This window comes from Gossypium arboreum, chromosome 2 (assembly GCF_025698485.1).
Source record: "Gossypium arboreum isolate Shixiya-1 chromosome 2, ASM2569848v2, whole genome shotgun sequence".
Lineage (NCBI taxonomy): Eukaryota > Viridiplantae > Streptophyta > Magnoliopsida > Malvales > Malvaceae > Gossypium > Gossypium arboreum.
In genome coordinates, this window is record NC_069071.1 from 7,870,977 (window position 1) to 7,941,760 (window position 70,784).

The following is a 70,784-nucleotide window of genomic DNA, read 5'->3' on the forward strand; positions in this document are numbered from 1 at the left end:
AGTTTTATGAGGGGGACCTTGTATTGAAAAAGATTCTTTCCATACAAAAGGATTTCAGAGGGAAATTGATGCCAAACTGGGAAAGACCTTATATGGTAAAGAAGGCTTTCTCTGGAGGAGCATTAATTTTGACCGAAATGGACGAGAAAAACTTGTCCAACCCTGTGAATTTAGATTCAATCAAGAAGTACTATACTTAAATAGGGAAAAAAGCCAAAGTGAAAACCTGCAAAGGGCACTTTGAGACCCTATATATAAAAAAAATAAAAATAAAAATAAAAAGATAAAAAGAAGAGGCCAATGTGAAAACTCGCAAACGGCGTCTTGAGATCAAAGGGGATTTGAGTTAAACACTTGAAAAGGGCGGCTCAAATTTTGATCAAAGATGGGGAATGTGATGATCTTGTTGTACCTGAATTAACAAAGAAAAAGGGTATGCTACATCTTGAGGCATTGACAAAGTACTTTTGCTCTCCTAAACACATGTCAAGCTCAAATTGGTCTTCAAGGAGTTCATACAAAGAAACTCAGGTTGGGATATCGGGGGGCACCTAGTCTTCATCTTTTTCATATTGAATTGGCTATCTTTGAAATATTTTTCCTTTTCAAGATATGCATTCCTAATCAATTTCCTTTTTTATTTTTCTATCTTTGATAATTTATTCACTTCGAGCTATGCTCCAATTCAATTCCATTCTTATCCACTATTATGATTTGTTGCAAGCATGTTGCATTGAAATAATAGTTAATGAACTAATAACATTTTCAAAACAGAAGTTTCGCATATTATTCTAGAAGCCTCTAAATAATACAAGAACCTGAAACAGGACTATTGTTTAGAGCTCACCAAGCTTAAGGAAATATTTGAGTAGGAAGGGTTTAAATTGAGACCATCTCTTCGGATTTTGTCCAAAATAGTAGTTTAACAAAAGGACAAGATATTGCATCGGTGATACAATTTAGACAAAAAATTATCAGTGTCAACCTAAGAGTATAAAAGAGGGTCATTCTAGAGAAAAAATGATATTTTGTATTCATGCAAATATCAGGCATACACGTCTGGTCATGACACCCGGAGAATGGTGTAACAGACCGAATTGATGGAAAAAATTTCAGATCCTATACCCCTAAGTTTCAATTGGAGGGTTTAAAGATGGTACAAACCTTAGGTCCCAGAGCTACGGTGAAAGAGACCCTGAAGTTACAGTAGAGCAAACTAGTTAAGTAAAATGTGATTGTTTCTTCAAAGTTTTTTGTCAGAAAGTACCAGTCGAATAGGGTGGCAATGTAATATGTCAGTAGTAAAGCCCTGATGAATAACGAGTGATGACGTCCTAAACATTTAAAAAGGGATCATTATCATGACATTTCTGCATTCACAACATATCTGGTTAGGAACATTTGATTCATTCCGATCATAGCATCCTAATCATTTGGCATAAACATAAGCATATAAAACCGAGTATACAGGACATGTCCCCAGAGGACGGTGTAGTAACATCGGTGAATTTAGATTTTGTCTCCCTGAAATTGCAGTGGAGCAGATCGAGAACGGCGAATCTTATCTTCCCGAGGTAGCAGGGGAGCAGATTTTAGCCACTAGCCTTATCTTTGATGTAGCAAGGGAGCAGGCTAAAGATTGTAGTCTTATCTTCCTGAGGTAGTAATGGAGCAGACTGAAGATTATAGGTTTTGTCTCCTCGAGATAGCAGTGAGGCAGATCGAAAATGGTGAATCTTATCTTCTCAAGGTAGGAGGGAAGCAGATTTTAGCCACCAGCCTTATTTCTTTGAGGTACCAAGGGAGCAGGTTGAAGATTGTAGTCTTATCTTTCTGAGGTAGCAAGGGAGCAAACTGAAGATTGTAGATTTTGTCTCCTTAAAATAGTAGTGGGGCAGATCAAAAGCGGCGAATCTTATCTTCCTGAGGTAGCAGGGGAGCAGATTTTAGCCACCAGCCTTATTTCCCTGAGCAGCAGTGGAACAGATCAAAGACTGCGAATCTTATCTTCCAGAGGTAGTAGGGAAGCAGATTTAAGCCACTAGCTTATCTTCCTGAGCAACAGTGGAGCAGGCTAAAGATTGTAGATCTTATCTCCCTAAGCAGTAGTGGAGCAGATCGAGGATAACGAGTCTTATCTTCCCAAGGTAGTAAGGGAGCAGATTTAAGCCACCAGTCTTATCTTTCTGAAGTAGCAAGGGAGCAGACTGAAAATTGTAGATTTTATCTCATTGTGTTGCAGTGGAGCAAGTTGAAATTATCAGCTTTTATCTCCTTCAAGTTCCATTGGAGTAGATCGAAACTAAAAATTTCTTCTCCTTGAAACTACATTGGAGTAGTTCGAAGCCACAATTCTCATCTCCTTGAAATTCCAGCGGAGTAGATCGAAGATACAAATCTCTTCTCCCTGAAATTGCAATGGAGCAGGTAAAAGCACCAATTCCTATACCCGTGAAGATATAATGAATTAGGAATGAGGTTATTTGAAGAAGATGAACACCAAGAAGTCAAGATTTGGTAAGACCGGGCAAAATTGACCCTTTTAAAGTCTTTGCTCCATTCCTGTTACAAGATAATGAACAAAAAGGGGCAATTGTAATAGGCCCATTTCGCCCGGGCCCATAAATAATCCAAAAAAATAATGAATAGAATAAAATAAATATAAAAATCAATGTTTAAAGTCCAGATACAGTCTTCATTAGCCCAAATACAAATTGTAGCCCAATTTATAAACCCATTTTACAAGTAAACCCAAAGCCTAATTATTAAACTAGCCTAACCCAACCCAATTTCAGTGGCCCAATTGGGAGAACCCCAAAAGCCCAATAACCAAAGTTCTAGAACTGTTTACGCCGCAACCTCATATGCCAGCCATGGAATCGGATCTCCACGTCACCCCATGAACGGCCTTTTCTTCCCTATGGCTATCTCCACGTCAGTCGAACCTGCGAGAAGAAAAGAGTAACAGAATACAGCAAAGCAATAGCAGAAAAATGAGGAAAATTTGTATTTATATTTTTAATTTATGATCTCTATTCAGCTATAAAAAAAAGGCCGATTGTATACTGTAAGGGACTACTGACGCATATTGAATAGGAAATCAAAAAGCAACCAAAAGTTAGAATGTGACCTTAGATTCCATTTCTTTTCTTTTCGATTTGTTTTTCCTCTTTGGTCTTGCATGTAGTTCTTTAGCGTGAGAAAAAGAAAGGGAAGGTGAGGGGTTTACCTTCGCAAATGTGCCATCGGAGTCTGTATCTCTTTCGTCAAAATCAGAGTTTAAGATGGGATCTTGTGGCTAAAATCGACAATCTTCGAGTCTTGGTTCTAAACGAGGATAAAAGGGGGCCTCTGTACGTCATCATCCACCGATTACAGTGGTGAAATGGTGGTCAGACGGCGGGTTTCTGGATCAGCCGAATGAGGGAAAGAGCATTTACAGCTTTCTATTTCATTTTTTTTTCTCTTTTCTGGAATGGTAAAGTGTTTTATTTTTTAGGTTTTTTTTTCCTATTATAAACGACATGGAACGACGTCGTTTAAGGACTAATTCAGTGGCCTTAAAACGATGTCGTGTAGGCTGTACCTGATGATCTGACCCAGACACAACCATGATCCGCGTGTTTTGGTCTTTGAGGGGAATTTGCGCGATTAATCCCTTCATCTTGCATTGTTATTCTATTGGGTCCTATTTCTATTTCTTTTGTTTTTTAATGTTTTCCCGAGATTTATGCGTAGTTTTAATTTAGTCTATAGTTAAACACTGTGTTTAGGAGCTTGGAATAATTGTATATTTGGCCCCCACTAGTTTGCACGCACCTTATTTTAGTCCCTAATTCAGCTTTAACAATTAATTTATTTACTAATTATCCTTAAAATATTGTTTTGGTTTTCAATCTCGTCCCTAATTTACTTAATTCATTTATCTATTTAGTTTTAAACTGTTTTATTATATGATATTAAAAAATATTTTATATACCATTCATTTTAAATTATTTTTATATATTATTTATTTTAACTTGTTTTAATGTAATGCTTATTAAAATTTGTTTTACTATTTATTTAAAATAATTTTATATACATTATTTATTCTAAACTTTTATATATATATTATTTATTTTAGATTTTTTCACGTATTAGGTAGCTTATTTCATTTTTTTACATCTCTTATTCTTTTAAAGTTGTTATGTATTTAAATTTCCTCTTTGACATATATTGTTTTAAAATTTTATTATTATTTTATATTAAATTATTTTATATACTTTATTTTAGATTCTATTTATTTATTTTAAAGTGTTTCAATATTATTTTTACACTTATATATATATTTAAATGTTTTATATATCATCTGCTTTAAATTGTTGTATATTATTGATTTTAAAACTACTTCTTACATTATTTGTTTTAAATTTATTTATTATTATTTATATTCTATTTATTTTTAATTTGCTTTATGTTTATTTTCTATTATTGGTTATATATATTGTTTAATACCTCTTAAAAATTTGTTAGCGTGAATATTGGAATAATACATGTTGAATGATTATTCGCCTTGTGTGTCACGTTTTGAATTCGTTGCTTTTATATTGTTCATTTGTAATAGCTTGAATTTTAACGACGTTGAAAATAGTGGTTCGAGACCATCAAATCCAAAAAATGAACTCGTAGATTATATTATTTAATATTTACGAGCCAAATGTAGTTTTTAAAAGATTTTTGGAATAGTAAATTGTGTTTTATAAAGATTTATTTGGTCAAGAAATTGAGAAAAAGAGGTATCGAGATCTCGATGTTATAAACCGAGCCATAAATATTTTTATAAATATTTACGGAATGTCAATAAGCTAGTATTAAAATTTTGTTAGAAAATTTTGACATTTGGGTGGTCAATTAAATAAAAAGGATTAAATTGGAAAATGTGTAAAAGTTGATAAAAGGATTAAATAGCTCAATTGTCAAATGAGGAAGGACCTAAAGTGAAAATAAGCCCAAAGGAGATGTTTTGGGCCGCAATAGCTGAGAAAAATCAAGAAATGGGTGAAATAAGAGCAAAATTGGAAAATTGTCAAAATTAGCTAAATAAAAATGGGACTAAACTGGAATATCTAGAATTCTCTTCATTTCTCTTCATATTCATCAGCTGAAAAACAACCATGGAAGGGGGTTCAAGCTGGTTTTCATGCTCTAGCTTCATGTAAGTTTAATTCTTACTTTCTCCTTGAAATTTCTATGTTTTTGGAATTTTACAATTGGGTCCAACTTACTATTTCATTAGTTTTTGATTCCATGGCTAATTTTTAAAGTTTTTTATGGATGAGTGCTGAAATAATATGATGAATAATCATATAATTGAAGCTTTACTTTTGGTATATGATGATTTTATCAAGTAAAATTGATGAAAAATCATTTTAGGACCTAATTAAGAAAGAGTTTGGAATTAATGTCTAATGCTAAAGTTATGATTTTTAGGGGTTATGAAGAAGTTTAAAATGATAGACTAAAGTATTAATTTAAAAAAATTAGCTCAATTGAGGGGTTAATTGAGCAAGGACTGAATTGTATAAACTGTGAAATTTGGGGCAAAATGGAAATCAACATTTTTCACTAAAACTGTTTTGGACAGCAGCAGCAGTGTAACTTTGAAAAATCACCAAAAATTTTATAAATCGAATTATAGGATGAATAAAAGATGAAATTAAAAATTATTGAGTCTAGTTTCTTATAAAAGAAACGATGTAAGCAATTGAATTGTGAATCATGAGATATAATAAATTTTATGAGACAAGGTCAGAATGATTTTGGGTTCCCCTGTTTTAACTTTGGAAAATCATAAAACATTGGAGAAAAATAATTAGGGGCTTAAATTTATATGTTTAGAATCCTTAATGAGCCTATTTTCCATAGAAACAAACTAAAACATCATTTGAATCTTGTACGAGGATAAAATTAATTTTTAGTGAAGAAGAGTCGAAACTGTTAGACAGCAGAACAGGGGTAACTTTAAAGAATAAACTGTACTTATTGGCTAAACCAAAAATTCTGAAAATTTTATGGTAAGAATATATATGAGTCTAGTTTCAGGAAAAAATTATCAGATCTTAATTTGGAGTTATATAGCTCCAGATATAAATAATTTAGTGACTATGATACAGATGGACAGACTTGAATATTCATAAAAGTAAATAATAAAGATTATTGATAATGTTACTTACAAGTGTGTTATATACATTAAGGATGTGGAATGGAGAGGAGGAGGAGGAAAATATATATGAATATCCAGCTAGCATGGCTAATTTGCATGTTTTAGGCTTAAGGACCTAATTGAATAAAAGTAAAACTTGAGGGGTAATTTTGTAAAATGTCAAAAATGACCAAATTGAAGGGAATGAATTTTTTTATTATCTAAATTAATAAATTGAATGAAATTTTCAATTTAAGATCGGGTGAAAATTGGGAAAATGGTAAATTACCAAAATGCCCCTTAATCTTGATATTTCTGCAATTTCGCCATGTAAGTTCGTGTAACTTGAATTATATTCTTAAATGCTTGAAATGCATGTTTTTTTATATGAATATGATTTGAATGTTCATTATATGGAAATTTATGAAACATTGATATATTTGAAAAAAAAAGGGGGAAAAAAATCCCGGATGAATGGAAGGAAAATTCGATGGATTTCTGAAAAGGAATTGACGGTAAAAAGGATCTAGCCCGGACGGGTGATCCTATCCTGATATAGCCCTCCCAAAGAATATGTGGAAAATGGATTTAGCCCAGACGGGTAATCCGAATTAGGGTCTGAATTTAGCCTGGACTAGTAATTCAGATCCAAGCTCATTAGAGTAATTGTCGTTGCAGGGGATTTAGCCTGGACTGGTAATCCCACTGTAAGGATGAGGTTCGCGGTAGTGTGCTCCCTGATATGAAATGTGTAAGACCATGGTTGAACGATACCATGGCAACCTGATATGAAATGTGTAAGACCATGGTTGAAAGATACCATGGCAACGTGATATGAAATGAATAAGACCATAGTTGAAAGATACCATGGCAATCTAACATGAAATGAGTAAGACCATAGTTGAAAGATACCATGGCAACATGACGGAAAATGAATAAGACCATGGTTGAAAGATACCATGGCAACATGACAGAAAACGAGTAAAACCATAGTTGAAAGATACTATAACATCATGTCAAAGATAAATAAGATCGAGGAAGAGAAACGCCAAGATATCTATTTAACAATCGATATTCAGGTAATATGTATCAGATGGAATGGTTATATGAAATGGTTGTGTGAAATGTTTACAGGAATTGGTCATATGGAAATATATGTACAAAATAGTTGTATGAAATAATTAAGAAGATAAATAAATGAAATAAGTATAGGTACATGGAATTTAATTTATGTTAAGTTTAATACTGAACTATTATCGAAATAAATATATACAAGATATAAGGAAATGATGGTGCATGAAATATTGATATAACGAAATGAATGATATATGCTTATGAAGAAACAATAAGAGAATAATATATTTTGTGATATGTACATATATAATTATCTTTTATATGTTGATACAAGAAAATTATGTAAGTTGAGACTATTATTACACTCAAGTGTGATATGTTGAGAAAATAGGTATATCAATGTTGAATTTATATGAAATATGTGTAAGTATACTAACAATGTTATTGTTTGACGCTTAGACAAGTGCCAAGCTATTGATTGAATGGTAAAATGTTTAATTATAAGGAGCATTGAAATGGTAAGTACTTAGATGAAAATATAATTTAAGATTTTACAAAATTTTTTATAATCTCGATTTTATTCAAGTTGGTTTCTAATGTATGTTTTGGGCTTCGAGGGCCCAATAGAGAGACGTTATGATTATTTCAAAATATGAATAATAAATGACTCAAAATCATCTAAAAATGTTCAGTAAACTCTGGTAATGCCTCGTACCCTATTCTGGCAATGAATACGGGTAGGGGGTGTTACATCATTTGTATCATATTCGATTATTTATGCTTTCCAACACCATGATTCGTTAATGCTTTTGTAATGTGTTTTGGCAAGATAATATGTCGTCATTCTTATGCATGTTGTAAATTTTTTTTACTATGAATGACCATTTAAATGTTTTAGTCCAATCAATTATCTTTTAATTAAATCACCAACTCTTTTTATTTTAAATTGTGACGAAAGGAACCTTTCGAGAACAAGGCAATATTTCGTGTTTGGAAATTCGAGAAATCGTGCCCTAACGTGTCGGGTTTCGATTTACCGTTTAACGAAATAACCGAATATCTTTTTAAAATTTCAATGCATGAGTTTTGGAAATCATGAGATGATCTTGGTATCGAGGGTTTGAAATGTCGTATCCTAACATCCTGGATATGATATTTTATTTTTCGAAACAAGAGAATCTCAATATTCACTTCGAGTTATCCAAATATTTTTTAAAGGGATTGTATTTTAAAATATTTTTAAATTTTCTACATTAGGATATTAATTAATCAATAAGGTACTAATTTTGGGCGCTGTAAGGGTGTTAATCCTTTCTCGCATGTAACCGACTCCTGAACCCGTTTTCTTGATTTTCGTAGGCCAAAATCAATATTTGAATAAAATAGAATGTTTTATAGGTGATCCAATCACACCTAAACAAAAAAGATTGGTGGCGAATCCATATTTTTTTTAAAGACGATCCCCATTTTTCAAAATAAAAAATGGTTTCGACAACGAGAATTTCAAAAACGTAAAAATCATTAAAAACAGGGCAAGAACGGACTTACAATCGAGCTTAGAAGCTTGAAAAACCCTAGCCATGATTTCTCCATGCAAGTTTCGGCCAAGGGGTTGAAGATGGAGAAAAATTGACTTTCAATTTTCTTTTTAATTCATTTTAATTACTAAATGACCAAAATGCTCCTAACTTAAAAATATTCTATTTCACCTATTTCATGCATATTTTTGTCCAAAAAATTAACCAATGGTCTAATTACCATTCAAGGACCTCCAATTTAAAATTTCATAACAATTAGACACCTCTAACATGTAGAACGTAACTTTTTCACTTTTTACAATTTAGTCATTTTGACGTTTGACTAAATTGAGTTCCCAAACGTCAAAATTTTCGAACGAAATTTTCATGAAATCATTCCGTGAAATTTGATACCATAAAATTATAATAAAAATAAAATTTTTCTTATCGAATTTTTGGTTCCAAAATCACTGTTCCGACTAGGCCCAAAATCGGACTGTTATAGAAGTCGAAGAAATCCTTGAACTCTTCCTATCTTATAGCATGCCATCTATATCCGAATCAGTCCGATTCAATTAATAGGGTTTCATTTCACTTTTCAAATACAACCAATAACCAATTCTCATATTTTCACATCATCACATTTACATATATATTCATTTCAATTCAAATAATCAATACATACATAATGTATATACCAATTCAATCCATTTCAATCAACTATCAAAGTGCCAAAATACTTACCTCAACCACTTACCATATGCATTAAATCAAAATACAAAAATTAATGACTAGGTTCAGATTTATAGAAATACAAACCGTGAATTTCGAGCTATTCGACGTCGATTTTATCATTCCCCTTTTTAGTCGAGGATTCCGGTAGACGTTAGCTACAGAATTAAAACAATTAAAATACATCAATACAACACAATTCAATTCCACCTTAAATATTTCAATTTTTACTCAATATTTGCTTAAATTCTAATTTAGTCCTTAAATCGAGACTAATTTTTATTCTTCACATTTAATCCCATATTTTATACTAAAATAAATTTAAGCTAAATTTAGCTCTTTATTTTTAATTAAACCCATAAATTTTGAATTTTTCATAATTTAGTCACTATTACTCAAAATTTGCAATTTGTTCTACAATCTAGTCCTTTTCCATTTCTAGCTTAAAAATCTATCAATTTAATCCCTAATACTAAAACTATTCAAAATTAACAACGTTTAAAATGTTAATCAATGTTAAAATTTCAACACGGGTTGGGCAATACTTAACACCGGGATTTTGAAAATATAAAAATTACAAGAAAATAGACTAAATTGACTAACCAATTTTGAATTTGAACCTTGAAGTCCATATAGTCGTGCGTCTTTCTCTTTTAAATCTTTTTTTCTTTCAACTTTTTCCACTTACTTTCTTTTTATCTCATTTATTATTTCTTTTATTTTGTTTTTATCATGTATTATATATTATATAATACATGTTTACATACTTTAAATTTATTAACTACTATAATATATATAAAATAAATTTACATAATAGTTATATATATAACTCATTAATATCGTCCACTAGTTGAAGTAAATGTATATTTACTACATTATTCCTTATACTAAAATAATTCTTAAATCATGCAATTTCACTTAACTGAAATCTAATTAACTAGACAACTAAAAATATTTACTAGTCTGATTTACGGGAACGGAGTTCCGGGAATGCACTTTCTGACACCCCTGACTATAGGGCCGTTACAATTCTCCTCTTAATTAAATTTCGTCCCCTAAATTTATCTGAAAAGAGATGGCAGTATTGAGATCTCAATGTTTCTTCTAGTTCCCAAGTTGCTTCCTCGACACTATGACTACGCCATAGGACTTTCACTAGCAGAACTCGCTTATTACATGACTCTTTCACCTCGCGAGCCAAAATCTCGACCAGTTCTTCATCATAAGACAAAACAGGTTGAATCTTAGTGTCTTTCGTCGAAATAACGTGAGACAGATCCGATCGATACCTTCTAAGCATTGAAACTTGAAAAACATCATGCATTTTCTGCAACTCCGCAAGCAAAGCTAAACGATATGCAACTGGTCTCATTCTTTCAATGATCTCATACGGTCCGATAAAACGAGGACTCAACTTTCCTTTTCGGCCAAATCTCAATATTTTCTTCCAATGTGAAACTTTAAGAAATATTTTATCTCTAACAGAAAATTCAATATCTCGACATTTCAAATCCGCATAAGATTTTTGTCTATCAAAAATTGTCTTCAATCTATCTCAAATTTTCTTAACAATATCTTCCGTTTATTGGATTAATTCAGACCCAATCATTCTTCTTTCACCCAATTCCATCCAACAAACAGGTGTTCGATGCCTATGACCGTATAAAACTTCGTACAGAGTCATTTGAATACTCGATTGAAAGCTATTATTATATAAATATTCAACCAAGGGTAAGTAACGCTTCCAACTTAATTCAAAATCAATAACATAAGTGCTAAACGTATCTTCCAAAATCTGAATAACACATTTAGATTGTCCGTCTGTCTGCGAAAGAAAAACTATGCTAAAATTAAGTCATGTAGCAAGAGATTCGTGCAACTGTTTTCAAGATTTCAAAATGAACCGCAAATCTCGATCAGAGCTAGTTGCCGAATGTGGTGGGGAAAAATAAAAAAGCTTCTTTTCAGCTCTTAAAGAATCGCATGAGGCAACAGATTGAAAATTGTAGTGTGAGATTCCTTAGTGTGAGATTCCTTTCTCAAAGAGGTAAGGAATTGTTTATTAAAGCTATTTTACATGTTATACCTACTTACACTATGGCTTGTTTTTTGCTTCCAAAGTCTTTGTGTGTGGACTTGGACAATAGTATGGCTCATTTTTGGTAGCAAAAAGGACATGGGCGAAAAGGGATTCATTGCTGCAATTGGGAAACGACTTTGCGATATTAAAGAGAATGAGGGGTATGGGATTTCGTAATTTATCCAAATTTAATGTTGCATTATTAGCTAAACAAGGTTGGTGTATTCTTAATTACCTAGATTCAATATTAACAGAAGTTCTTAAGGCTAAGTACTTTCCAAATACAAATTTTTTCCAAATACAAATTTTCTTAATTCTGAGTTAGGACGCCTACTTTCGTATATTTGGAAGGGTGTATGGACAACTAAATGATTGCTGAAGTATAGGATTTGTTAGAGGGTGGGAACGGGTCAGAATATTTCAATTGTTGCTGATGCGTGGAACCTTGGATTTGTAAGTTATAAGGTAGAATCAATCAGGAATTACACTGAACTCAATAAAGTAGTGAATCTAATTGATGAACAAAAGAGAGAATGGAAGGTTGACTTAATTTATTCTACCTTCTCTAAAAAAAAAGTGGACAAAATTGTGCGAAATCCCTTAGCAATGGAACCTCATGTGGACTTTATGGTATGGAAAGGGGAGGCCTCTGGAGAATTCCTTGTGTGAAGTTCTTATAAATTATTACATGACATTTTTCCTAATTATTTATAGACTAAGGCTAAAATATTTTACAAAAAACTGTGGAATATTCACATTCCAAGGAAAAAATCTTAATCTAGAAAATTTCTTGGAATTTTATTCCCCACTTTGTGAATCTTTAGTGTAAGAGATTGCTCTCGGTGGTAGTATGTCCTAGATATGGAGCAGCTGCTGAAAACATCGATTATATCTTCAGAGATTGTCTTGTGACACAAGAAGTTTGGATTAGTTTGAATCTGGAATGGGTATTAGCAGAGATAAATTTGTCACACTGGGAGTGACTTACCTGGGTGTTCAAGAATAGTTCCAGCATACAATGTTGAGTATGGGTTGGTGCCCACCAGCTAGTTTCATTGTTAAACTTAATTTTGACGCCACTTTTAATGAATCTCGGGCAAAATCAGCCTCAAGGGTGGTGGCTAGAAATGTTTCGAGGGAGGTCCTCGCATTCAAAATAGTGGTTCATGGGAAGGTGGCCTCTTCGTTTGCAGCAGAGGCCATTGCGTGTCTCTAAGCAGTGTTCATGGGAAAATAGATGGGGTTCACATCAGTTGTTATCAAAGGATTCTCAGTATCAGTGATAAAAAAAGTAGATCATATAAGATTGATAAATCAGTGATTAGGGGTATAATACGAAACATTCAGCAACAAAAGTAAATTTTTCACCAAATAATCTTTCAACATACATACCGATCTACAAATCTAGTGGCTCACAATTTAGCTAGAGAGGCAACGAGAGAAGAATCGCGAGCATACTTGATCGAAAGGGTCCCTAAGTGAGGAACATTAGAGGTGGATCTGCGGAGAAGGAGAGAACCTGACTGAGTGATGTTAAATAGGTGGTATATGAGTGAGAAGAGAAAAGGAAAGTGGGATAGTCGATGCGTTTTGGAAACTGCTTTTCTGGGGACTAGAATCGGTGCATTTATTGCGGATATGCTGATTGAATTCCAGTTGTGATCAGACTAAGAGTTTGTTTGAATTTTCTTTTTTGCTTTTTATATCCTTTTTTTAAATTTTTTAGTGGTACATTTCAGTTTTTTTTTTTTTTTTTGCAAACTCTTGGGTTTTGTTTTGTTTATGATGGGCTTGTTGTTTTTGTTAGCCCAGTTGTAATTGTTTTTTTTTTTTATTTTAATACACCAATCTAGTTTATCAAAAAAAATTAGTTCATCTTAGTTGTAATGAAATTCATATTTTTTTTAACAATGTCATTATAGGTATCATATTTGTTTTTTTTACACAATACTTAGAACTATTCATAACCCCTCCCAACCCATAAATAAGAGGATAATTTGTTTTAGCACACTCGAACCCACGTCCTTCTATATTGACAACAATGTCCATGTCAATCAAGCTAATATTCAATCAGCATAAATTTAACTTATTTTTATTTTCCTTTCATTTTGCCTTTGATACTACTCTTATCTGTAGAGATTCTTACTCATCCCCTCTTTTATTTATTTATGCCATAGGTGCAAATAAGAACAAAATAATAAATAAGCTAAAGATAAACTATTTAGTTGGTCACCCAAGTTTTTAGGTACTTTTATTTTGATCATTTAACAAAAATTTACAATTTAATCCCTCTTGTTACAATAATTTATCTTTTGATCACCCTGATGTCGCATTTTATATTTTTAATCCGTTTTATTCCACATAAGTACTCTCTGTTGGTAAATAGTTTCTATGTAATTCTGTAATTTTTTTAATCTATTTTATTTCCCCTATTTTTACCGTCATGATTTAGTTAACCTTTTGAAAATAAAAAAAAATGCATACTGAATTAACTAAAACTTTGAGTAGCTTGTTCCTCATACGTGATCTCCTCCCCGATTCACAGTACGAAAACACGCTCTTCCTTTTCTTCTAGTCGATGTTGGCATATCGCGGGTTGGAATCAGAGGAACTTGTCAGCTTTTTTGCACATAAGCCATCTCAGGGGAAGAATATTTAATCAGAATTAACAAATTAAATGGAAAATTAGGGATTGAAATTCTTCAATAGTCACAGAAACTAACTAGTAACTACAAATTAGCTTTAGACGATCACATTGATGAACAAAGAGGTAATCCATGAGAAAACATAGAACCAGTAAAGGAAGACGACCAAGAACGAGTGAAGATTATGGATTCAGTGCATAACGATAGCGTAGCTCATTGAAAACCAAAGACATTAGAATGGCATTTTTTTACAAATAAACCGACACTTTCCCCAATTCACAGATCGGACATTAATAAAGACAAAACCCTAAAAGAATCCTTAGATCTTAACCTATTCCCTAAATTTTAAAAACAAAAAGGAGAGGAGATTTTGAAAGAATACTTAGCTTATTGATGAACAAGGAACAAAGAGTATACAAAAAAGCGAGCAATTAAAGGAGAAGCCCACAAAGCCTGTGAAATGGATTCTCAAGATTTAGGGTTAGGGTTCTTGACGGTAAAAATAGAGACATAAAATGGATTAGAAAATTACATAATTACATGTAAACTATTTACCTAGAAGGGGTGCTTATGTGGAATATTATGGATTAAAAAATTTACATAATGCCACGTGAGATTCCCTAAGAAAAAAATGGATGAATGATTAAACGATAAATTATTGTAATAATGTAAATTTTTTTTAGTAATTAATATGAAAGCACCCAAAAATTTAATAACTAAGTAGTTTACCCATATAAAATAAAAGTAAAAAAATCAATAGTAGACTAAGTACAAAGTGGAAAGATACTAAAGATGAATTTGTGAGTTTTAATATTAGCATATATTTCTTTTTAGTGTGGAATTAGGATGCTCAAAAACCCTTTTTTTTTTTTATAAAAGACACGAAGATCTTAGTTTTGCTTGCAATGGTTTTTTCTTTGAGTGATGAAAGGGTTTTGATCCGGAAACGAAAAATGTTAGGTTTAAAGATGGTGAGGGCGATGAGGATGATGATATGCTCGTGGACTTAGAAATTGGAATCGAGGCCAAAGGTTTCCTGGAAATAAAAGTTGATTGGGACAAGGATTTCTGCTTAGGAGGAAGTTAATATATGTACAGAAGGTGATAGTGTTGAAGATATCGAATTTTTGGAAAGAGATGTTAAAAAGTCTATTGTCAACGAAATCCCAGCTATAGAATTCTCATATCGTATTTAACAAATCTTTTTTAAAGAAATGGAGACAATGGTGGTGCTGAAGTTACTAGGACGGAATATTGGATACATTGCCCTACATAATCAGATTAGCAGCTAATGGTAACCATCAAAACCGTTTCACCTAATGGACATTGAAAACGAGTGTTTTCTGGCTAAATTCCAGTGTGTGGAAGGTTTCAACAAAGTTCTTTCACAAGGACCATAGATTATTTATGGTCAATTTGTAACAGCCTAATTTTCAGTGGTGTCAGAGCAGTGATTCGAGATCACTAAATCAGACAAATGAGTAGGAAATATTATTAATTTAGTGAGTATAAGTTAAATGTGAAGTTAAGAAAAATTTTGAAGTAGTGAATAGTGTACTAAAAATAAATATTAAAATAATTAGAATCGAAAACGAGGTATCGAGACCTCGAGAATTTTCAATCGAGCCATAAATATTTTTATAAATATTTATGGAGTGTTAATAAGTCAGTATTAAAGTTTCGTCAAGAAATTTTAAAGTTTTGATAGTTAATTGAACAAAAAGGACTAAATTGTATTAAATGAAAAATTGTGGAAAATGATTAAATAGCTTAAATGATAAAAGAAAGAGGGTTTAAAAGAAAAATAGACCCAAGGTCTCTTTGGGCTGGACGGCAATGGCATGAAATCAGCAAGAAAATGAGGAGAATTAAGGGCAAAATTGGAAAATTGCAAAATTTACTTAATAAAGCTAGGACTAAAGTGGAATTATCTAGATTTTTCTTTATTTTTCTGCATTCTCATCAGCAAAAACACCATGGAAGAGTTCCCTTCATCTGGTTTTTTCATATTTTTACTTCAGGTAAGTTCAATTCTTGATTATTTCTTGAATATTTTGTGTTTTTGTGACTTTTACAACTAGGTCCACTTGTTAAATTCATTAGTTTTTGACTCTATGAAAGAAATTGAAAGTTTCTATGAATATTTTCTGGAATTATATGATGATTTGGCATGGAATTAGAGCTTTAAATTGTTTATATGCTGATTTTATTGAAAGAATTGAATAGAAAGTGAATGTTTGGGACCTAATTGTAAAAGAGTTTGAAGTTAGAGTTTTATGTAGAAATTATGAATTTAAATAGTTATGAAATAACTTATAATGTCTAGGAAAAGTATTAATTGAGAAAATTATCTTAATTGAGGGGTTAATTAAGCAAGGACTGAATTGTATGAATTGTGAATTTTGGGGCAAAATGGAAATCAACATTTTGCACTAAAACTGTTTTGAACAGCAGCAGTAGTCTAACTTTGAAAAATCACCAAAAATTTTAGAAATGGAATTAGAGGATGAATGAAATATGAAATTAAATCTTATTGAGTCTAGTTTCTTATAGAAGAAATGATGTAAGCAATGGAATTGTAAATCATGAGATATGATAAATTTTGTGAGACAAGGTCAGAATGATTTCGGGTTCCCCTGTTCTGAATTTGTAAAATCATCAAAAATTGGATAAAAATAATTAGGGGTTTAAATTTATATGTTTAGAATCCTGAATGAGTGTATTTTCAAGAGAAATAAACGGGAACATTATTCGAATCCTGTACGAGTAGATAATTAATTTTTAGTGAAGAAGGGTCGGAACTGTCAGACAGCAGAACAGGGGAGACTTCAATGAATAAACTGTATTAATTGGCCCAACCAAAAATTATGAAATTTTTATGGTAAGAATATATATGATTCTAGTTTCATGGAAAATTAGCGGATCTTAATTTTGAGTTCCGTATCTCCAGATATAAATAATTTAGTGACTACGATACGGGTGGATAGTCTGAATATTCACATAAGTAATCAGTAAAAATTATGGATAAGGTTACTTACAAGTGTGTTATTTATACCAAGGATGTGGATGGAGAGGAGGAGGAGGAAAAATATATGAATGACTCGTGTATAAATTAAACACATGCCCGATTATAATCGATAAGTGTTGGATTAGAAATGATATAATGTTTTATGTGGAATATTTATTATGAAATTATTATTATCGTTATAATACAAAATTTGTACTTGCGAGTTTATATGGCTAAATTTTAGTGATTATTTGTTAATTTTATGAATTTCATGATGTGTTATTTCATATGTATTATTGATAAAATCGTGAATAATGTAAAAGCATGAAAATTGAATAAATGATCAAATTGAGCATTTCAGTTCAGTGACAAGATGAATTGAAGGAAAAGACCATAGTTGGACCATGGCAACAAGTGATAAGTGATAGCTTCGGCTACACTTATCTGATCAAGGATAAGTGAAAGTGATAAGTAATAGCTTCGGCTACACTTATCTGATCAAGGACAAATGACAAGTGAAAAGTGGTAGCTTCGGCTACCTGATCATTGAAAAGTGGTAGCTTCGACTACCTGATCAGTGAAAAGTGGTAGCTTCTGCTACCTGATAAGTGAAAAGTGGTAGCTCTTGCTACCTGATCAATGAAAAATGGTAGCTCCGACTACCTGATCAATGAAAAATGGTAGCTCTGGCTACCTGATCAGTGAATAGTGGTAGCTTCGGCTACAAGTGACAAGTGATTTCCGTATAAGACCATATCTGGGATATGGCATCAGTGTGATATATGCTATCAGTATAAGACCATATCCGGATATGGCATCGATGAGATATGTGATTCGTGTAAGACCATAGCTGGACTATGGCATCGATATGTGATATGTGATTACGTGTAAGACCATAGCTGGGCTATGACATCGATATATGAAGATGTGTAAGACCATAGTTGAACTATGACATCGAGTAAATGAAGTACTCAATTCCGTAAGACGTTCACTAATTTGACAAAGTTTGGTAAGTGTTACATGGAATTATGTGATACAAGAAGTACGAGTTGATAAGATATGAGTATAGAACTTGGTTGATAAATGAATTCATTTGTGATTATATAATTGTTCATCTTGAATGTACTGTCCATATGTATTGATAATTCAAACGTATTAATGAATAAAGTTCCGACATGGAATAAATTGAACACGAGACAAATAATTATGAAATTGAACTCGGAATTCATGAAAATGATGGTTATTGATATATAGAGACATGAGACATTGGTATATGAATATAGAAAATATTTGATAAATGTGTTTATTTATAATTATGGAATTATATACCTCATGTGTACTATTTGCATAAGGATGATATTTCAAATACTTTGGTTATTTAAGCTTAAATATGAAACAATAAGAAATCAAGATAAGTTGTTATAAAAATATATTTAGATTACGTAGATATGGTGATATATGTTGTATGATTACATAACGTGAAATTGTGTATATATATGAGAAATTTAATGAGAAATGAGCCCATACACGTTTCTTGTTATTTATATGAAGTGTACGACTGACAAGGGTGATGAAGTTATAAACAGAGAGTTACACGGGCTGAAAACACGGGCGTGTGACTCTCCAAAGTGTGAAAATTTTCTAAGTGTTGCAAAAGTTTCATATGTTTACGGTTTGGTCCCGAACCACCCTAAATGTATGTTTTGGGTCCCATAGGCCCATATAAGGGACGTTAAACATATGTATGAAAGTTTTTAATTTAGAAGAAATTTTATGGCTATTTTTACATGATTGATCATATTAAGTTCGGTAATGCCTCGTACCCTATTCTAGGCTCGGAATACTGGTAGGGGGTGTTACACAATTTCTTATTGTTTAGCCATAGATCAAATATTTCAATCCTAGGAAACCTTACCCGAGTGTGGTTTTGGCATGGATTAGATTGTCGGGTCTTCCAGGCTTTACGTATAAAAGGAGAATTTTGAAAGCAGTTGGGGGTTTGGTGGGCAAGGTGGCCAAGCTTTATTTCAACACAGATAGCAAGACCATAGGTCACTTTGCCAGAATGGTTATTTTTGTGGATCTTGATAGACCGTTGGTGTCCCAAGTATTGGTGAACGGAGAATTGCAACGGGTAGATTATAAAGCTTTACCGACCATTTGTTTTTCATGTGGCAAGTACGGACATTTGAAAGAGATGTGTCCAGAGCCGGTGGGGGAGTCGAATAACATGAAGGAAAAAACTAGTTGGGCTTTGGGGTCGTCTGAGCCAGTTAATGGTGGTGAGGTGACAACGTACGAGCCTTGAATGGTGGTGAAGCGGAGAAATCGATGGGGACAGAAAGGTTTGCAAAATTAGAGGGAGGGGTTTCAGAAAAGATAAGTTTGGGGTTGAGATTTTTTTGCTTTGAATGATTTAGAAAATTTGGAGGAAGAAAATGGTGTTGTAAATGAGGCGGTGTTAGGGGGATTTGCAGCAAAATTAGGGGAAAAAATAAATTTGTTTCAAAGAATTTGGGGAAAGGAATCTTTGCTTTAAAGAATGAAGGTGCTGGGTCTATGGGATAACTAAGCAGTGTCGTAGGTTGTAGTCTGCTAAGAAGTGGATCAAGGCCTGGTGAGTCTAGTAGGGAAAGAAAAGAAACTTTGGACCAGCGTCAATTTGGTAGTGGGTCTGGTCTGTCTAAAAACAGTGCAGGCCATTTGGTTAATATGGACCGTGGACTTCAAGTAAGTGAGAATAATGAAATTGGGGCAAAATAAGGGGGAGAATTGGACTTGGGCTTGAAGACCTTTGGGCATACTGTTTTGGACTTGGCAAATCAACAGGCCAACCTTTAATGGTTTTTGGGTCGGGGGCTGGTAATGGTGGGTTTCAATCGGTCAACTATGGTTATGGGGGTTGTGCCGCTATTAATTTTGACCCAAAAGAGTAGTGCCTTGAATCAGTCATGGATGCGACGAATTTAGATGCAAATAGGCAGTTGGGTAATTTATTAAAAGCCCCTCATAATTTTCTAATTTTTCTAATGACTCCCCTGTAACCACTACGCACTTTAATCCAACCTTTGAACAATCGGAGGGGACGGTGGTGGTTTTAGATGATTCAATACTTGACCCAGGAAAACACACGGTTGTTGTCTTTAAGAAAAATGCTAATACAAATGAAGGAGAAGCTTTGAGGGATGATATAACCAACGACAGTGGAAAAAAAGTTCATAATTTCAAAGCTTGGGGTTCAAATGATAAAGACGGATCAAGCTGTAATGGTAAAAAACTCAATCGAACCATCCGTAATCGTGGGGACAAGTTTAAATTAGTTGGTACTGCCCGTGTACCTTTGACTGAATCTTTGAATTCTATGGTTGAGTTAGTTAATGCTCAACTAGACATAGAAATGGGCAAAGAACTAAAGGCTTCGAAAGGAAAGCAGACACCGGGGTCTAGGAATTCCAAGCAATAAGGTTGGTATTAATCCTATTTTTTATTTTTTATGGATTTGACAGTTTTCTCTTGGATTTGTTAGGGATGTGCTAGTTCGAAATTTCCTCGCATTTTTCGTAAGTACAGTAGAAAACATAAGCCCAGTATTGTTAGCTTGCCAGAGACGAGGGCTAGTAGTTTCGAAGCAGGTAAGATTATAGCTAGTTTGGGTTTTCAATTTTCACATTGGGTGGAGTCTATTAATTGTTCGGTAAGTATTGGGTGGGATGGAATGATTCGATATCTGTCAAGATTCTCCATAGTAATCCCCAATTCATTTGCATTCGAGTTCTGAAGGGAAATTCTGTTTTTCCCGTTCATATTATTTTTGTTTATGGAAGGTCAGATAGGCAGAAGATGAGGGAGTTATGGGAAGGTATTCTGTTATCTCGATTGCTAATATTCCTTGGGTAGCTATTAGTGATTTTAATACACTGCTATCTTCTAGTGACAAGAAAGGAGAGCGTAAGGTCGGGAAGGGTTTTCCTCTTTTTAATGATTTTGTTGATATGACTAATTTGCAGGATTTGGGGTTCAAGGGGCTTGCTTTCACGTGGCATAGAGGGGGCTCTATGAAAGATTGGATAGGGCTATTGGTAATGATGCTTGGTTGAGAACTTTTCCGTACAGTTTTTTCACTCACCTTTCAAGGATCAAGTCGGATCATAGATTGTTGCTTTTCTCTCTCAAGCTGGATGTTAATTTGCCTAAAGGATGTCCTTTTATATTTTTAGCTGGTTGGGTAGAACATCCTAATTTTTCGAATTTTTTTAAAGAGAAGTGGTGCTTTAAAGGTAACATGGTTGAATCTCTGAATCTTTTCACCTATAACATTAAAGAATGGAACAGTTCAGTTTATGGCTTTATTGGTGTCTACAAAAGGAAGCTAATGTAGAAATTGGCTGGTCAAAGAGCCTTGGAAAGATTTAATTCTGAGTATTTAAGTCTTATAGAATTACAGACTCGATAGGAATTGGAGTGTGTTCTTCATCACGAATAATTGATGTGGAAACAGAAAGCTAGGTGTGATTGGTTGCACTTTAAGGATCGGAACACTAACTTCTTCCATTCCCGTATGATTCAGAGAAGGAAACACAACATAATTTTAGCTTTAAAGAATGAAGAGGATGAATGGGTATTCGAGGATGAGGTTCTACAGTCTGAGGCAGTTTAAGTTCTTCTAGAAACTGTATGATGAGCTTCCAGATCGCATGACAGGTTTACTAGCCAGTTCTTTCCTAAACTTTATCATAATGATGTTCTTTTCTTGAAAAGAGATGTCTCAAATGAAGAGATAAAGACTGTTATGTTTGATATGGCTCCAATGAAAGCGCCGGGTAATGATGGCTACCATGCACTATTTTTTCAGAGTCAGTGGAAGCTGATTGGTGAAGCTATTTGTGAATGAGTCAAGAAGATTTTTGGTGGCTAGCCCATAAATAGGGAGCTTAATAACACGCTGCTCATTTTTGTTCCTAAGATTCAGAATCCTAAGAGCTTTACACAGTTTCATCCTATAAGCTTGTGTACAGTTCTTTACAAGTTGGACATAAAGATTATTGCGAACAAGTTTACGATGGTATTTCCTAGAACCATTGGCCCGGAACAGATATGATTCATTGCTGGGAGAAACATCACAAATAATATTATAGTAACCCAAGAGGTTATCCATTCAATGATAAGCAAACATATCAATGATAAGCAAACATAAAAGATGGATGGCCATCAAGATCTATTTGGAGAAGGCCTATGATAGGGTAAGATAAGAGTTTATAGATGCTTCTCTCCAAACGGCAAGCATACCAGAATACCTCCGAAATTTCATTATGTCGGCCATCACAAGTTCTACTATGCATATTTTGTGAAACGAGGTGCTTTCTCATAAGTTCAACCCCATTAGGGACATCAAGCATGGAATGGCTGGGACAAAGCATTTGTTCATCTATCAATTCAGGTCAGTGGTCTCCCATTCGTCTTTCCCGGTCAGGATCGACGCTATCTTATTTTATTTTATCTTTGGGAAAGCTTATTTAAGTCAGACTAGTTTAATTAATGATTTGTTGGATAAATTATGCGGTTTTTCTAGCCATCAGGTGAATGCTCATAAAAACAACATTTTCTTTTCTAAAGGGGTAAACAAAGATTCAGCAGGACATTTTTGTGATATGTTTTGTTTTCATAAAGTCCATAATATAGGATCATACTTGGGTATCTCTTTTTTCTAAGAAAGAGTAATTATTAGCTCCTTGAGGTTTGTGGTGGAAAAAGTTATATCTAAGTTGCAAAGGTGGGATACGAAGCAGCTGTATCTACCTGGTAAAGTTACTTTAGCACAATTAGTCTTACTTACAATTCCTAGCTATTTGATACAGTCATTGAGGATTCTGAAAGGAATTGGATCCTTGGGTTTAATCGTAGAATGGGGAAATATTTGGTATTCGAAGCTGAATTGTAGGGTATTCTCGATGGTGTGGCGTTAGTACAAAGAAGGCAACAAGACAGGATATTGGTACAGACAAATAATATGAAAGTTATTAGAGCTATCAAGGAAGCATTGTCGAAGCGGTCAAATTCAACAATAATCAGGCGGACAACTCAGCTTTTGCAAAGTGTAGAGAATTGGTCAATTAAACATGTCCTTAAAAGAAGAAAATGCTGAAGTTGATCGTATTGCCAAGTTGGCCTTTGATAGAGGGGAAAGCTTACAATTATATATAGATTCTCCTTTTAACTCTTTCTAGTTTTTTATAAAGTATTTTAATTTATTCAGCAAATATATATATGCCAAATAAACGTAAAAGAGCAATGGTTAAGCTCTTTTGACATTTTGAATGTCAGGTTCAAATTTTATTTTTGTCATTTCCTTTTTTTTTTTAATTTGTAATATATATATATATATATATATGAAAACACACGCACACATATATAATGGTCAAAAAACAAATGACATCTTTTAAAACTAATGAAACTTTTTAGTTTAGTTTTGTTGAGTCTAGATAAGTTGATTGTTGAGTACCATTCCACAATACCAACAGTAGACTACTACCTAGTAGACTACTACCTAGGTAGTTTGATTACTTGTCTTATTTGAATTGACAATTTAATGATGAAAATATTTGGACTTGATAATGTGTTGTTATTTTGAAAAATACTATGGTCCATCTATGAAAATCAATCATTGGCTTTTGAAAACTGGATTGGATACAAGTGAAACAATTCAACCCTTGAAATATGAAGATTCAATCGGTATTGTGTTGTTGATTATGAAGAGCGTATCTTCGATTGATTGTGCTTTGAATGCTAATAATGTAATAACTATTATCAAGGAGTTACTTTGTATTCACTTAAATGCTATGTTAGCAAGCGAAATGGATATATGTTGAGGTGCTTGTCTAGGTTATGAAAGAGAGCTTATTGAGTACATTCTAATCTGTTCATTGTGGAATTGTTTTTGTGAGAGAGTGCAAACTGAACTGTAAACACTATTAAAGTGTTTACTGTCCAAGTTCTTACAGGGAGGATTTGAAGGTGAGTATTCTAGTCTTTTAAGTACAAATGTGAGATCTCTATACTTGGGGAGTGATAGAGTGTGAATCACTTGTTGTATTTGTGATTAAAGATAGTGGAACTACTTACTGAGCTAGGCTTTACAGGTGTAGGGAAACCGAGCTACATAAACAAACATTTGGTATTCTTTATTTTGTTTGCATAATTTCGCAGTGATAAGCCATAGTGGCCACTGTAGTCAAGTACTTCCATTTATAATTTTGTATTACAACAAACAAGCAACTTAAAGTATCAACAATTTTGAAAAGGAATAAGCAAGACAAATAGGAAATAATAGCAAATAAATTAGAAAAACATGTTTTAGGGTTAATTGCATCAAACATCACCAAATTATCACTTACAATTTAAATTGGTTCTTAAACTTCAAAACATTTTAATCAAGTCCTTAAAATATCGATCAAGTCCTTCCAAAGCTTGTGGGTAGATTTCAACATTAAATGTCATTTCAAATATGACTTGAAGTAAACATATGAATCAAATTGTAAATACGTGTGTATTTACCACTTAGACAACTTGAATTTAAAGTGTTAAAAACATAAACAATGTCAACCAAATTTATGAGGGTTATTTCTTTTAAATGTCAAATTTGAACTATGCATAAAATAGGTACACACATGTTTGCAAATTGGTCATTCCATTCCATATTTGAGCTAGCATTTAACACTCAAATTACTGATTATACTAACAAAATATAATGATTAATATAATACTAATGCTTTGACATGAATTTTGAGAACTAAACCCTTTTTTTTTTTTTTGTAAAAACATGTTTGTTATTTATTAAGAGAAAAATAATTTTAAAAATTGAAGGGCAAAATTGGTATAAAAGTAGCATTTTGAGAGAAATGTTGTATTAGCTAAAAAGGAAATGATATTGAGAGTACTCCTTATATGCTCAATATTGACACCGTTGGTCAAAGGTGAAGCCAGATTTTTATTTTTTTTGGAACACTAGAATTTGAATTATAATTTTTTTAAAGAGCTAAAAATGTAAATTTGTTATTGTATTAACGTCAAATTTTACAAATTTTCAAAGAATTAAATAATAAACTTTTTATTTTTGGAGAGGCCATGACTGAAATTTAAATTTTAGTAGACGACGAAATGCAACTTTAACTTTTAATTAACTTAAAATTTTTACAATTTCTAAAGGGACTAAAAGGGTAATGTTCCACTTGGGCCTCTAACTACGCCCCTGGTAATATCATACATGAATATGTGATTATAGAAAGTACGATTTCCCCACCGAAATATTACCCTGATAACATCAGTTAAAATAGACGAAGTAAAACTGGAGCAACCAGAATGGAGTTATAAGCAAATGGACAAGAAGAACAAATCAAACAGCATACGACCGTCATAGCATTATTCAGTGGGGCTCTAATAAAGGTAGAAGAAGCGTTTGGCGACCTACTGATTTGTTCCCTTTTTCACTTTGTTATGGAGTGATTGTCTTCTACTTTCAATTAACCATGTTCTCCCTTATCCCCATTTATTATGGAGCCCTCCCTGGATATGATTGAAATATCTCTATGTTCAATCAAACTTAAGGTTTCTATACTCGACACTCAATGATTCAGAGTTTTTTAAATCCTGAAACTAACATCATTAAAGTAACATTAGTGCCAAAAATCCTACTAGCAAACCAGCGGTAACACAATTAAATCAGCATGCCCGGAAACAAACAAACGTAACAGTAGATGACAAGATTTAGACATGACATGTTTCCTAACTTCCCTAACACAAAGCTTGCCTCCATGGTTCTACTGCTTACCTCGACTCCCAAAATAGTTAAGAGCCATCTTTGAAAATCGGATAAGCGTGAAAAATATTTGAAATATGGCTCGACCCTTTACAATTCCCTCCCTTATGTTTCTTGCAGTTCGAGCCAATACTGGTCCTGATACTTCAGTTTTCTGACTGGCTACCACCTGCACCGAAGCTAATCAAGTAAAAATAAAGTAAAATTCATTGGTATCCATTTGAGAACTTGTAGCAAGTAACTAAAACAACAGCAAATGTAAGGATAACCTGATGAAGCAATGTCTTTTAACCCACGCAATCTCTCCTCAGCTAAGCGAACAGCTCTTGTTGAGCTTCTAACACCTTGAGTAATCTCCTGTCTGTAACACAAATAAACTATTAGTTACTGTGACTTCAAGATAGAAATGTATAAGGGCAAAATAGAAACAGAAGAGAGGAGAGATGCAGGAGTCCTTAATAGATCAAATAAAATACTAACCCTAAATCACTAAGCTCCATTGTCAAGTCACTGATCTCCATGCCTGATAATCGTACAGCAGCCATCGTATCAGGAAGCTCTTCCCTGGTGACATCCATCAGCTTCTCTAGTGACTCGGCTGCTCTCTTGAAAGCCTTTCAGAAAAAATCATACAGAACAGACAAGGACAAATAATATCCTTTAGAACTTGTAACATTAATCATTGAAATGCTAACATCACTGAACCTGATGCTGTTCAAGATAACCAACCAGAAGTGCAGGGATTGCAGAGAGAAAAAGCCAAGTTGCTGAAACTGCCACCTAGAAAAGATTTGTAGATTTGTCAGAATTATGACATACTGTAACTTCAAAACACAATTTGCTGATTGTTTGATTGTTGGAATTATAACATGTTGTCACTTCAAAACACAACTTGCTTCAGTTTGATGCTTTGCTTAATAGAGTGAGAAAAAGCACTCCACAAAAACATTTGAACTAATAAATCTTCAAAACCAGAAACTGTACCTTGTATATTCGTTCCATGGATTATAGGATCAATAAATGTTTACACAAGTGGAATAGAATGCCAACCAGGTGACTTTTGTTATAAGCTTATATTACTCAAGACTCATATGAACGCCGGATATGGGCAAGTATCCTATGCATATATGCTCAATTTTGTCAAAGTTCTTTTCTTATATATTTCAAGGATCATACCCTCATACACATGTCCAAACTATGTGTCACAAAAAAGTATCTAACACGGATATTTCACGGAAAATCAAAAGTCCAGGTCAATGGCACCTGATTCTTTCTTTGGGTATACAACATTAGTAACAGCCCTACATGAATGGCAAAGGATTTCAATGTGATAGCAGTTACATGCAAACCATATCTTCCAAACCCAAGAGATCTCCAAGCAAGTTTGAAAAGATGAAAAACTTGTCAATTGTTCATAGAATTAAGTGCTGGATCAATAAAGAACTTGAGCTTTAACCAAGAACTAGAAATACCTTCTAGGAATAACAAACCAAACATGAATCCTCTATCTATGGTTCCTCAAATTAAATTCAATAATCATGAGTTCAAGGGCATCAACTATAGTCCCATTTGATAACTAGGGATCACTATGAAAAATTGGAAAGGGGCTCGAAATCAGTTCTTTGAGCAGAGAATCTCAATAAGCCAAATGTACGAGTGCTGAATTACTTCATATATGACCAGCTAATTTATGAGTATTTCTTTTTTTCTTCAAATGAATAATATTGTCCAATGATGATTTCAAGTTGCAGTAACCTTAGCTACAACTTTATTAACTAATTACAAGTTTCAAACAATATGCAACAAAATTAAGGGCACTAAAAATAGATACAATTAAGGAGAACTAACAGCGCAGGCGACGACGTTAAGCACGAGGATGTGGCGATTGGTAAGGGTCCATTGAGAGAGCTGGAGAGAGGGAGATCCGACGGAGGAGACATAGTGAGTAGAAACCGACGGCTCAGATAATGATGAAGACGGCGGAGGCGAAGCTGAACCATACTCCGATAGGACGGAAGGAGAACCGTAGCGGAGGAGCGGAAGGCGGAGATTACGGACACGACGGTTTGGGCTGATGTTAGTTGGGGACGTGCCATTGATGAAATTGGCGCTGAAATCAGGTGGCTGCAATTTCAGTCTATTCAACATGGATTTCCGATTTACGTCTGCAACTTGAATTTTCTTCCAATGTCCTTGGCTTTTACTTTTGCCTCTTTTCACTTCTTTTATCCAAACACATATTCGAGTATTTGTTGAGTTACAATCCAATTTTTTTTAAATATATTTTATTTAATTATGTGTTTTCTCCGTCCGGCCGGCCTGGTTCATTAAGTCGAAATTTTCTTATTTATTCTTTTGCCAAAAAATTTAATATCCAAATTTAATATATACATAAATATATATATATATATATATATATATATTGGTACATAAGCAAAATTGTAACATTTTAGACCCAATCGAGTTGGTTCGACCCGAATCTAGCATGCTATATTAGTTACCGAAGTGACTCTCTATTAACTCTCAACCTAACCTCCAACACATCATGGTTTTGCAGCATAAAATGTGCTAAGTTATCATAATTAGAGGTGTTCATGGGCTGGGTTCAGGTCGGGCTCAACTAAAAAATCATGCCCATTTATTGGGCTCGGGCCGGGTCGAGCCCAAAAAATGGGCCTAAAATTTTGCCCAAGCCTAACCCGAATAAAAATACTAAAACCCTAGCCCGCCCGCCCACCAGATTAATTTTTATATTATATTATTATTATTTTAAATATATATAATACATCAAAATACTAAAAATATCAAAATAAATATTTCCCAACAAATTCAAAATAAATTTTGAAAAATATGTAAACTTAAATAACACTAAGATAAATGCAACTTAACAAGCAATTGCTTCTAAAATAATAAAAAATTAACAAATGCCTTTAAAATAATAAGAAAATTAACAATAAAATAAATTTTATACAATATCCAAACAATAACAACAAAATAATAGCAACATAATAGTAAAATAGTAGCAAAATATGGAGAAAACAACAAGAAAATAACACTCAAAAATAAAAAAAATATGCAGATTTTTTTTTGTCCTTTAGTGAATTCGGGCCGGGCCCGGGCTAAAAATATCTTACCCGAGGCCCGGCCCATTTTTTAAACGGGCCTTATTTTTTGTCCAAGCCTATTTTTCGGGCCTATATTTTTATCCAAACCCTCCCACGTTTCAGGCGGGCCTTCGGGCCGGGCCGAATAGCCTGGCCCATGCACACCTCTAATCACAATGCAACGAAATGTAATAATAACATGCATGGAATATAAAACATGCGAGCACATAAAGTTCACATACAGGGGAAGGGTTTGCATGTCAATAAACAACAAACACTTTAAGGTTCGCATAAAGATTTTTAGGGTTCGCATATTCGAATAAAAATACACAAGTATTTAGAACTTAATATCAAGGTTCGCATGATAACATACAACATGGGTTTGCATAATAACATAAGTTCACAGAATAACATGCAACATGGGTTCACATAATTAACATACATGGGTTCGCATTAAGAAAGACCATACAACCAGGTGTCGCATACTTCAACTCGGCTCGCAAACAAGTAAGGTTTTTACTAATAAGGGTCCGCATGTAATTTCGAGGTCGGAAACATGAAGGAGTCACTTGCATGGATACCTCACATAAAAAATGGTTCCTATCAAGAGTTAAGTCACACTTAGACAAAATTCAAGGAACACTACAGGTCACGCACAAAAGGAAGGTTAATGAAACTTTAGGTCTTTATTCATATTGGAAGGAAGTGAATATAATTAAGCAAACAAATATTTAACTACGAGGTTCACGGAATTGGAAGTAAAAATAAACTTAAGGAAAAACTGAGTTATAAAACAATGAAGTCATATATTATAACGATTCTAATCCTAAGCAATTAACCACATTGCCTTTTTCCCAGGGTCAGATGGTACCCTATTGACTAGTCTCGTTTGGGTCAATCACCTTGCCACTGCCTTCCGCGATCTACTTACCTGTAAAGTAAGAGCGGAGTAGATGAGTTCAATGAGAACTCAATGAATATACAGGAACATCATAATATGATTAAAATATAGAATTAAAATACAAACGTAGTCTGGAAACCATTTTATGAGCTGGGCTCGTCATGAAGGTGCGAAACCCAATTCGTAGTTACTTGCTTGTCAGAAAAAAAAACATAAAAGTTTGTAAAGCAGTTTTCACATGCACTCGTCGGAAATCATGCTTAAAAATTTAGCTTGTACTGATGACTATGTTATCAGGTACTTTGTATCGATGTTTATATTGCATCAAGCACTATGTGCCAGTGTTTATATCTTATCAGGTACTGTGTATCGGTGTTGGATACCTTATCGATAGCTGATATCAAACATATGTTGCAAAGTCTCCACAGTTAGTGTGAGCAGCATCGAGTAAAGTTTAATGTCCCTATTTACAACTCGTGTGAGCAAAGTTATCCTAAGTATCTGAGGTTAATGTACTATATTTCTTCAAGCGAAACTAAGTTATAAATTGAATTGAAATGAAAGGGTGTTTGAATGGAGATGTTAATCATGAATTGATTATGGTTATTATGGTTACTATGTTACTGATATGTATGTGATGATCATTATGTGATAATGTACTAACCAATTTGGTTATGACATTAATTGTGTAAGGTGACAAGGAATATTATGTTTATATGTTGTTTCAGTTGTTAAGATATGAAATGTCAAGTATGTTGTGTTTATTTTCATACGAACTTTGTAATGACCCAAAATTCACGAGCATCGAAAAAGTACATTATCGGGCCTCCGTCTTAACAAAATGGGTTCGTAAATAATTATTAGAAATATTGATAAGTCTAGTGGTGTGTTTAATTAGGTTTTAATTAAGTGAATTTAGCTTAATTTAGAGTAATTAAGAAAAAGGACTAAATTGAATAAAGAACTATATTAAATAAAGGGTAAAAGTTTAATTATAGATTTAAAGAAAATAATAGGGACCAAATGGGCAATTAAGCCACATTTGGAGGTTGAGGCGACATAAGATTGTAAAAATCTTAGATTTTTACATGATTTAATTATATAAATATATAAATTGATTATCAAGTATATTATTAAATTAATTATATTATAAATATTATATTAAGAAATAAATTAAATAAAGACAAATGTATGGTGATGATTTGATACAAGTGTATTAATAAAATATATATTTGTAATACTTATAATTAATTATTAATAAATATTTATTTAAATTATTATATTAAATTATTGTCATAATAATTATTATTATTAATATTATCAAATAAATTGAATTATGACAAATGTAGGGTGATGATAAAATACATGTGTAATAATATGTAAGTATACAATTGTAATACATGTATTTGATATTAAATAGATATTTATTTTAACTATTATTATTATATTAAATTAATAAACAAATAAAAGAGAAACAAAACATAAAAAGAAACCGAAAGCATTCGAAATAGAGCAGGAAAAGAAAGAAGGAAGAAAAATAAAAGGAAAAATTAGGGTTTAAGGTTTTAAAGCTTTAAAAGGTAAGTCAATTAAGTCATTTTTACTTAATTTTGATATTTTAGGAGTTCTAGAACAAAGTTTTGTTAAATTTAAGTTGAAATTTTGGAAGTTCTTAGAGTTTTTAAGCATGGTTCATGTTGAATAAATTGTTGAATTAGGGATTTAATTGAACGAATTTCAAGTTAGGATTGATAAATGGATTAAATTGTAAAAGAAGCTATAAGTTTTGTGATTGAGGGATTAAATTGAAAAAAGTTTTAAATTAGGGTTTTATTATGAACACTTGATAGTTAGGTTGAATTTGATAAGAATGAAGTATAAATTAAGTTAGTAAAGTGAATAAGTTAGTAAGGACCTAATTGAAATTAAGGTAGAAATTTAATAAAATTCAATTATTCAATATAAATTAGTGTTGTATTAATAGTATAAATTATTTTTATTTTTATTTTTGTAGCTAACAAAGAACTCGAGACATCGACAAAGAAAGGAAAAGAGAAGGTTGACGAAGAGTAATCCGAGAATTACGGTTTGTATTTCTATAGACCGAACTTAACATTTAAATTGTTGTTTTTATTATTATATGTGTATGGAAAGATATTAAGGTAAGTATTAGTATTTTGATATTGAATTGAATGTATGTGAATATGTAATTATTGTGAAATGGATATTGAAATGATTAATTATTGTGAATTAAGAAATGAATTGAATACCCTATTAACTGTATCGGGCTGAGTCGGATATAGTTGGCATGCCATAGGGTTGGAAGTGTTCAGGGATACTTCGACCTTGAGTTGATGAGGCACTATAAGTGTCGTACTTTTGCTTCGACTTCGAGTCAATGAGGCACCTTGTGTGTCGTACTGTTACTATTACTTCGGTTTAATCTGATGAGGTACTAAGTACCGTACTATTACTGTTTACTTCGGCAAAGTCGATGAGGCACTGAGTTCCGTACTGGTGTGTTGGTTGGATCTGTGTATCCGTCTAAGTCCGAGTTTTGTTAATAGGGGTAAACTATTACACTGAATAGCTGTATTACTGGATTGAATAACTGATTGTTATTGATTGTTTGATACTGAATAACTGATTGTTATTGAATAACAAACAAATAATTGTTATTGAAAAATAATGATTGATACTAAGTTTGAAATAAAATAGAGCATTGGATTGAAAGGTGAATATTTGAATAGTCATTGAACTTGAATAGTGTTATATATGTATTTTATAATTATTTAAGTGTTGGTTTATAAAAATACCACTGAGTGCATACTCAGCGTACGGTTTATTTTTGTGCGCAGGTTAGGTACAAAAGTGACTAACGACTCAGCATCCAAGTCAATCCCGAACTCAAATACGTGGTGATGTATTTTCTCTTTTGAAAATGGCAGGTACCTAGGTTGTAATTTATTGTTATTTTGATACATAAATATTAATGATAAATGATGGTATTGGTTGTTCCATACAATTACATATGTCTTAAACATAGTCTATATCATAGCTTTGGGCAATTATTTGACATCTTATGTTAGATTATTATAAACATAAAAATGTTAGAACTTTATATTATTAGTTTGTTATAATTAGAGATGTATAAATTCATGAATTGATTTGTTTGGACTGGTCTCGATTTGAATTTGCAAGGAAGGTTAGATATTTATAAAGGGGTAATATTGAGTTCGCACAAAAAAATTTAGAGTACCCGAACAAGTCCCGATTCGATTCTAACGTATGATTTAGACCTCGAGGATCCACTATAGGGACTTTATAATTAAATCAAGATATGTATGTCATTTATTTTTAATTAATTGTAAATTGTCCGATAGGTCTGGTAATGCTTTGTAACCCTGTTTCGACGACGGTTTGGGGTTAGGGGGTGTTACAAACTTACTAAACTTTAAGTAAGCTTACCTTTGTTTCATTTTTCTTCCTTTTAAATTGTTGAAAATCGTCTTATCTATTGGATTATTTTCGGAGCTCACACTATCCACAAATCCCTTTGGTAGACTTTTGGACATTTTGGCCCGATAATAAGTGGCATGTAAATAAGTGTAAATGTTTATATAATTTGAAGTTGAAAATTTATGTTTTGGATCATTTTAATGTGGTTTATGTGTAATGTTTCTAAGCTTTAATGTTGTTTTGGTTAGTTGTGGCATGAAATGGTATACAAGCTTTAGTTAATACGGTAAACTTGCTTGATGAATTTTGGCACTTAGAAATGATTATTATGTGATGAAAGTTTAAGTATGGATATTATGGTATGTTTGATAGTGAATGGTTTCGTTGTAAGTTGTTGTATTGCGGTGTCAATTGTGGCATACTAGTTAGGCATTTAGGGTTATGTTATAAGTTGTGATTATGGTATGAAATTTAGATGTTTTGAAGACGTATTACATTATTTATATGTGCATTATAGGTCCCTTAATGGTTGGTTTGAATTATGCATTTAAAGACTTATCTACGCTCTACACAGTTTGACATACGGTTCTGTGCCCTCACACGGGTTAGTGATACGGCCGTGTGCTCCTTAGAATTTAATTAACATGTACACCACACAGTTACAAAAATTTACATGGGTTGGCCACACGCCCGTTGATAACTTTTGAAAGGAGTTACTGTAGCAGCCCATTTTCAGTGAAATCAGAACAGTGGTTTTGGGACCACAAATCCAAGGTTAGAAAATTTATTTTTTTATTATTTTATTTCCTGCAATATGATAGAAATACCGTATAAAAATTTCGTTAAGAAATTTTACCATTTACATGTTCAATTTATTATAAATGACTAAATCACGTAAAGTGCAAAAGTTGAGTTCTAATAACTAAAGGTATTAAATAGCTATCGAACTTAAAATTGGAGGTCCTTAAGTGGTAATTAGACCATTAGTATGTTAGTGGATGATAATGACTTGGCAATTTTGTAATTATTAATGTTTTAAAAGGTTAAATAGGTAATTAAGTAATTAAGGTTATAATAATTAAAAACAAATTAAAATATCATTTAGTATCATCTTCCTCAACTGATTTTTAAGCAAAAAGAAGCCATTTTTCATCCCTAGCATTCGACCAAGCTTGTGTGTTCAATCGATAAGTGATTTTTGTCCCGTTTTTTATGATTTCTATGTTTTTAGGATCGTTGTAGCTTAATCTAGCTAGCCTGTGGACTAATTTGTGAAATTGTTAAACTATTAGGGTTTTATCATTGATGAATATATGTTATTTTTGAAGTTTGATGATAGAAAATGAATGGTTGTTGTTAGATAAACAACTTTTGTTAAGGAATTTTTAGTGAATTTGTCAAAGAAGGACTAAGTTGAAAAATAGAAATATATTATATGGTAAATTTGTGAATTGGTGAAAAATATGGGCTTTTATTAGTATGAATAGAAATCGGCTAGGCTTGGGTAAAGGAAAAATTGCATGAATTTCATTTTTCAAGCCTTAGGACTGATTTGCAAAGAATTAAAAGTATAAGGGCAAAATAGTACTTTTGTCAAAATTACATGTTGGACCAAATTGAATGTGAAAAATATTAAACTAAGTTAAATTTATCCGTATAGATCAAGTTAGACCTCGTGCGGAGTTAGATCAGGGCAAACGAAAAATCTCAGATTAATCGCCTCCGTATCTACGTATACTCGTTGAGGTAAGTTTGTGTAATTAAATTGTACATTTATATGTTTTAAATTGAATTATATGTTTGTGAGTTGATTAATTTCCATGAATGAATACCGATTGTGTAACGCCCCCTTTACCCGAGACCGTCGCCGGAGTCGAGCACGAGGCATTACTAAACTTATTTGAGCACTTAAACAAATTCAAACAATTTATATCACACTTTCCAGACAAGCTGTCCAACTGTGTCATAGTTTCTAAATAATTCATATCTCGAGTTATAAAACTCGAAATCCAAATCCGTAAATTTTCTCTGAATTTATACTCATATATCTACTTACCAATTTTTTCTAGAATTTTGGTCAAGCCAATTAGTACAGTTTATTATTTAAAATCTCCCTGTTTCAGGGTTTGACTACTCTGACCTTTGTGTATTACGAATCAGATATCTCTCTGTACAGAGCTTCAATGACTATGCCGTTTGTCTCTAATAAAACTAGACTCAATAAGAAATCTGTACATATAAAGTATGGCTTCTAATTATCTTTGTAAAATTTATGGTGAATTTCCAAAGTCAGAACAGGGATCCAGAAATCGCTCTGGCCCTGTTTCACAAAAATTTAAACATCTCATAAAATATAGCTCATATACCTGTTTTGCTTCTTCCATATGAAAATAGACTCATCGAGATTCGATTCCATAATTTATTAATTATTTAATTCCATTTCTACTATTTTTAATGATTTTCAAAGTCAAACTACTGCTACTTACGAAAACTGTTTTAGTACAAATATTGTTAACTAGTTTATAACATCTTTACTTCAATTCATTCAAACTCTATACATGCCATATAAATATTCAAACTTAAAACAAAAGCTACCGAATTGATCTGGATAGTGTGCTTTGTTGTGTTGATCCGATCTACCCACTTCACTTCAAGTCAATCTACATAAAAATATTAAACACACACAAGTAAGCTTATTGAAGCTTAGTAAGTTCATAGGTTAAAAGTAATGCTTACCAAACATAATATTTCCAAACAATACCAAAACACTTACTAAAGTTTCCTGCGATTCACAACCATTGTTATAATAATTCACATAGTTGAGTTCAACAAGAATAACTACTCAATCTCTTCCATTTGGATCACTTCTCTTTTATTTCTTATAATCAAATTAGGAAACGGCTTACGAAATTGAGTACGTCGTTGCTCAATGCCACGATTCACAACTCAGTATGGTTTTCCTCATTGAAATACCATACCTACATTTTTCAACTCGGTATGGGAAATGCCATACCTACATTTTTAACTCAAGATGGATTTGATAATACCATACCTACATTTCACAACTTTCAAGATGGATAATACCATACCTACATTTCACAACTCAGTATGGATGATACCATACCTACATTTCACACTTTGCCATGGAACAACCATGGTCTTATCCAATCAATTCATCACACGTCACGATACTTAACGTACTCAATCCTGCGTTTTTCCTAATTTGCATTTCCACATTTATTCTTTCATTAACAAAATCTACACAATCCCACAACAAATTCGTATATAATAACACATTATAAACTTCAATCATTCACAAATAAACATCTAAATTTAACCATATGAACTTACCCGCTAATTTGTAGAAGATATTGAAATTTTGGGACTATTCGCAACTTTTTCTTTTCCTCGTTCTTCTTTGAATTCTTGATCTATAATATAAAATATTTCTACTCATTAGCATTTATTTGATTTCTATTTCACTTCACAATTTATGCTGTTCAAATTTCGAAATTGCACTTTTACCCCAAAATTTACATTTTCACAATTTAGTCCCTACTCAATTCACCCATCAATTGAACTAATTTTTCTCAATTAACACTTTATTTTATCATTATAAACTATTTCAAAATCTTTTATATTCTGAATTTCAACAGAAACCTTCAATTCACAACTTTTTCACAATTAGGTCCTAAATATCATTTCCTATCAAAATCACTTAATAAAACCACCTTAATATGAAATTAGAACTTAAATTTCATAATAATTCATCATAAAATTCCCTTATCCATCCAGGGTAACTTCCAATTTCACCCATAAAATAAAAACTAATGAATTCTACAAGTGGACCTAATTGTAAAAGTCATAAAAACATAAAATTATCAAGAAAAAGCAAGAATTAGACTCACATGATGTAAAAATATGAAAACCAGCTTTCTCCAGACCTTCTATGGCGTTTTGGCTGAGAAATTATGAAGAAAATGTCTAGATTTTTCAATTACATCATTATTTAACTATTAACTTTTATCTATTTCCAATTTTGCCCTTGTTCACATTGTTTTCTTGCTTATTTCATACCCAAACCGTCCAGCCATTAACCTTTGGGTCTAATTGCTCTTTAAATCCATCTTTTAAATACTTAAGCTATTTACTCACAATTTAACAAATTTTGTGCTATTTTCAATTTAATCCTTTTCAATTAATTAGCCATCCAAGCGTTAAAATTTTCTAACGAAACTTTAATACTAACTCAATGACACTCCATAAATATTTACAAAAATATTTATAGCTCGATTTTCAACTTTGAGGTCTCGATACCCCATTTTTGACCCGTTTGACCTAATAAATTCTTTTAATTCACTAATTTCACCATTTCACAAATTCTTCTAAATTCTTACTTGACTCATAAATATTAAATTACTATCTTGTTCAATCTTATTTGTCGAAATTTGTTACCTGAAAATAGATTTGGATACTGTGACCTTATTGACTCCTCTGTTTCCCAGGTTGCCTCCTCCATACCATGTCGATGCCATAATACTTTAACCAATGGTACTCTTTTGTTCCGCAATTCCTTAACTTCACGAGCCAAAATCTTCACCGGTTCTTCCGAATAAGTCATATCCGGTTGAAGCTCAATTTCGTATGGGGAATTACGTGTGAAGGATCGACCTATACCGCCTTAGCATAGACACATGAAACACATTATGAATCTTCTCAAGTTCCGGAGGTAAAGCCAAACGATAAGCCACAGGACCAACCCTTTCCACAATTTCATATGGCCCTATGAATCTCGGACTTAATTTTCCCTTTTACCAAATCGTAACACCCTTTTCCATGGTGAAACTTTTAGAAATACTCGATCACCCATGCATATTCTATGTCTCTTCGTTTTAAATCCGCATATAACTTCCGACGATCTCAAGCGACTTTTAGACTATCTCGAATAATCCGGACTTTCTCTTCGGTTTCTCGAATCAAATCAACCCCAACTATTTTTATTCACTCAATTCGCACCAACACAATGGAGTCTTGCATTTTCTACCATAAAGAGCCTCAAATGGTGTCATTTTTATACTAGATGATAGCTATTGTTGTAAGCAAACTCACCAACAGTAAATACCTTTCCCAACTGTCACCAAACTCGAGTATACAACATCTTAACATATCTTCTAAAATTTGAATCACTCGCTCGATTGTCCATCTGTTTGAGGATGAAATGTTGTACTAAAATTCAATCTGGTGCCTAAGGCTTTTGCAATTTATTCCAAAATCTTGAAGTAAACCTCGGATCCGATGCGAAATGATAGATATTGGAACTCCATGTAGTCTCACAATCTCTAACACATACAATTCGCTAACTTATTAAGTGAAAAATCTATTCGACCGGAATAAAGTGTCTTGACTTTGTCAATCTATCAACAATCACCCATATCGAATCTTTCTTTCTGAGTCACAGCAATCCCGACACAAAATCCATTGAAATATGCTCCCACTTCCATTCAGAATCATAATGGGTTGTAATAAACCCGTTGGCACTTGATGCTCGCTTTAACTTGCGGCAAATCAAACATTTTGCAATAAATTAAATTTCTCTTTTCATACCGGGCCACCAATATGTCTTTTTCGATCACCATACATTTTTGTACTACCCGGATGAATAGAATACATACTATTATGTGCTTCGAAAGAATATCATTCTTTAAATCGAATTATTGGGAACACAAATCCTATTATGATAGCGCAATATACCTTCATCATCAATATTGAACTCGAATCTAAATTATCCCGAACCATTTGTCGTTTCAAAGACCAATTTTGGATCTTCATTCTGCAGCTTCAATTTGTTGAAGAAACATTGGTTTTACCTTCAATTCTACTAATACAACACCTTCTTCATTAAGAGCCAAATGAGCATTCATTGCCAAGTGCAAACAAGGATGACTTTCGACTCAATTATCAAGAATACATTAGCTTTCCACGGATGATAGTCAATAACCAAATCATAGTCTTTCAAAGAACTCTAACCACCGTCTCTGTCTTAAGTTCGGTTCCTTCGAGTCATTAAGTATTTCAAACTTTTGTGATCCGTATACATATAACACTTCTCACCATATAAATAGTGTCTCCAAATTTTAAGGCAAAAACAATTGCGCCTAACTCAAGATCATGTGTAGGGTAATTCTTTTCATGTGGTTTTAATTGCCGTGAAGCATAAGCCACCACCTTTCCCGATCGCATTAACACACAACCCAAACCACTTAAAGATGCATCATCAGTACACAACATACGGTATACGATTCGGTTGAGTTAAGATGGAGCTTCATTAACATTTTCTTTAATCGATCAAAGCTCACGACATTCATCGACCACATAAACTCAACATTCTTCGTAATAAACGAGTCATTGGTGAAGCAATCATGGAAAAATTCTTTACAAAACGGCGATAGTATCCTGCTAATCCCGAAAACTTAGACTTCGCTTACATTCTTGGTGTTTTCCAATTCACCACCGCCAAACTTTACTTGGATCCACACGAATTCCTTCAGTTGATATAATATGACCCAGAAATCCAACCTCATGAAGCCAAAACTCACATTTACTAAATTTCACATATAACTGTTTTTCTCTCAACGTCTGTAGTACAATTCTCAAGTGTTGTGCATGTTCGGATTCTGTCTTTGAATAGACCAATATGTCATCAATAAATACCACCACAAATCTATCCAAATAAGACTGAAAAATTCGATTCATTAAATCCATAAATGTAGCAGGGGCATTCGTTAAACCAAAAGGCATTACCAAAAATTCGTAGTGACCATACCGAGTTCGAAAAGCAGTCTTTGGCACATCACACTCTTTAACCTTCAGCTGATAATACCCAGATCTAAGGTCTATTTTTGAGAACACTGCAGCACCTTTCAGTTGATCAAACAAATCATCGATACGAGGTAATGGATATTTATTTTAATTGTTACCTTATTCAACCGCTCGTAATCAATACACAATCGCAACGAACCATCTTTCTTTTTCACAAATAAGACAAGCGCCCCAAGGTGATGTACTCGTCCGATGAACCCTTTATCCAATAACTCTTGCAATCGTGTCTTCAACTCTTTTAACTCACCGGGTGCCATTCTATACGGTGTTATTGATATTGAGCTGTGCTTAATTACATCAATTGTGAATTCAACCTCACGATCCGGGGTAAACCGTAATTCCTCAGAAACACATCAGTAAACTCATTAACAACTGACAATCGTTCCATCTTCAATTCAAAACCCCGAGTATCAAGAATATAAGCTAGAAATGCTTTATTACCTTTCCGAATCAATTTTCGAGCTGTAAAGGCTGAAATAATTCTGACATTATTCTTTTTATCCCCAAACTCAGCTGAAACTATTTCCGTCGACATTTTAAATCAATCCGTTTTTCTCTACAATTCACTATGGCATCGTGTTCAATCAACCAATCCATTCCAAGAATAACATCAAATTCTGGAAAGGTAACAACATTAAATCAGCAGAGAATTCACACCTTGTATTTTCAAAGGGACAATTCCGACATATTAAATTAACCAACACACTTTGCCCTAGTGGATTAGTGACTTGCAATTCAAGGTCAGTGGACTCAACAGTCATTTTCTTTTCTGACACTAATGCAATGCAAATATATGAATGTGTAGATCCAGGATCAATTAAAGCATACACAGAATCATCAAAAAGATAGAAATTACCAGCTATCACATCCGGAGCGAAGCTTCTTCCCTTGCCGGATAGCATATGTACGTCAGTACTCTTGTCTCGATCGGGTCAGCAGATTCTCGTTCCCGAATGAACAGTCCAGAGCACTACTTTGACTGAACGTTTACCTTTACGAGGAGTATTTGCTTGCTTCTCCCTTGTTCTCTATCTTCTTTTAATAATTGAGGACATCCGAATAAAATGATCAGTTCCACCACACTTATAGCAAGCTCGGCTCTTCCCCAACACTCACCAATATGAAATCTACCACAATTTTTACATCTAAGTCTCGGAATATTTTGCACACTACTAACACTAGTCTGCTGGTTTCTTAGTTACTCCGACATCTTGTTGAGTCGTTTCTTGTTATTCGATCGTTCGGATTATAACAGTCGACTGAATCATTTCGAACTTTTGGCGAAAAAGTCGAAGTTGGTCTAGAGAAACTTCTTTGTATACCTCTTTACCTCTTCTTTCTCTTTACATCTTTCTCATTATACACTTCTTCCATCTTTTGAGCTCGATCGACAGAATCACAAATTCTCGAATCTCTGTACCTCCAATCATCATTCTGATTTCATTATTAAGCCCTTCTTCAAATCTAATGCACATTTCTTCCTCTGTCGGTACAACATCCCGAGCATATCTACTTGAGATACACAAATTCTCTTTCATATTCGCCACTTGTTTTATTCCTTGGCGAAGATCAAGAAATTCTCTTCTTCTTATCTAAATATCTCTTTCCCACATACTTCTTCTTAAATTCGTTTTGGAAGAATTCCTGTAAGTTTATCTGCAGTACCATCGCCTCAATGGTTTCCCACCAATTATACGCTTCTTCTTTCAATAGCTAAACGCACATCCCAAATAGTCCTTCGGAGAACACATCATCTGTTTAAAACTCTCCAAACTCTTTAACCAATACTCGCTTTAACGGATCATCGTCCGATCTCCTCGAAATTCTTCACTCCAAACTTTCGAGTTTTTCAATTGGTGTTCTTTTGCTAGATTCATCTATTAAAGGAGGAGCAACCGGGTTGTAATCGGTGGTACAGAGGGGAGGAGGAGGTTGTTGTGCTGACTTCTTCCTTGTATTGTTTCATGATACCACCGATTCATTAATCCGTAAATCATATTTTTAAGTTCTTCCTCTCTCATCAAAGAAATCGGGACATTACCACTTGTTCCCCGCTCGTAAGTCTGTATTCTACTATTAACTTCCTCTTCCGACTAGCACCATCGGGTCTATCGACATCTTTACAATCTATAACAAAATTAGTAATTAGATCGGATCATTCACATCACACTATCACGATTTATATGGCATGTATTTTAAACACTTTACACATCAAATTCGCTCCGAGAATCGACTAAACCAGGCTCGATACCAATAAATGTAACGCCCCTTTACCCGAGACCGTCACGAGTCGAGCACGAGGCATTACTAAACTTATTTGAGCACTTAAACAAATTCAAACAATTTATATCACACTTTCCAAACAAGCTGTCCAACTGTGTCATAGTTGCTAAATAATTCATATCTCGAGTTATAAAACTCAAAATCCAAATCCGTAAATTTTCTATGAATTTATACTCATATATCTACTTACCAATTTTTTTCTAGAATTTTTGGTCAAGCCAATTAGTACAGTTTATTATTTAAAATCTCCCCTGTTTCAGGGTTTGACTACTCTGACCTTTGTGTATTACGAATCAGATATCTCTCTGTACAGAGCTTCAATGACTATGACGTTTGTCTCTAATAAAACTAGACTCAATAAGAAATCTGTACATATAAAGTATGGCTTCTAATTATCTTTGTAAAATTTATGGTGAATTTCCAAAGTCAGAACAGGGGATCCAGAAATCGCTCTGGCCCTGTTTCACAAAAATTTAAACATCTCATAAAATATAGCTCATATACCTGTTTTGCTTCTTCCATATGAAAATAGACTCATCGAGATTCGATTCCATAATTTATTCATTATTTAATTCCATTTCTACTATTTTTAATGATTTTTCAAAGTCAAACTACTGCTACTTACCGAAAACTGTTTTAGTACAAATATTGTTAACTAGTTTATAACATCTTTACTTCAATTCATTCAAACTCTATACATGCCATATAAATCTTCAAACTTAAAACAAAAGCTACCGGAATTGATCTGGATAGTGTGCTTTGTTGTGTTGATCCGATCTACCCACTTCACTTCAAGTCAATCTACATAAAATATTAAACACACACAAGTAAGCTTATTGAAGCTTAGTAAGTTCATAGGTTAAAAGTAATGCTTACCAAACATAATATTTCCAAACAATACCAAAACACTTACTAAAGTTTCTGCGATTCACAACCATTGTTATAATAATTCACATAGTTGAGCTCAACAAGAATAACTACTCAATCTCTTCCATTTGGATCACTTCTCTTTATTTCTTATAATCAAATTAGGAAACGGCTTACGAAATTGAGTACGTCGTTGCTCAATGCCACGATTCACAACTCAAGATGGTTTTCCTCATTGAAATACCATACCTACATTTTTCAACTCGGTATGGGAAATGCCATACCTACATTTTTTAACTCAAGATGGATTTGATAATACCATACCTACATTTCACATTCAAGATGGATAATACCATACCTACATTTCACAACTCAAGATGGATGATACCATACCTACATTTCACACTTTGCCATGGAACAACCATGGTCTTATCCAATCAATTCATCACACGTCACGATACTGAACGTACTCAATCCTGCGTTTTCCTAATTTGCATTTCCACATTTATTCTTTCATTAACAAAATCTACACAATCCCACAACAAATTCGTATATAATAACACATTATAAACTTCAATCATTCACAAATAAACATCTAAATTCAACCATATGAACTTACCCGGCTAATTTGTAGAAGATATTGAAATTTTGGGACTATTCCGCAACTTTTTCTTTTCCTCGTTCTTCTTTGGATTCTTGATCTATAATATAAAATATTTCTACTCATTAGTATTGTTAGAATTAAGTGACCCAAATTCTTATTTAAATAAAATACGATGGAAAATAAAATAAAAGTAAAATCCATATAGAACTAGACTTCTTTTATTTTATTTTAGAATAAGGTTTTTAAACCTTATTAAACTCCATCTATTTTATATTGATTAGATAAGGTGTTTCAATCCTACTAGAATATGGCTTTACAAGCCTATAAATAGACATAGTCTATTCCTCTTGTATTTGAGTAAAATTTTTCGACATAGTGAATTTTCTTCTCCTCTGCTGTGGTTTTTTTCCGAAAGGGTTTCCACGTAAAATTTATGTGTTCTTTATTTTATTTATTTTATTCTATTTTATTTTTCACAAATTGGTATCGAGCTTAGGGTTATTCATCTCGATCACGGTAATGGCGTCTTTGAAGTATGAAATTCATTGTTGGATCACAACACCGATTTGCGTTGTGGCAAATTAAGATGCAAGCGCTTCTTGCACGATGGATCTAGAGGATGCCCCGCTAGGATAGATAAGATGCCTTCGACATTAACAGATGAAGAGAAGAAGCGTAAGGATCGAAAGGCATTAACACAATTACATCTGCATTTGTCAAACGAAATTTTGCGGGATGTGATGAAAGAGAAAACTGCCACGCATTATGGAAGAGGCTAGAACAAATATGTATGTCGAAAACTCTAACAAGCAAGTTGCATATGAAGCGGCGTCTTTATGCTCATCGTTTGGAGGAAGGTGCGTCGTACACGAACACTTAACAGTTGTTTAAAGAAATTCTCTCAAACTTGGAGGCCATGGAGGTTCAAGATGATAAGGAAGATCTAGGGTTGATTCTACTTTGTTCGTTGCTGTCTTATTCAACCTTTAGAGACACGATTTTATATAGCCGAGTCTCTCACAGCTTGATGAGGTTTATGATTCTTTAACCTCGTATGATAAGATGAAGCATCTTGTGGTTAAACCCAACTCTCGGGAGAGGGTCTCATTGTTCGTGGGAGACAAGACCGAATGTTGATGATGATCGTGGTAGAACACGAGAACGGAATCCTCGTGGTAAATCTAAGGGTAGATCGAAATCTTCAAGCAGAGGTAAAACTTGTAACTTCGCAAGAAGAAAGGGCACATTAAATCTGAGTGCTATAAGCTACAAAATAAGATTAAAAGGAGGCTGCGAATCAAAAGGAAAACAAATGTAAAATTCGGTGAAGTGATGTTGTAGAAGACTACAAGAATGGTGAACTTCTAGTTGCTTCATCAATGATTCTAAAGTAAGCGAGGTGGATACTTGATTCAGTCTGTACCTTCCACATGAGTCCCAATCGGGATTGGTTTACAACTTATGAAACAATGATCTGAAGGTGTTGTTTTGATGGGAAATAATGCTTCATGTAAAATCGCAGTGTTGGAACAATTAAAGTTAAGATGTTTGATGGAGTTGTCGAACACTTAGTGACGTGCGGCATGTTCCGAATTGAAAAGAAGTTTAATTTCGTTGAGTACTCTTGATTCAAAAGGGTGCAGATACACAATGAAAGTGGGGTTTTAAAGATTTCAAAGGGTCCTTGTTGTGATGAAAGGGCAAAGAAAGATTGCCAAGTTATATGTTTTACTGGTTCTATCATATCTTGGTGATGCATTTGTCGCTTCCTCTTCCTTGTCGATGATGATATTACTAAACTTTGGCATATGCGCCTAGGGCATATGAGTGAGAATGGCATGGCGAATTAAGCAAAGAGGACTTCTTAATGGGCAAGGAATTTGCAAACCGAATTTCTGTGAGCACTTTGTTTTTTGGGAAGCAAAGAGAGTTCGATTCACTAGAGGAATCCATAACACGAAGGAAACGTTGGAGTATATCCATTCGATCTGTGGGGGCCGTCGAGTGCCTTCGAGAGGTGGAGCTAATTATATGCTAACCTTTATTGATGATTTTTCCGAAAAGTTTGGGCGTTCTTCCGAAGCGAAAAGCGATGTGTTTTCCACATTTAAGTCTTGGAAAATTATGATTGAAAAGCAGACGGAAAAGCAGATAAAATACCTCCGCATGCACAATGGCTTAGAGTTACGCTCGATGAGTTTAATAGATTGTGCAAGTCGGAAGGATCATGAGACACTTGACGTTCGTCATACTCCACACAAAACAGGCGTTGCGAACGAATGAACGAGCGATCATGGAGAAGGTTCGATGTATGTTGTCAAATGCCAACTTACGAAGTCATTTTGGGCGAAGCGACCTCTCATGCATGTTTTTGATCAACCGATCTCCATCCGTTGCCATTGAGAAAAGACTCCACAAGAGGTATGGTTTGGTAATCCCGCTAATTATTCGATTTAAAGATTTTTGGGTGTCCTGCGATGCTCATGTTGATAATGGAAAATTGGAACCGAGATCCATTAAATGCGTTTTCTTGGTTATAAAGTGGTGTAAAAGGCTATAAGTTATGGTGTCCTGAAAATAGAAAAGTTGTGATTAGCGAGAGATGTTGTTTTTGATGAAACTGCTATGCTACCTAACTTATCTCTTAAAGACTCTTCCAATAAAGAAAACCAAAAGCGGTGGAGCATCGATTAATACGAAATCAACTCCTCAAGCCAAGACAAAATTGAGAATAGAGTTGCTTCTTCACCGCAATACTCTATCGCCAAAAACAGGACAAGAAGAGAAATTAAACCTCCAAAGAAGTATGCCGAGGTTGATCTAGTTGCTTATGCTTTAAATGTGGTGAAGATATAGATGCGAATCAAGAGCCATTTAATTATTCGAGGCGATTAGTGTGAAGACTCGAAAAAGTGGATGTTTGCTATGCAAGAGGAGATGGAATCACTCCACAAAAAGCAAACATGGGATCTTGTAAAACTTCCTAAAGGTAAAAAGGTCATTCGTTGTAAATGGGTGTTTAAAAGAAAGAAGGACTCAGGAGTTGAAGAACCCGGATATAAAGCAAGGCTTGTTGCAAAGGGTTACTGATCAAATTCCGGAGTGGACTTCACGATGTGTTCTCTCCAGGTTGTTAAGCATAGTTCGATTCGAGCTTTGCTTGGTATTGTGGCTATGCATGATTTGGAGCTTGAGCGTTAGATGTAAAACCGCATTTTGCATGGAGAACTTGAGGAAGATATTTACATGCAACAACCGGAGGGTTTTATAGTCTCGAAAAAGAGGACTATGTTTGCTTGCTGAAAAAGTCCCTTTACGGTTTGAAACACCACCAAGACAATGGTACAAGAGGTTTGATTCCTTTATGACTTCTCATGATTTCAAAAGAAGTAGTTTTGACAGTTGTGTCTACTTTAAGAAAAACAATGATGGTTCATTTGTGTATCTACTTCTTTATGTTGATGACATGTTGATAGCAAAGAAAAGATAAAGAGAGATAAGAAAGGTTAAAGCCCAACTAAGTGAAGAATTTGAGATGAAAGATTTAGGACCAGCAAAGAAGATACTTGGTATGGAGATTCTCGAGAGATAGAAAAGCAAGTAAATTGTACCTAAGTCGGAAGGGTACATTGAGAAAGTTCTTTGCGTGTTCAATATGCAGAGTGCTAAGCTGTTAGTACTCCTTTAGCGACCCATTTCGGACTTTCATCGGCCTTATCTCCTCAATCGATAATGAGATTGAGTACATGTCACATGTTCCATACTCTAGTGCATGAGGATCTCTCATGTATGCTATGGTTTGTTCACGTCCGATTTATCATATGCGATCGGTCAGCTTAGCGGATACATGGCGAATCTCGGTAAAGAACAACGGAAAGTAGTTCGATGGATTTTAAGATACTTACGAGGCACTACTAATGTTTGCTTACAGTTTGGAAGAACTAAAGATGGAGTTATAGGGTATGTTGATGCTGATTTTGCTGGAGACCTTGATAGAAGAAGATCTCTCACGAGTTACGTCTTTACAATCGGAGGTTGTGCAATTAGTTGGAAAGCCACTTTGCAAACTACGATCGCTTTGTCTACCACCGAAGTTGAGTACATGGCGATTCACGAGGCTTGTAAAGAAGCTATTTGGTTGAAGGACTATTTAGTGAACTCAATGAAGACCTTCAAATCAGCACGATATTTTGTGACGATCAGTGCCATCTTTCTTACAAAAGATCAAATGTTTCATGAGAGAACAAAACACATTGATATTCGGTATCATTTTGTTCGTGATATTATTGCTCGTGGTGATATTGTTGTGAGCAAAATTAGCACTCATGAAAATCCTGCAGATATGATGACTAAGTCACTTCCTATAACCAAGTTTGAGCATTGCTTAGACTTGGTTGGTGTTCATTGTTGAAGTTAAACCCTTAGGGGTTTTTGGAAGAGGTGAAGAACTTGTTTATTGAAAGTTCGCGATGAAGAACTTGTTCATTGAGAATTTGTGTCAAGGTGGAGATTGTTAGAATTAAGTGACCCAAATTCTTATTTAAATAAAATACGATGGAAAATAAAATAAAAGTAAAATCCATATAGAACTAGACTTCTTTTATTTTATTTTAGAATAAGGTTTTAAACCTTATTAAACTCCATCTATTTTATATTGATTAGGATAAGGTGTTTCAATCCTACTAGAATATGGCTTTACAAGCCTATAAATAGACATAGTCTATTCCTCTTGTATTTGAGTAAAAATTTTTCGACATAGTGAATTTTCTTCTCCTCTGCCCGTGGTTTTTTTCCCGAAAGGGTTTCCACGTAAAATTTATGTGTTCTTTATTTTTATTTATTTTATTCTATTTTATTTTTCACAAGTATTTATTTGATTTCTATTTCACTTCACAATTTATGCTGTTCAAATTTCGAAATTGCACTTTTACCCCAAAATTTACAGTTTTCACAATTTAGTCCCTACTCAATTCACCCATCAATTGAACTAATTTTTCTCAATTAACACTTTATTTTATCATTATAAACTATTTCAAAATCTTTTATATTCTGAATTTCAACAGCAACCTTCAATTCACAACTTTTTCACAATTAGGTCCTAAATATCATTTCCTATCAAAATCACTTAATAAAACCACCTTAATATGAAATTAGAACTTAAATTTCATAATAATTCATCATAAAATTCCCTTATCCATCCAGGGTAACTTCCAATTTCACCCATAAAATAAAAAACTAATGAATTCTACAAGTGGACCTAATTGTAAAAGTCATAAAAACATAAAATTATCAAGAAAAAGCAAGAATTAGACTCACATGATGTAAAAATATGAAAACCAGCTTTCTCCAGACCTTCTATGGCGTTTTGGCTGAGAAATTATGAAGAAAATGTCTAGATTTTTCAATTACATCATTATTTAACTATTAACTTTTATCTATTTCCAATTTTGCCCCTTGTTCACATTGTTTTCTTGCTTATTTCATACCCAAACCGTCCAGCCATTAACCTTTGGGTCTAATTGCTCTTTAAATCCATCTTTTTAAATACTTAAGCTATTTACTCACAATTTAACAAATTTTGTGCTATTTTCAATTTAATCCTTTTCAATTAATTAGCCATCCAAACGTTAAAATTTTCTAACTGAAACTTTAATACTAACTCAATGACACTCCATAAATATTTACAAAAATATTTATAGCTCGATTTTCAACTTTGAGGTCTCGATACCCCATTTTTGACCCGTTTGACCTAATAAATTCTTTTAATTCACTAATTTCACCATTTCACAAATTCTTCTAAATTCTTACTTGACTCATAAATATTAAATTACTATCTTGTTCAATCTTATTTGTCGAATTTAGTGATCTCAAATCACCATTTCCGACACCACTGAAAATTAGGCCGTTACAGATTGTATATCCGATAACGTACGACGACAACCGAGCCCCGTTTGAACCTTAAGAATTCGTAAGATACAAATGACATGTCATTAGGGTTACCGATTTCAGTTTGTATGAGCTTACCGATACTCAGCTCGCATGAGCTTACCATTATTCAACTCAGAGGATCTTACCGTTTATAGCTCGTAAAAGCATACCAATTCAGAGCTCGTATGAGCATACATGTACAGGAATTGACGGATTATAGTTCAGTACACCTCGTGTGTACTACCCGTGTATCCAATGATATTCTAAATGGTTCAATGGACATAGTTCTGTTACGAGATTATATGAGTTTGATATGATCTTGTAACGACCCGAATTTTACCGTTACCGAAAAAGTGTATTTTCGGGTCTCCATTTCTGAAAAGCATTCAAGTAAATATTTATTAAAAATATTTACAAGTAAAATGAGTGGTTAATTAGAGTTTAATTAAGTGAATTTAATTTAATGAAGAGTAATTAAGAAAAGGACTAAATTGAATAAAGGATGAAAGTTAAATTGTAGATTAAAAGAAAATGAAGAGGACCAAAATGGCAATTATGTCATTTGTCCTAAGTGAGGCGGTAAAATCGTGAAGAAAATCTAAGATTTTTTTATGTTTTAATTATATTACATTATATTATATTATATTATATTATATATAAACATAAGAAACAGAATGAAATGGAAACGAAACAGAGAAGAACAGGGGAGAAAGAAAGGAAAGAAAGAAAGAAAGGGAGAAAAGGGAAAATTGATGTTTTGAAGCTTTAAACTTTAATTGGTAAGTCAATTTAGCCATTTTTACTTAATTTTGATGTTTTAGAAGTTTTAGAACAAAGTTTTGATGAAATTAAGTTAATATTTTGAAGTTATTAGATTTCTAGATATTGTCCATGTTAAATAAAATGATGAATTAAGGGCTAAATTGATAGAAATTCAAGTTAGAAATGATATAAGGATTGAATTGTAAAGTGATTCATAAGTTTTATGCTTTAAGGACTAAATTGGAAGAATTTTGAAATTATGGTTTTATGATGAAAATAGATAATTATGTCTAAGTTTGGTTAAAATTGAGTAGAAATAAAGTATGAATTAAGATAGAAAAGTAAGTGAATTTAGTTAGAATTAAATTGAAATTAAAGTAAATCAACATTTTGTATTGGACAGCAGCAGTAGTCTAAGTTTGAAAAATCATCAAAATTGTAGAAATTGAATTAGAGGATGAATAAAATATAGAATTAAATATTATTGAGTCTAGTTTCTTATAGAAGAAACTATATAAGCAATTGAATTGTAAATTATGAGATATAATAAATTTTGTGAGACAAGGTCAGAATGAATTCAGGTTCCCTGTTCTGACTTTGGAAAATCACCAAAATTGAATAAAAATAATTAGAGGCTTAAAGTTATATGTTTAGAATCCCTAATGAGTCTATTTTCATTAGAAATCAACGAGAATGTTATCCGAGTTCTGTACTGTGAGATAATTAATTTTTAGTGAAGAAGGGACGAAACTGTCAGACAGCAGAATAGGGGTGAATTTAAAGAATAAACTGTACTTAATGGCTAAACCAAAAATTCTGAAAATTTTATTGTAAGAATATTTGTGAGTCTAGTTTCAGGAAAAATTAGCGGATCTTAATTTAGAATTCAATAATTCAAGATATGAATTAGTAATGTATTAATGATTATGAATTGTATTAATTTCGTAGTCAATGTGGTACCAGAAATCTCGGCTAAGAAAGGACAAGACAAAGTCAACGGGGGTTAGCTCGAAAATTACGGTTTGTATTTCTATAATCCGAACCTAATACTTAATTGTTGAATTTATTTCTTAATATGTATATTAAGTGTTTTGGAGTAAGAATTATTGTGTTTTGCAAATGAAATGGATTGATATAGTATGTGATGAATTTATTGAATTTATATTGATTGAATTGGCGATATATATATATAGATATATATATATTGAATATTGAATATATATTGATTATTTGAATTGAATTGAAATATAAATTGTTTGAAAATTTTAAATATGAGATTTGTGATATTTGGATATTTGTTATTGAAAAGTGAATTGAATTGTATTGAATTATGAATTTATGTGATTAATTAAAATGTGTATTGATTGAAAAAATTGAAAGTGAATTGAATACCCTATTAACATGATCGGGCTGAGTCGGACATAGTTGGCATGCCATAGGATTGGAAGTGTTCAGGGATTCTTCGACCTCGAGTCGATGAGACACTGGGTGTCACTATATTTCTTCGGATAGATTCGATGAGGTATTGGGTACCAACTTTACTTGGCTAGGCCGATGAGACACCGGTGTCAAATATTGCTTGAACTATCCGATGAGGCACTGGGTGCCATATTGGTGTGTTTGGTTGGATCCGTGTATCCGCCAAGGTCCGAGTCTTGTTAATAGGGGTAAATAAGTGAAAAGATAAGTCAAGTGAATTTGATTGATTGAGCTATTGGAATGAAATGAGAAATTGAATTGAGAATTGAAATTGAGATATGAGATTGAAAACATGAACCAAAAGGTTCATGAAATGAGTGAAGTTCAAATGGATGATGATTGATGTTAGAATGAATTAAAATGGTATATTGTTAAGAAGTAAAGTGTGAAAACAAGTGAATTGTGAATATATTGTATAGAATTTATACGGTAAGTAAATGAAAAGAATTGAACAAATATGTTAATGTGTTTGTTATATGACTTGTATAGAATTTATATGGTAAGTAATTGAAATTTTATCTATAAAACAAATAAATGAATACTTATAATTGTTATTGTGATTTTAAGTTTAATTGTTATATTATTAAGTGTTCGGATTATGGAAATACCACTGAGTATACCATACTCAACATGCGGTTTGTTTCGCATGTAGGTCTAGTAAAGATAGAACGTTGAATCAAGATCCCGATTCGATCCCGAATTCATTAAGGTAAAGTGTGTTAACTATTGGTAATGGCATGTACCTAGGATGTTTTATGAGAGTAATTTAGGTTGTAGATGTACTCATGAAATGAGTAAATTATGGTTGGCAACGGTATGTAGTATGAATTTTGAAATTTACTAAAAATTCAGAGTGATTCTAAATTAGTCCCGAATTGAATTTACTATTCATATTGGACCGCGAGGGCCCATTAAAGGGACGACATCTTAAAACTAGGATGTGTAAATATTTATTTTAATTAATGACCGAAACTGGATTGTACTGACTGGTAATGTCTCATAACCCTGTTTCGATGACGGTATAGGGTTAGGGGGCGTTACAGATCTATTACATGTATTTACATGAAACATATGAAAGTGATGTTACATGATACATTGATATATGAAATGAATAACACATGTATGTGGAATGTGATTACTTGTTGAATTTATCCATGTGTATTGGATTTTATATGGGATTTACATGGCTAATATGTTGGTGAGCAAGTGTTTAGGCTTTTGGTCAAATTGGTTGGGATATGTTATATTTACTTACCTAAATTGTGGTTAAATGGTAAGTTAAATTCTATGTTATACGAACTTACTAAGCTTAAATGCTTACTCTGTGTTTTTTATTTTATTTTATAGTGATTCGGAAGCTAGTTTGGGTTGGAAACTTGTCAGAGCTATATCACACTATCTATCGGCTTATTCAGTACTTTTGGTTGGTTATTTTCGGTTTTAATGACATGTATAGGTTTTTTTGGCTAAAGTTGGCTTATATGTATTTTGTTGAGATTAGCCACTTTTTTGTCTTGTGTTTTGGCACATTTTAGTTTGTGCATATTTGTCTTATATGGTTGATGTGTGGTTGGTTTATGGTTGTATAGTGAAAGATAAAATGTTAGCTAAATGTGCATTTTGTACATGTGTTTGTGATGTGAAGAATTGGTGATGAATTGATACCTTGATATGTAAGTTATATATATGTCTAAATATGTTAGTATTTGAAATGCATTTTTGGCACCAAATGGTATATTTTGGTAGATAAGTGATTTGGTTTGAAATAATGCAAATTAGCTTGGTAAATTGATGGTTTATTTTGTTAAATTATATATATGAAAATACATGTTTGAATATTGTCATTTGAGGTGCCTAAAGGCATATTGGTTGTATGTGAAATATTACATCTTTAAGACTTGATTTTAGCTTGTTTTGGATGCCTTGTTATGGCTTATTGATGTGCATAATATTGAGTTTTTGGTTGGTGACAAATTGGGTAAGAAATGTGGCTTGGAAAATGACCTATTTTCGTCCACACGAGTAGAGACACGGGAGTGTGTCTCAGCTGTGTGTGACACACGGCCAGGTGACACGGCTGTGTGTCCCCTGTAGCTTCTTAAGGGTACAAGTCAGTATGTTCACACGGCCTGGCACACGGATGTGTAGCTTGGCCATGTGGCACAAGTCAGTGAGTCACACGGGTTGAGTCACACGGGCACGGGCATGGGCTAGGACACGGCCGTGTGTCCCTATTTCAAATGTCCACACGGCTTAAGACACGGGCGTGTCACTTGACCGTTTAAGTCACACGGCCTAGCCACACGGCCGTATGACCCTTGCAATGTTGAAAATTTTAAATGTTTCCGAAAAATTTTCTAAGTTTCCAATTTATTCCCGACTTGTTTCTAACGCATATTTAGGGCCTCGAGGGCTTGTATAAGGGACAATATGTATATTTTGAATTGGTTTTGATATGAATATTGTTATGATATGAAATTTATGTCTGTTTGATTTGTAATCTCCGGTAATGCTCCGTAACCTTATTCCGACAATGAATTCGGGTTAGGGGTGTTACAGTTACAATTTATGCCTTTAGACTGGGTCAATTGTCTATACTTAAGTAAATTTAGTTTCATTTTTAGGACACTCCATTCGTAATTTTCATTGCATTAAATTAGGAAGATTGGACTGTGCTTAAAAGTTATTATATGTTACTTTTACTTGTTTGCGGAAAGGATTTGTTTGGTAGTAATTAGCAGGTGCAGGATGCGGAGAAAGACCAAGTCAATTCTAGGATGTGCTTAAAGGAATGAAGGTTTGTCATGGCAAAAGGTTAGACAATTTGCCAATACAGATGCCATGGTAATTCTAGGAAGACCGACTCAACACTCAACGCATAACAGTTTTAGCCCAACACTACTTGTACCAGAAAAATTTGCCTAAAAATAGGATAAGATGTTAGGGGCTGTTGGATTTACCCTAGGGAAAAAACTTATAAAAATCCAAAAGAGGAAACCCTAAAGGGTGTGGAGATCTGGAGGCAACAATAGAGGGTAGCGACTGAGTAGAGACGAAATGAGGAAATTGAAAGCAGTCCCTCTCAGCCACCACATGATACTGTGCTGCTGGATTGTGGATTGACTTGGCGAAAACCATCTTTCTAAGTTCTTCCATTATTTCTTAATTTGTTCTCCCATGAATTGATTTGATCGAAACGATGTTGGGTGTTATTTTGAACTTGAATTTTAATTGTCAACCCATAAGCTAAATCTCATAGGGTTGGGATTACATAATGAAATTTTTATTTTCGCTAAAAGTTATAGCATATATTTGATTTAATCTACTGTTTCACTCAATTATTTTTATTTCTCAATTGTTGCGTACATTCTCTAGACATAGATGAGTGTGCAATATGCCCATAAACTAAATCTGATTCTGAAAAGGTTAGATTAGTTAGATTGGAATTAAATGATACAAGTACGTATTCGACCGAATACTTGCATCTGACTCTAGACATAGATCAACGTTTGTATAGAATGAAGACAAAGTAGTGCAGGGTACCGTGCTAAGGCCTATAAACATATGCTAGGTAACTTGAGATCTAACTCTCGAAAGAAGCAGGTCACTTTAGGTCTCTTCTGAGCAATAGATTGAGTATGATTTACTGAGGCATTACTGAAAATAAGGGCAGATTCTTAGTAATTCCAACTTTCCAAATCAACATCGTAGTCCCTTAATCTTTTGCCATAGTATCTTTTCCATAGCATTCTTAGTTATTTATTTATTCTCTTGTAGATTATTTACGTAATTATTCTCGTACTTTCCGTTACATTTTTACTCTTGCTTTGCCTTAGCATTTTGTAGTATTAATCAATACATATTTTGCACATATCCTTACTACTTTAATTTACCACTGCATACTTAACTTGGTTTTTTCATAACATTAATCATAATTCGTTATAATAACTTGACCACTTTTATACTTAATTCGATCCTTATGGAAACGATATCACTTACCATTTTATTACTTGATTTGACCTGTATACTTACACAATTCGCATACCATTTCACACACAACAAGTTTTTAGCACTGTTGTTAGGGATCGACAATTTGGTGAAATTTGGTTGTGTTATTTTACTTAATTCCATTAGTTTTATTTAACTTAGTTTAATTTAATTTCTACATGTTTACTATCAGTGCATGAGAAGAGGCATTCCTGCTAACAAAGAGTATCCTTTTGACCCAGAGATTGAAAGAATTTTACGAAGAAGACAGAAAGAACTACGAAAAATGGCCAGGAACAGGAAAAATCCTAGTCTCAATGATAATCTGAATGGTCAAGATTCTTATCCTCATATACATAGGGTGATACCAGGTATGAATGATAATTTTAATGGTCAGGGCACTAATCCTCATGTTTGTAGGGTGATAGACGACCGAGATAGACCAATTCAAGAGCATGTTGTGCCAATTTTGGATGACTTGAATCTAGGGACAGTCACACCACAAATATAGGCTCAGTAGTTTGAGCTAAAACCGTTAATGTTTTAGATGTTGCAAACAGTAAGACATTTTGGTAAATTACTCACTGAAGATCTAAGACTACATTTAAAACTTTTTCTAGAGGTTTGTGACTCGTTTAGACAATAAGGTGTTCCCAAAAACACTCTGCGACTTACTATTTCCATATTTATTAAGAGATTGTGCGAGAGCATGGCTGAATGCTTTGCCATTAGGAACAATGGTATTATGGAATGATATTTGGCAGAGGTTTTTGCTACGGTATAATCCACCAAATATGAATGTCAAGCTTAGAAATGACATTACATGCTTTTGATAATTAGAGGATGAAACATTATATGAAGCTGGGGAACGATTTAAAGAATTACTTCAGAAATGTTCGATGTATGGATTTCAACACTAGACTTAGATGGAGATATTCTATAATGGGTTCAATGCACATTCGAGGATGGTAGTTGATGCTTTCGCCAATGGTACATTGTTGGATAAATCCTATAATAAAGCATATGAGATTTTGGAAAAGATTACCAACAATGATTATCAATATCCAACCACAAGAGTTAGGACGGGCAAGAGAGCTGTTGGTACTATGGAGCTTGATGCAATCACTTCATTGACAACTCAAGTATCTTCTTTAGCTAATATGATCAAAATAATGAAAAGGACTACTGTAGTCTAAGAGATGAAATCAGTCAAACTATCATGTGTTTATTATTATGAAGACCATGTTTTTTACGAATTCCCAGCAAATCTAGCATTTGTGTACTACATAGGTAATTTTAACCAGGATAATAACCCCTATTCCAACATTTACAATCTAGGGTGGCAGTAGCATCAAAATTTTAGTTGAATAATCAAGGTGTGAGGAATCTAAACAATGTTGTGAGATAGAATGCCAATAGTGCACCGCCTGGTTATACTTAACCTATGCCAAGGCAAAATGTCCAACAAGGTCAATCATCGACTTCATCATCATCATCATCATCATCTATTGAAGCCTTGCTAAAGGAATATATGGTCAAGAATGATGTTGTAATTCAGAGTCAAGCTGCTTCCTTCTGAGCTTTTGAGAATCAAGTGAGGCAGATAGCAAATGCTTTGAATTTGATGCCACAAGGAATTTTTCCAAGTGATACCGAGAATTTAAGATCACATGGGAAGGAATAGTATAAGGCCGTCACTCTTAGAAGTGAAACTTGACTTGATGACTTTGCTTAAGATGCCACGACAGGAAAGGATAATTCGAATAACAACCATGTAAAGATTCCAAAGTTATCTGAAAAACATACTGAACCTAAAAAGGGTAAGCAGCAAAATGCTATGGCAGAATCAGATCATGTTGTCATCGAAAATGCTACGAAAAAATAATATCAGTAACCTAAAGGATGACCACCTCCACCTTTTCCTCAGTGATTCCAAAATTCTAAACAAGATGTTCAATTCAAAAGATTTTTGGAGGTCTTGAAGCAACTCCATATTAATATATCATTAGTAGAAACTTTAGAGTAGCTGTCTAATTATGTGAAATTTATGAAAGATATATTTTCAAAGAAGTATAGATCGAGAGAATTTGAAACTGTTGCTCTTACTGAAGGGTACACAACAATGTTGATGAATAAATTACCTCCAAAGTTGAAAAACACAGGGAGTTTCACTATCCCATGTTTAATTGGAAATTATTATGTTGGTAAGGCGTTATGTGATTTGAGAGCAAGTATAAATCTAATGCATCTATCTATTTTCAAGAAGCTTGGAATTGGAAAAGCAAAACCTACTACAGTTACGTTGCAACTGGCTGACCAATCCTATGCACATCTGGAGGGTAAAATTGAAGATGTGTTGGTAAGAGTAGATAAATTTATCTTTGCTACGGATATCCTTATTTTAGAATGTGAAGCTGACCAAGATGTGTCAATTATTCTTGGAAACATTTTCTTACTACTGGAAGGATTTTACTTGATGTACAGAAATGTGAGTTGACTATGAGGGTAAATGATCAAAAGTTACTTTTGATGTATTTAATACGCTGAAATGTGCTGATGAGAATGAAGAATGTCATGACATTGACTTGATAGGAGCAGCAATGGAGGAAGAGTTCATGAGATTTTGCCAAAGCAATTCTAATAGTGATAAAGATTCATTTAAGCCGAGACCCTTATGCACTTTGCTGGAGCAAAATAGACCTTTCAATTTTAAGGAAAAATGTTTGGTAGTTCATGTATATTCGAATGGATTGTTGATGTCAATGACATGAAAACGGAGGGCATATTTAAAGTTAATTGATAATGCTTGAAGCACTACTAGGTGCTCATGTAGAGCGAGGCAAACAGTCCATTGATCTTTGAGATGTTTAACTTCAACATCTTGAAAATTCTTTTTATTTTTATATCATTTTGTCAATTTAAATTTCTCTTAGTTATTTCATTTCATTTGTTTAATAAACTACAGAAAGGGAATGGGTCAATGACGCAAAGCCCTTTGAGACGAATCCTACCAATAAAGAGAATGCACCCAAAGCACTAGAGGAAGAACCAAAGAAAACAAAGTCTGTCAGTATTGAGACTGACCATGAGGATGAAGAGGAAGCAAATCTCTCAATTGTACCACCAATGGACAACATTGCGGTTGTTCCACCTCATTCTACTAAACCGATGACTAAACATGATTGTGAGATCGATTAGATTATTGATGAACTCACCAAATTTGATAATGAAGTGAAGGATGTACCACTTAGTTTACTTAAAAGGCCGATGCGTTATAATATGAGTGTACTAAAAACCATTCATCGTAATTAAAGTACCACCATTCAGTTCCAAGCTTGGGAAGTTTTTCACCCTTTATTACATCTCATTGTGTACATATATATGTTCTTGCATTCATGATTCATATTTATACATGCATTAAGGATAATGCATCCTTTAGGTTTGGGGGTGTATTGTGCATCTAAACTACATTAGATATTTAGTTGAGCATGTTGTTTTAGTATTTTTTTGTTCATTTGTCATTCATTTTGCCATGGCACACATGACTGCCAGGAATTGTTTAGACTATGATAAGTGTTTTTGTCCATAATGTTCGATAAGGAGCTCAATTCTTCAATAAACTTAGAAAGTTGTGACAGTGGATTAGGTAATTTTAGCTTAGGATAGTTTACTTGTAAATTGATCCTAAAACCAAAATGCCCTAATTGCAATTACAATTGATCTATAGTAAGTTTCTTTTAATAAACTTAGATATTCTTAAAGCTAAATTTAGTATAATGGCAATACTCAATCATGAATAAAGTGGTAATGTTTAAGAAAATTCAAGGAAAAAATGCCATCAAATACTCCAATGCTTAGAATTGCCAAGTAAGTCAGCACCACTTTGTTTGTTCCATCGTGTTGTTGACTAGAAAGGTGAGTTCAAGTAAGTGTATGTAATAAAGAAAAGAAAATTAGGGGCATTCCACTGTAGTAACTGGCTAGGTAGCTAAGGAGGTAGTAGTTTGCTCCATCTATCTTTTTAGTCAAAAGCGTTAGCTTCATGAGTAGGTATTCAAATTGTGATAAGATTTAGTATTCGACAATTTAGTGTATGCTCTATTGTAATTGTCGAGCAAAAGAATCATGTGACGAGCTGAATCCCTTAGTAAAAAATAGGCATAATAAATGGATATTTATGTAATTGAGTATGTATAAGGCCAGATGAAAAAGGAAAAAAGAAAAGAAAAGATTAAAACTTGGTTAGTTAAATTAGGAGATACTTGCTATAGTGAAAATTGCATGAATACTTAGGATTTTTCTTTCTTTTAAAGGAATATTTTCTGCACTGCCTTTTCTAAATAAGCTTATGAAACTTGATCAAATTTTTAGACATAGAAGATTGCTGAGAACTAAAGTACAAAATGCTCTCTTAATGGTCTAACAATACAAAGGTGATTATTTTCTTATGACAATTCTTACGTTCATGCATTCATGCATATCTTGCTTGAGGACAAGCAATAACTCAGGTTTGGGGGTGTGATAAAGAGTTATAATTCATGCCTTTAAACTGGATCAATTGTCTGTACTTAAGTAAATTTAATTGCAATTTTAGGACATTCCATTCATAATTTTCATTGCATTATATTAAGAAGATTGGATTGTGCTTAAATGTTATTATATGTTACTTTTACTTGTTTGCGGGAAGGATTTGTTTTGTAGTATTTGGCAGGTGAGGGATGCAGAGAAAGAAATAAAGGAATGAAGGTTTGTCGTGGCAAAAGGTTGGACAGTTTGCCAACACAGATGTCGTGGCAATTCCAGGAAGACCGAGTCAACACTCAATGCATAACAGTTTTAGCCCAACTCTACTTGTACCAAAAAAATTTGCTTAAAAAATATGAGAAGATATCAGGAGCTGTTGAATTTACCCTAGGGAAAAAGCTTATAAAAAGAAAAATGAGGAAACCCTAAAGGGTGTGGAGATCTGGAGGCAACAATAAAGGGTAGCGGCTGAGTAGATTCGAAAGGAGGAAATCAAAGGTAGTCCCTCTCAACCACCACAGGATACTATTGTAATGACCCGAAACTTAGGGGTATCGAAAAATCGTGTATCTGGTTCACTATTTTCAAAGATTGGGTTCGTAAATATTTATTAGAAATACTTACGAAGTTAGTTAAGTGATTAATTAGATTTTAGTTAAGTGAATTAGCTTGAATTAATGTTAATTTAGTATAAGGACTAGATTGAATAAAGTGTAAAAGTTGAATTATAGAATCAAGAAAGTTGAAGGATTAAACTAGCAATTAAACCATAAGTGCCAAATGTATGGTAAAAGTTAAATACAAGTGTAAAAAGTATTATACATACATTTGTAATATATGTATGTATTTACTTATTATTTAAGTAAATAATAATTATTACTAAAATATAATATAATAATAAAATAAAGCATAAAATAAAATAAAAGAAATAAGGAAATAAAGCAAAGAAATATAACAAGGAAAGAAACGAAATTGGGGAAAGGAAGAAGGAAAGAAAAAGTAATGGGAAATTTAAGGTTTTGAAGCTTGAAGCTTAATTCGGTAAGTCAATTTAGTCCATTTTCTTGTAATTTTGATGTTTTTGGAGTTCTAGAGAAAATATTACTTGATGTAAGTGGAAATTTTGAAAGTTAGATGATTTTTAGACATAGGTTATGTTGAACAAATTATTGAATTAGGGATTTAATTGAATAAATATCAAGTTTGAATTGATTAAATGATTAAATTGTAAAAGAAGCTGTAATTTTTATGCTTGAGGGACTAAAGTGAAAGAAACTTGAGATTAGGGTTTTATCATGAATATTTAATGGTTAAGGTGAATATGATAAGAAATTGAATAGAAATGAAGTAAGAAAAAGTAAATGAGTTAATTAGGATTAAATTGAATAGAAATTCAATTATTTATTGTGAATTGATATTGTATTAATAGTATAAATTGTTTAATTTCCGTAGCTAACGTAGTACTGGAGGCATCGACAAAGAAAGGAAAAGAAAAGGTTGACGAGGAGTAATCCAAAAAATTTATGGCTTGCATTTCTATAAACCAAACTTAATAATTATTATTGCATTTTTTTATAAATATATATGGTAAGTTGTATAGAGGTAAGTATTGCTATTACTGTATTGAATCGAATTGAGTTGTGAGTATTTGAATTGAAATGTATATTGACTGTTATCTGAAAATTTTTAGTGAAATGAATACCCTATTAATAGTGTCAGGCTAGGTTGGATATAATTGGTATGCCATAGGATTGGAAGTGTACAGGGATACTTCGACCTTGAGTCGATAAGGCACTAATAGTGTTATACTGTTAATGAGGCACTTTGTGTGTCGTACTATTTCTGTTGCTTCGGTTTAATCCGATGAGGTACTATGTATCATACTGCTACTGTTTACTTCGGCAAAGCCGATGAGGCACAATGTGCCGTACTAGTGTATTGGTTGGATCTATGTATCCACCAAGGTCTGAGTTATGTTAATAGGGGTAAACTACTGTATTGAACAACTGAACGATCGTATCACTGTACTAGATAACTAGTGATATTGATTGATGATGCATTGAATTGAGTGATCTTTGAGAATGGATTGTGAATATCAATATTGCTATGAGATTTGAAATCTATAGTATAAATGTTTTTTCAAGTGAATATTTACTTTAAGTGTTGGTTTATAGAAATACCACTGAGTGTATACTCAGCGTACGGTTTGTTTCCGTGCGCAGGTTAGGTACAAAAACAACTGACAACTCAGCATCCAAGACTACCCGAACTCAAATACTTGGTGATGTACCTTATTTTGAGAAATGGCATGTACTTAAGTTGTCTTTTGAAGTTATTATTAGTGAGAATGTTATTAGTGTAAAGATGATAATGGTTATTCCATATATGCACAATTGATGTTTATAACATAGTGTTTTATATAGTTTATTTTAGATAGTGTTAAGTATAATGTTTGGAAATTCTATGTTAAATAGTTACTGAAACACATGAGTTAGATCGTTATACTGGTGGTTTTAATGTGTATTAGATGTATTTAATCATGTTTTTGGATTGGTTGAAAGATTGGATTTTAAGTTACTTGTTATTCAAAGCTTGCAGGGTTGGAAATCTTAAACTATAAGGTTCATTTTGAGTCCACACGGCCTGGCACACGGGCGTATAATCAAACCATATGAGACACACGGCTTATACACGGGCATGTGATTAGTCCGTGTGTCCCCTGCATATTAATTAATGAAAACAGAATGCTCAGGTATGGCCACACAGGCAAAGACACGAGCGTGTGTCTCAACCGTGTGAAGCACACAGTTACAGCACACAGGCATGTGCTTGGCCGTGTGAAAATTGCACTAGATTCGAACTGAAATTAATTCCACACGGGCTAAGCACACGGGCGTGTGTCTTGGTCGTTTGAAACTAGTTTTTTCATAAGTAATAAGTCAGAGAAGTACACGGGTAAAGGACACGGGCGTGTCCAAGCCGTGTGAGTCACACGGAGTGACAACACAGGCATGTCTTAGGAACAAACGGGCGTGTCCTCAAACCACACGGGCATGTGGTACTATTCATCAAAGGAACTTTTAGAAATTTTACGAAAAATTTTATAAACTTCTGATTGGGTTTCAATTTTTTCTTAACATCTTCTTTGAGCCTTGAATGTCCATAAAAGGGTCAATAAGATAAATTACTTAACTGTATAATAATTAATTTTATATGATTTATGTTTTAAACTATAATGACTGGTAATGCTCTGTAATCCTATTCCGATACCGGAAAAGGGTTAGGGGGTGTTACAACTATGCTGCAGGATTGTGGATTGTATTGGCGACCATCTTTTTAAGTTCTTTCATTATTTCTTAAGATGTTCTCTCGTGAATTTATTTGATTGAAACAATGTTGGGTGTTATTTTTAATTTGAATCTTAATTTCCAACCCATGAGCTAAATGTCATATGGTTGGGATTACATGATAAAAATTTTATTTTCTTTAATGGTTGAAGCGTATATTTGATTTAATCTAATGTTTCATTCAATTATTTTATTTCCTAATTGTTGCGTACATTTTCTAGACATAGATGAGTGTGCAGTATGCCCATAAACTAAATCTAATTCTAAAAAGGTTAGATTAGTTGGACTGGGATTGAATGATACAAGCGAATATTCAACTGAATACTTGCAGCAGACTCTAAACATAAAGCAGCGTTTGTATAGAATGAAGACAAAGTAGTGTAGGGTACCGTGCTAAGGCCTATAGGCACAGACTTGAGATCTAGCTCTCAAAAGAAGCAAGTCACTTTATGTTTCTTCTGAACAGTAGATTGAGTACGATTTTGCTCAGGTATTATGAAAGTAAGGGTAGATTCTTAGTAATCCCAACCTTCCAAATCAACAACGTAGACCCTTAATCCTTTGTCGTAGTATCTTTGCCATAGCATTATTAGTTATTTATTTATTTGCTTGTAGATTATTTACGTAAGTATTCTCGTAATTTTCATTGCATTTTTACTCTTGTTTTGCCTTAGCATTTTTCAGTATTAGTCAATATACATTTTGCACATTACTACTTTAATTTACCACTGCATACTTAACTTGGTGTCATAACATTAATCATAATTCATTATAATAACTTGACCACTTTTATACCTAATCTGATTCTTATGGAGACGATCTCACTTATCATCTAATTACTTGATTTGACGTGTATACTTGCATAATTCACATACCATTTTACATGTGACACCCTTGTGGTACTATTCATATGGTCATTAAATTTTGCACACAGTCTCAATTTGTTACACGTCCAAGTTCACGATTGTGTGACTTTAAGCTTAAATTATTGCATCTAGGTCTACACGACTTCATTTAGTTACACGACTTGGTGACACAGCTATGTGACTCCCTTCCATTCGGTTTCAGTTCTTCACACAGCCTAGGCACACGAATGTGTGACCCTTTTTTGTTAAAATTTCCCTACTTTTTGTTAAGTTATCAATTAAGTCTCTATTTGATTCTGGGTTGGTTTAAGAGCTTTCGTAAGCTTATTTGAGACTCGATTTATCTTATAAATCATTTTATGCTCAGATAATAGAATATTTTATTTTTTATTTGAATGTTTAATGTCAGAATTGTACGTGATATGCTTGTTAATTGTTGTAGCATCCTATAACTCATGTCCAACAACCAAACCAGGTGAAGGGTGTTACAATTAACCATAGGAGCTTTTGCTCAGTTTTGTGACAGGTTGAATATGGTTGCATTTGAAGTTTTTCAACAAGGAAATGCAGAGAGAATATCAGAGGAAGTAACTGCTGTAAGTTGAGAAAAGTTGTTAAGCTCAACCAAATTTTGGTGATTAGTTATGAGTAGTTATCCTTTCTGTTGAAAATTCATCGTATATATATACATAAAAACTGTAATCTCAAGATAGAAATGTATGGAATTATCCTTCTTTTATATTTCTAGTAAAGAATAAATCATGCCCATGTGGTTGGCACTGAGTCATTCAACCATTGTGCTACCTATTTAGTAATGTATGGGTTTTCAATGCAATCGACTCGAATTCATAAGCTTGATCAAACCAAGCTACATGGGTAAATGGGTATGTACGAAATAGATGATCTAGTACTTTTGATTCAGCACGACAAAACGGAAATATGATTTCAATCCTAGTGATTTTGTAATGTAGTTTTGATTTAACTAGTAGGCAGTTATTGTAGAGTTTCTAAAAAAAAAACAGTAATTTAAATGGTAATTTAAACTTCCACAACGCTTGCCAATTGATAGGCACATATGTTCTTGGTTGTCTCGCAAGATGTTGTTGTTGTAAGAACCTATAAACTTCCTTGACATTGAAATTCTCGGAGTAGTTGTGTTTCCATACATAACAACCCCCTATTTTCATTAGGGAAAATGCCCAAGAGGAAAAGTTCAAAGGCCTAAGATTTGTGCAATTGAAATCAAATTATATTGTAGTTCCATATTACGAGACTTGCAGATTGTAAATGACTAATAGGTAAACCTCGTAAGCTTTGAATGGGAGATTGCTTTAAGATGAGTCCATGATTGACCATTGAAACATTGTTGCCCTCTTAGATTTGAATATTTAATCCTTGATAGCAAAGGTCATGACTACGCGGAAGGCTTTTTCAGGTCCATGTATTTGTTCGCTTTGTTTGTACTTGTAAAAAATTTTGTTTCATGCAATATTTTACCAATAAAGCAATTTGCATAAGGCCTTGTGGATTAGTAAGTATTTTCTATGCTTGGTTGGCTAAAAAAGTATAATTTATCATTTAGGAGCAACAGATACCTAGACCTCTGTAATACACTAAGTTGTAGACGTCATCCCATTGACATAGGTGTAATCCTTGTTTGTAAGGATCGTGATCCCACCAAAAAGAACGTACTATTCTGTCAATAGAGTTTAATATTAATTTTGGGGCCTATACACAATATAAGGTATAAAGAGGTAAAGATGCTAATGTAGATTAGATAAATGCCAACTATCCTCTTGGAAAGAGCAGTTTAGTTTTCCACATTGCTAATTTATAATACATGTGATTCAAGATCGGTTGGAAAAACTATTTTTCTTGTTCATAAGGCATAGGTTAACTCCCAAATATTTGCTTGGTTTTTCCACAATGTGAACTCCTAAAATGTTGGAAACCCAACATCTTTTTTTAGCACATCTAGATTTACTTAAGTACAACTCAAAATTGGCATGGTTTATTGCCAGTCCAAAAATTCGACAATAAGTGCTCAATAGCTTTTTTTGTTCTTTTACAATAGCTTAAGTATGAATTAAAAAAATGAATGAGTCATTAATAAACAACAAATGAGACACCTGTGGTGCATACCGACTAATATGAATGACTTTTATCTCAGTATTTTGTTCTGCTTGTAGTAGCATTAATGGCAAAACATTTTCGCATGTTAGGATCAACCCGATTAAGTAACGAACAAGAAAAATAGATGAATAAATTGAGAAATTGAACACGCAAATTTAACGTGAAAAAACCCTCCAAAGAGGGTAAAAAACCACGGGCAAATATAATTTTACTATAATGGCAAAAGAATGAAGAGTACAAAAGATGAAAATAAAGACTAAACCCCGAAAACCCAAAAACAAAGAACCCTCAAAACTTAAACACAAAATTCTCTAAATGTGTTATGAGTTCTAATCTCTAACGGGTGTATTTTTCTAATATTGTAAAAGAGCCTATTTATAGGCTAAATTCATAAGTCAAATAATAATAAAATAATCTAAACTAATTAGTGTTTGATTGAAACAAGTAAACAGAGTTTAACTGAAAAATTATTTTTCAAATTTGACTGAAAATAGGAGTCATATTTAACAAATCTCCACCTTGACTCATATTTCCACAATGCCATCTTTGCCAAAGCCCACCATGAGCCTATCTTGAACTATGCAAGGAATTAACTGAGTCGAATTTGTGCTTAGAAACTGGAAGACTTCTAGCCTTCGACTTTTACACTGCCAAATCAAAACTAACCAGGGTCTGATTTTCATGAACACAGTGCCCTAACTTTTCAAAACTTGCATCCAAAAGAGAACCTCTCTTCAATGAAACAGACATACCTTTTTCCCTCCTATGACCAAGTTGCTTCCGCTTCAAACGAGTTGACTTCGACTCCGTAATACACGAGGGACGTTCAATTTCACCGGTCACTATAGAACCTTCCAGAATATAAAGACTATTGGTTCTTTTACCTTTTAACAAAACAAGAGCTCCACGAGATACTTTAATGTCGCTCAACTTGATGTTGATTCTGCATCCTTTCAAGTCTAAAATACTCAAGGAGATGAGATTCTTTCATAAATCAGGTATATACCTGACATTTGAGAGTGTCCTAATTGTCCCATCGTGCATCTTAATTTTAACAGTACCAATACCAATTACCTTACTAGATGAATCGTTTCCCATGCGCACAACTTCACCTTCAACTGAACTATATGTGGAGAACTATTCTCTATTGGGACACATATGGAAAGAACATCCTGAATCTAGGATCCACTCGGATGTGAGCCTAGAGTTATCACTTGTTGACACTAATAAGAAGTTATCACCGTTTTCATCGGCCAAATTAGCACCAGCTACATCTTCCTCGTTACTCTCAGCAGCTCTTTTATTTCACAGTTTATACCAATCTACTTTGACGTGACCTAACTTTTTACAATAGCGAAACCTTTTGTCTCGTTTCTTTGATACTACCAAAACAAAAGCTTACCTATCTGTCTTGCTATCCAAATGAAGCTCATTGTCGAGTTTGTCTCTACTCAACAAATGACCCTTCACATCTTCAAACGAGAGTTTGTCTCTTCCATAAATCAGGGTCTCCCTAAAAGACTTGTATAAAGAAGGTAAAGAGCACAATAATAGCATAGCTTGATTTTCATCATCAATATGAACCTCAACGTTCTTTAAATCATTTAAAAGAGTAATGAATTGACTGATGTGATCTTTAAGAAGCTCACCTTTGTTCATACGAAACGTAAATAGACGTCGTTTCAACACTAAACGGTTAGCTAAAGACTTAGTCGCATAAAGAGTTTCTAACCTTTTCCACAAGGCAGATGAGGTCTTCTCCATCAATACCGTATTTGCGAGGCACAACTGAATTGCAGACAAAGCCATTTCATCAAGCTCTTCCCATTTTGTTTTATTTAAATTCTCAGGCTTTTTCCCGGTAACAACCTTTTTCAAACCAGATTGAACTAGAATTGCCATCATCCGAACTTGCCACAGATTGAAATTTGTCTCACCATCGAACTTCTCAATTTTAAACCTTGTTGTTGCCATTTTTAAATGAGCGGATCTATGAAAATTGAACTAGCTCTGATACCACTTATTAGGATTGACCTGATTAAGTAACGAACAAGAAAAATAGCGGAATAAATTAAGAAATTGAACACGCAAATTTAACGTGAAAAAAACCCTCCAAAGAGGGTAAAAAATCACGGGCAAAGATAATTTTACTATAATGGCAAAAGAACTGTTGCGACGTAAAATTTCGCTTGGTCGCTAATTATGACGATTTAGTGAAAACTTGAAAACTAAAGTTTGATTTTGAAATAAAAAGGGAGTCGCCACTGATCCTTTTTCTTAGGTGTGATCGGACACCTATTAGATTTCTTTCTTTTTAAAACAAAAAGAAGGCCGAGTTTAGGTCTATGTCAAAAAGCCAGAGAAAAATTAGGGTTCAGGAGTCGGTTACGCTCGAGGAAGGTATTAGCACCCTCGCGACGCCCAAAATTGGTATCTTGTAAAACACGCGTTGTCTTGATTTTCAAAAATACGAGTTCAATGTAAGATTTAATCGTGATCCGGTTGAAAAGACGAGAAATTTTAGTTTTTCGGTTTTTTAGAAGGACATACCATTTTAACACGAGTCGATTGATGTTCACTCAACATAGCGATGAAATCGATGACTTAATGTTAAACCGGTACGTTGCCTTGATTATTGAAATAAATAAAAACATGAATAAACATTTTTGAAACGGTGAACAGTGAGAGGATATAAAGTGAGCGGGAAACAAAAAATAAGAGTTAGAAATACATCAAAACAAATAACAACTACGATAATAATATTAAAACAATAGCAACGTATGTAATACTAAACATGCTAACAATATTGTTAAACGCGAAAAAGAACAAACATATATATATAAACATATAAGAAATAAAGTGATATAAGCTTGATATTAAAATATTAATAGTGTTAGATATATATATATTAAAGTATATGTAATGATAAGAGTGGAAAGTGTATACATAGTAATACTAAAATACATACATAATGTATACCTATATAATATATACAATGAATATATACAAGGTACATTATAAATACTAATAACATAAAAATTATATACATTGATAATACTACATAAATACATATATATATATATATTTCAAAATGAATACATAATAACATTAGTATAAAATAATAAGTATAGTAATAACTATAAGGATATATGAAAATAATACTATATATAAAATATGTATACAAGAACAATAAAATATATGTACTAATATTAATAATAAATATAGTAGGAATAAAACAAATGTAATAATAATATATGCACAATATGGTATTAAAATATACATATACATATAATAGTATTTAAGAATATATATACATAAGATGATATGGAAATATGTACATAGAATAGTATATAAAAATATAACTAATAATATTGAAAATATATATACATAATATATATAAAACATATATGATATATACATATACATTAGCAATGATAACAATACAAAATGAATTTATTAACATGCTACATAGATACGTACGTATATGGGTGTAAATAATAAGGATATTAGAAATACTTAATATATAATATTTGAAATATATGCATAATATAAAATATATATAATGTAGTATTAAAATATATACACAATATATACATATTAAAAATAATAATAA

The 70,784-nt window shown here is 33.1% G+C and overlaps 1 protein-coding gene, 3 long non-coding RNA genes and 1 other non-coding gene across 8 annotated transcripts; 1 reads left to right on the forward strand and 4 right to left on the reverse strand.

Annotated features, from left to right (window-relative positions):
- Positions 1-9,399: 9,399 nt before the first annotated feature.
- LOC108466560 (uncharacterized) lies at positions 9,400-13,259 on the reverse strand. Of its 3 annotated transcripts, none has more exons than XR_008279084.1 (3): positions 12,977-13,259; positions 12,573-12,796; positions 9,400-9,662 (listed from the first exon to the last, which is right to left on the reverse strand). It is a non-coding gene; the product is annotated as an uncharacterized LOC108466560 (long non-coding RNA). The 3 variants fall into 3 exon arrangements; XR_001868659.2 differs by lacking the exon at positions 9,400-9,662 and adding an exon at positions 12,185-12,489; XR_008279085.1 differs by lacking the exon at positions 12,573-12,796.
- Positions 13,260-20,184: 6,925 nt separating this feature from the next.
- On the forward strand, positions 20,185-21,560 carry LOC128289440 (uncharacterized). The gene is made up of 2 exons (XR_008279086.1): positions 20,185-20,868; positions 21,244-21,560. It is a non-coding gene; the product is annotated as an uncharacterized LOC128289440 (long non-coding RNA).
- A 4,261-nt stretch (positions 21,561-25,821) lies between these two features.
- Positions 25,822-28,326, reverse strand: LOC108463891 (uncharacterized). Of its 2 annotated transcripts, none has more exons than XM_017763891.2 (5): positions 27,897-28,326; positions 26,778-26,828; positions 26,529-26,662; positions 26,318-26,409; positions 25,822-26,217 (listed from the first exon to the last, which is right to left on the reverse strand). In XM_017763891.2, exons 1-5 carry the CDS (start codon positions 28,194-28,196, stop codon positions 26,195-26,197), a joined length of 600 nt encoding a protein of 199 aa, XP_017619380.1. In that variant the 5' UTR covers positions 28,197-28,326; the 3' UTR covers positions 25,822-26,194. The 2 variants fall into 2 exon arrangements, with proteins under 2 accessions (XP_017619380.1, XP_017619372.1); XM_017763883.2 differs by having other exon boundaries at positions 25,822-26,228.
- Positions 28,327-43,295: 14,969 nt separating this feature from the next.
- LOC128285462 (uncharacterized) lies at positions 43,296-44,252 on the reverse strand. The gene is made up of 2 exons (XR_008275929.1): positions 44,161-44,252; positions 43,296-43,475 (listed from the first exon to the last, which is right to left on the reverse strand). It is a non-coding gene; the product is annotated as an uncharacterized LOC128285462 (long non-coding RNA).
- A 12,852-nt stretch (positions 44,253-57,104) lies between these two features.
- On the reverse strand, positions 57,105-57,211 carry LOC128290024 (small nucleolar RNA R71). The gene has a single exon (XR_008279664.1). It is a non-coding gene; the product is annotated as a small nucleolar RNA R71 (small nucleolar RNA).
- Between the last annotated feature and the right edge of the window lie 13,573 nt (positions 57,212-70,784).

Excerpts from the sequence above, each read along its gene's own strand:
- LOC108463891 (XM_017763883.2), bottom strand. The coding sequence starts at position 28,196 with ATGTTGAATAGACTGAAATTGCAGCCACCTGATTTCAGCGCCAATTTC. Across the intron at positions 26,829-27,896 it reads TTAACGTCGTCGCCTGCGCT|GTGGCAGTTTCAGCAACTTG; the intron begins GTTAGTTCTCCT and ends AATCTTTTCTAG. Across the intron at positions 26,229-26,317 it reads AAAAGACATTGCTTCATCAG|CTTCGGTGCAGGTGGTAGCC; the intron begins GTTATCCTTACA and ends TTACTTGATTAG.